The 72,089-nt window shown below is 41.1% G+C and overlaps 1 protein-coding gene across 1 annotated transcript; it reads right to left on the bottom strand.

Annotated features, from left to right (window-relative positions):
- Nucleotides 1–14,977: 14,977 nt before the first annotated feature.
- Nucleotides 14,978–57,354, bottom strand: ITGB8 (integrin subunit beta 8; the record flags this gene model as incomplete). Its single annotated transcript, XM_082499698.1, has 14 exons — nt 57,212–57,354; nt 42,761–42,846; nt 39,945–40,119; nt 36,920–37,166; nt 34,981–35,146; nt 32,092–32,250; nt 26,997–27,092; nt 26,813–26,902; nt 24,037–24,171; nt 20,652–21,057; nt 18,220–18,445; nt 16,478–16,581; nt 15,194–15,357; nt 14,978–15,100 (listed from the first exon to the last, which is right to left on the bottom strand). Exons 1-14 carry the CDS (start codon nt 57,339–57,341, stop codon nt 14,978–14,980), a joined length of 2,307 nt encoding a protein of 768 aa, XP_082355824.1. The 5' UTR covers nt 57,342–57,354.
- Nucleotides 57,355–72,089: the final 14,735 nt, after the last annotated feature.

Here is a 72,089-nt window from a genome sequence, read left to right as displayed (position 1 = left end):
GAAGGGACATTTTCCATAGGAAATGCGAGAATGGACTATATGAGGAACATTTGGCACTCCTCTTATATGTCATATATATTCCACAAGCTTTTCAAACCCAACTCATGAGTGGGAAGAGAGCATGAATTACAGAACAATTGCATAATATTTGGTCTAATACCGCTGTGTGACACTTTTGGCCTGAAGTGATCTTGTGAGTCTTTCTCAAGAAATCTAATTAGGCTTCAAAGATGTTCCCACTAAATTGAACTCTATAAGTGCAGCAACAGGAATGACATCAGAATCTTTGGAAAGGAAAAAGATGAATACTACAAGAAAAAAAAAAATAGGAAAAACGCTTTTAGGAGGCTATTGACCATGGGCCAAACCATGCCCTCAGCTATGTATATGCTATTCCCATTGAAGCTAAGGGGATTTGTATATGCCTCAGAGCAGAATACGGTCCTTTGGTTTAGATGGCAAAACTCTTCCACAGCCAGATGAGAAATACACATTCAAAAATCAACATATGCTATAAATTTCACTATATTGAGTTTCCTTATTTAGCTATTTCTTCAGTGAAGAAGATCTGTCTGCTTTGCAAAGGAGTTTGAAAATCGCAGCTTTTCCTTCCCAGCAGATTCTTAGTAAATTGTTGCTGGCGGTACCCCTTACCCCTTGCGTATAGCAAACCTCTTGAAGTAAATGCAGGTAATGAGGAAGGGAACAACAATGTATTCTTTGGAGTTAACCAGGTTCCACATTTATCACAGACCTATTCAGGTTGGAAGGGGCCTTGTGAGGTCTCTAGTCCAACCTCCTGCTGAAAGGAGAGTCAACACTGCATCAGACCAGTTTGCTCAGGGCTTTGTCCAGCTGGGTTTTGAAAACACTGAAGATCAGAGACCACACAGCTTCTCTGAGCAACCTCTTCCAATGCTTGAATACCCTCAGAATGAACATTTTTCCTTATATCCAGTCTCAATCTCCTGTTTCAACTTATGTCCATTATATCACCATGGACCTTAGTGAAGAGGCTGTCTCCATCTTCTTGTTAGCTTCCCCATAGGCCCTGGCCGGCTGCTTTTTGGTCTCCTGAAGCCATCTCTTCTCCAGGCTGAACAAACCTAGCTCCCTTACCTTCTTCTCACTGGGCAAGCGCTGCAACCCCAATCATCTCAGTGGCCTCCACTGAACTTGATCAAGGTTCTCAATGTCTTCGTTGTACTGAGGCCCCAAAAGTGGATGCAATATCTAGATGTGGTCTAATGAGTGCTAAGTGAAAGGGAACAATAGCTTCCATCATTTTACTCCCTGTGCTCCTGTTAATACAGTCCAGGATGCTGTTAGCTTGCTTTGGTGCCAGGGCTCCCTGCCGTCTCACATTCAGCTCGTGTCCACCAGGACTCCTAGATCCTTTCCAGCAGAGCTGCTCCCCAACAAGGCAGACCCTGGCCTGGATTGGTGCAAGGGGTTAGTCTGCCCCAGGTGCAGGACTTGGCATTTGCCCTTGCTGAATTTCATGAGGCTCCTGTCAGCCCGTTCCTCCAGCCTGTCAAGATGTCTATCTTAATCCAAATAGTCACCCCATGTGGAAAAGACTTGCAGATTCGTGCTGTGGAAAATATCTTAATAGATTTCCACCGTACAGACTCTTACTTTCAGAGTTATCCCAGTAGTCTTTTCTTGTTTTTTAATTTTCCACTTCTTGGGATTCAACAAACGTAGGAGTGCATTTCGGCCTGTACTGTGCCAAAAGTTGGAGGAATCTCTGCCAAAGTTTTTAAGTTCAGAACTTTAGACTTTGAACGAAGCCTAGGAGTGAAATAAGGATTTCCCACCCCCAAAAGACCATTTTTAAGGTGGTAGTCACTACAGTATAGGACACTATAATCCTTCTTTTAACTGTTTTCGGATACACCCTTGTTTCTGTCTCGTTTTAATTTTTGTCTTAGAAACAGTCCTTCCCATTGCCATAGTTGTGTCTAATTAAAAGGTAGCTTGTAAATCAGGGAGCCTCACTTACCGAATGACCGGGTTATCAGATGATATAATTCACAGCAGGACAGTTTGGGGCCCATATATAAAAGCTTCATCTCCTGTGTGACTCAGGCATAAACCCTTAACTCTGGCCCCCAAACCTTGACGCCTTTCTAGACTCTTTGTCTAAGATATACCGAGTTTGAATCTAAGTAACCAAACCACAGATTAAGGTTGGTATTTTTGTTTCCCCTCTTCCCCCAAAAATACTTTTGCTGAAGTTCTGAAGATAGGAAGAGATAGATCTCAAAGAGTACAGAATAATCGATGCACAGGAAACCAGGCTTAGACACTGAAGGAGCTGTGCTATGAAGCATGAGGAACGGACAGAGAAATTTAGCCAGGAGATAGCAAATTTGCTGAGCAATTGTTGTGATGTTATAGGGTACTTTCCCCATTGTGGGAAGTTGTGGACTGGCTACTAGGTAGAAAAGCTAAAAAGAAGTAATAGGCCGAGCTAGGAGCTAAAGAACTTAGTTCTGTTACAAGAAAATTTAAAGTATTGCAATCCTTTCAATTGTAAATCTCATGTCTCCCTAAATAAAATTCCTTTCCACATCCCTCTTACAACTCTGCCGGTTGTAGGACTAATTCAATATCACATTTAAGAAATTTTCCCTTTTTAAGAACCCTCTGTATAGAGCCAAGGTGCTAATTAGCCAAGCAAGTAGCCAACCAAGGGCGTTCAAGAACAGCAACCCAGTCTGGGAAGAGTTTGGATAGGACTAAGTAGGAGGAGGGCAGCCAGCTGCAGGTACAGAGCCAGAGGTAAGGCGAGAATGCCTTCCGCTGTGAAGGCCATCTCTACCACCGAGTGAGTGGTAGTCTGGAAGTAAGTGGCTGGACAAGATTTTTCACTCTTGTAGAGTCATAGGAGCAGAAGAGGTCGGTGGCTCTCTGGGGTTTTTTTTGTGCTATGGGAGGTTAACGGAAGAAGGACCAGCTGGCAAAAGAGACTGATTTAGGAATTGCTCTTGCACCTATTCAGAAAGGTGAAAGGAGGGAAGAACTCCCTTTTCCTGCAGGGAGAGAGGGAGACTTAGAGAAGTGCTTTCCCTGTGGGGAAGCCAGCAGATGTGTGTATGGATATCAGGGTAGGATAGCTGACCCGGAGGAAAGTGGGCTAATGGAGATGTTCATTGAGGACACATTGAGGTTGCTGAACAGTTTAGACTTCAAAAAAGTAATTTACTTCTGCTGAGACCTTCATTCAGTGGTTTCAGAGCTAAACACAGTAGGATGGTAATTCAGTATGAGACCTCTGTTAAGGTGAAAGACATGAAAATTCTGTATCAAATGAAGTCATAAAAATGTAAGGAAGTATTATGAAAAAAAATAGTAAAAGACTCACATCAGTATCTCCCTATGTAAACAAGCAGTTCGTCTACATTTTGAATCTTGAAAATAGCTCTATTCCCTCATCCTTAAGGGAGGAAAGAAGATGCCAGTGAGGATCAGAAAAGGGCAGCAAAGATGATCAAAGATAAGAAAAGGCTTCGGTATAAAGAATGACCACGTATGCTTGGATTCTGCAGGCTGGGAAGTGTGACTTGAGGGGATGTGACAAGTTCTACAGAAGACAGTGGCTGAGGCTCAGTGTCCGCTCTGTTTGAATGCAGAAGCTACGGGCCACCAAGCAAGTGCTGGATTCAAAATAAAAGGAAGTGGTTCTTCATGCAGCAGTTCCGAACTTGGTGGATTTTTTTTTTTTTTTTTAAAAGTAAGTTCAATGGCACATACCTGAAAGTGAGGGTTACTGATTAAACAAACTAATCAGATATAGGAAATTCCCTAAGCTGAAAAATGATTGGAGGCTGGGGGAAATTCAGGGAAATAATATACACACTACTGTTGGAGACAGCTACACTGGGCTAGATGGGCTCTAGGTCTGAAAAAATCTGTATATTGTCATGAGAGACTGGTATAAAAAGTAAGCACTGTTGTCAGAACACGGTTCTGGTGTTGAGAGCACTCTAAGGTAAGGAAGGCGCAGTGCTGCTCACCTTCTTTGTGAATACTGTGAGTGAAACCATATTTTAACATCTTGTAGGGAGGCTCCCCGGGGAAATGAAGTATCTGAAAAATATCATTCCAAGGGAATACCTCAAAAAGATTCTAATTAAAAAAAAAAAATTCTTCAAGCAAGTCCCTCATACAAGAATCCTTAGAAGTAGCAAGATTTCAGGTATGCCGCACCGGTGACTTCAGGAGTGGCTGTGTATAAATTGACTATAAATTTTACATCCAATAAAACTTCAATAACCCAGGTGTTGTAATCATAGCAAAATTATAATACCATCTTCTTTGCCACAGCTTGCCTAGGAATAACAATTCCCTTATCTCACTGGTTCAAAGGCCACTGCAGACTTCACCTCGTCGGCAAGCCCCTGCCTCGGCCTGGGGAAGCAGCAGTGACTGGGCGCTCACCAAGTAGGGAGTAAAATTTGGCGAGGTAAAAGCACTTGAATTCCATGGGAACTAGGTCACCAAATGTATCAAATAGCTTAAATGATAGCAATTAAACTCAGTAACACACTTTCCTTCAAGACGTTTCAAGTAACGTTGACAGGCATTTATGAAATTTTCCTTTTTTTCCCCTCCTCAAAAATAACTGAGTACATTAACACACCTGACAAAAAGCCAGCTAACTAGACCAGCAAAATTCCTGGGTAGTACAGGAATTTACAGTGAATTATACACTGCACTATTTTCAGGTAGTTCAAATCCAAACTCTTCTTTCAGTGAGTGAAAAGGGGATAAATAGAAAATGTAAGAATACTCCACAATAGTTGGTAGCGTAAATTTTTTGTGAGCCAAGAGGGAACATCAGCTAAGACAATAAATAAAGCTTCTTAGGTTTTTGCTTGCCAAACAGGTTCTGTAAGAAACCGTTTTTTTTTTTTTTCCTGAAGAAGGAATATAACACATGTTACATTAACATTCCTAATCTGTTACATATCTGATCTCAAAAGGGACCTTATGGACTTGATATTCAAAGATGCTCAGCATGTTCACTCCTAATATAGTCTGCAGCTGAACCGCAAGGGCCCAGAAATTTCACAGGATTGAACCTTGGACAAAATTGTTGAAACCAAAAGTTTCTCTTTTTTTCTTTTCTCTTTTTTTTTTTTTTTTTTTTTTTTTTTGCCTGGAAATAAATCTACTTGGTTTTCTAGGCAGCATGAAACACTCTCCGTCTGTCGTATGACAACAAATCTTCCTTCTGAGAATGCCACTTTTTTTTGGTTTGCAAAATGATCTGTCTGACACACTACCTTCTCTTCCTTTTGACCTAATGCTTCTTTCCTTTTTAAAAAGCAAGACCTCACTTTCGAAGCCACGAGGAATAAATTGGCTAAAGGAATATTATTTTGCTATTTTTAACATCATGATTAGAACCTACTCGAGAACCAAGAATCCCTTTGTAAGGTGCTGTGTCTGTCTTCCATGCTTTAGGTTTAATGTGCAAGGCAGCAGCCAAAAAAGATAAAAGCGCAAAGACTCAAGGAGATGAACATTGGGGAACACTTCAAGTCGCGGTTTCAACATGAGAGCAGCATTGCCCTTAGCAGAAACTGGGATAGGTATAGAAATTTTTAAAGGAAGATCCTGCTATGCATGAGAAATTAGGAGAGGAATCCCATTTTAAATATATACAAAAAAGTTATGAGAGACTATATTTGTATATATAGTACATGTATTTATATAATTTGGTCTGACAGGCTATTTAGCAGTCAGAGATGGACTTCCTGATGCTGGGGAAAAGTTGATTTGGATGGAATACGCAGACACACACACACACAAATGAAGAAATATCTACAAATGATAACAATTGCCATCAGAATGATGGTACTGGAAGGGAAATGGGTCTCTCTGTATGCTGCATACACCTTGCAGAAGCTGTGAGGGTATCAGATTTAAAGCTTACAACAGGAGAATCCCTGTGAGTATCTGAGGACTGGCTAATTCACCAAGAAATAGCCCTGACTGCTTAACATTGGAACAGAGCAGAGGAATGGGACTGCGTCTGACCAGGTTCAGAGATGCTCTGTTTAGCTTTGCACTACAGACTTTAACTCGTTCCTGTCTGCCCCCAAAATAAAAAAGCCCTCCTTATCACTGATGAAGCCCTCTGATTCAGCGTCCTCAGTTTTCGAAGAAGGCACAGGGCGGAAAATTTTCTCTGATAGCCCAATTTAGATGTGGAGAGATGCACAAGAAGCTGAGAAAGAAGGGAAGTATTTATTTTAGCTGTCTTTTCTTTTTTTTTTTTTTTTTTTTTCACAGGAGCCAAACCACAAGCTGTACACCTTAAACACCGCTGAAGACAAAGATAACTTAGGTAGAGAGCACTATGTCTAAGTTGCAGAAGTCTTTAAAATTCCTGCTTTGTCTAAAGCGAAGAGAAGGTGTGTCAAAAAAGCTCTGGGGAAAACCTATTCACTGACATGTCCCCTGTCTCCTCAGCAGTTCAGCCACGTGTATCAGAGCCTCGGTGATGCTTTCAGAACGGCTGTGTTAGGGCGGTGGTCAAAGGCTAAAGGGTCAGAAGGCGGTTTGTGGGAGAGGCTGCTCCTGTGAGTGGCTTCGAGAGCAGAGGAACCCCACTCAGGAACAGGTCCTGGGCTCTCCAGATTGCCGAGGCATAAACAACAGGCTTAGGATGAGGCTCAGGGCCCCAAAAGGGGGACTTGGCAAGCTGAAAAGCTGAAAGAAATACATCACGTGCACCGATTTCAATAAGCATATGTGACAAAACTTGGCAATATTATGCTGTTGTGGTTAATCATTTAGTTTTATCAGCTTGCATACACATCATCTTTATTAAACAGTAACTGTCCTTCATGAATCATGCAGTTCAAGGCCAAGAAAATAATCAGAGGCCATATTATGCTCTGGGCTGAGTAGATGACAGAACGGTTTGCAAAAAGGGAGACGCTGCTTTCTGCCACCCACCACAGTTTCCCTGGGGTAAGGGGCCAGGAGATGAGAATGTCGGGGCCTCTTTAGAGCTAATAAATCAGACCGGCAGCCTGCGTCTGGGTAGCATGAATTCTGTACAGTCCAACCCATCTTGGACCATCCCAAGACTCCCAAGCAGAAGATGAGCAGCCAGAAGCCCCTGCACCACACCGACAGTCCCTCTGCTCGAAACACAGCTTCAGACCATTTGGGTTTCTGTAAAACTAGAATTTTTATTGAATTCATACAATACATTTAAACTGTTGGGTTTTAAACCCAGGGTAGCAGGAACGTATTTCCAAGGTTCTTGTCTTTGTTGTAGACCTGAAAGCAGAAGAAATCACCCACTTTTCAGATTAACTCCTTACCAGTTAAAATCAGCCTGTTAACAAAGTTTTTATTCTTAATTCTAATTATTGCCTTTTGGTTGCCATCATGCATATTGAGATCTTCTCTCACACCAACTGTCCCTAATGCCGAGCTGTTCTCCTCCCGTCCTCTCCGTATATTGGATCAAACTCTGCGCCTACCACAAAGGGAATCATGCAGGGAGAGAAATTCTGTAACAGCGTGCACCTACATGACTGGTGTCAAAAAAGTGGCTGAAATCAGGATCTCTTTCCTCCTCCGGCTTTAGAGGCTGTAACTTAGGTTTCTTCCCTCTTTGGAGAGACTGAGTGGCAAGCCTTTTTCTTGTCAATGGTATCTGCAACAAAATAGCAGTTTTGTAACATTAGAGCCAAATTAGGGCACCGTTGTGCCCTCACTGACAACTTCATGGACGTGAATAAAAGTTGGCTAAATACAATGCCACTAGTGTCAAAACCCCTATCAGTCATTATCTGGACATTTAAAGGTATATAGGCATGATTTAATTGCTGGATTTAAGGACACAGAAAGAAAGAAAGACTTCATACAGGTCACTTACCATCATTCCACAACATATAGGGTATGCAAGACAGCTCGGTGCCAGGAGCACTGTCAATAGGAGACTTAAGTGTTAACGCTAACCTTAGTTTCAAGATTACTATCAAATGGCACAATAAAGCTCTACGCCTGTACCTCGAGTTACGTGCTTAAATTACGCGTCTGAAATTCGGATCTAGCTTTATGTTTACTCCGAGTTGGTGACAACATTAATGTTCCCTCAGTCAAGAGCTTTCAGGGAAAATGTGTATTTCTCAGCTTGTAGGACAGGTGGTCCGTGCTTGCTCTGCCTGTCAGTGAAGGCTGATGACTGCTTCTGTGAGAGGATATTTCTCAGCCTTAATCTCATCAGGCATATATTGGGATTACGTTCCTTGCTTTGATGGAAGAAGCAAAAAAGATGAACAGATTGTCCTCATAATATTTGCTTATTTTTCTTTCTAGTTTTGCTGTACGCCTTTTCCCAGGTTTTTCTATTGTATTGTTAAGTCCTGGACACTAAGTGACGTTATGACTGAGCATATACCACTTGATTCTTTCTCTCTCTCTCATTCCCAGAGCAAAGACTGGATCACGTTAGAACGTGAACAACTAGTTTGATCAGTGATGTTTGTCAGGTGTCTTAATGCCACAGCTGTCTCTTACTGAGGCATCATGGTCTTACAGCACAAATTTTGAATGTCCTTACACACAGCATGTCTGGAGTTATTTTCATGAGATACTTCATGGCATTGTGCAAAGCAAACGCTGTTATTGTCCCTGCTCAAGAACAGAACGCGTGTCACCTTCCCAATCTAGTGATGCATTTTCACCAGTACTGGTAAAGCAACCCAAGCCTGAAGCGAGTGGCGTAAATGAGGCATCTGCGGAGAGATTTACCCATTCCCAGAAAACCAGCTCCTCTATCACCCAACACAGCAAAGCAGAAGAAAGGCTACTGTAACCGCCTACCAATCTATAGATCGTATTTCAACAAAATGTATCTTCTCGTCCCCTACAAAGCGCGAACACCTCCTGGTGCACTCGTGTTTCGGTTGGGTTGGGCAAGGTAAACCAGCTGCCCTACCAAACTGCTCACTGCTATCGTGTTCCTTCCCACCGTTCACCCTGAACGTGCATTCATCTGTTTGCCTACATCTGATAAACACGGCATTCTTCGTATTTTATCTCTCCATTATTCCATTGGAAAACGACTGTAATCACACGCCTCCCTTTGCAGACATTTGTGCGCCTTAATGAAAATGCTTTATATTTTTAAAAGGAGGTGAGCATCTCTTCCTTAATTTATCACAGACATATTAAACATTAAAAATATGAAAAATCCATATGGATTAAATATTGATTTTATTTTTTAGAGAGCAAGTACAATGATGTTGCATTAAAATAATGCTATGTCATAGTTGTTACAGCTCTGATGATAGAAAAATAAACATCTCAATATACTACAGTGTCAACTCATTAATAAATATCAAAATAGAAGTTAGTAGTCAACTGAAATTAACAAACAGCTATAAAAGTATACTGTTTTAAATAATAAAATATTCAGTATATTTCCAGACAAACAAAAGTAGTGATTTAAAATGTAAAATGAACACTAAGAAGTTATAAATTTATTTAAAACCTCTTCCCTTACTAACATTCTCTATGCATAAAATCTAGAGAAACATTATTTATCTGTATATAATTTTTTACAAAAGGTAGTATACGTTAAATAGAAAGTTAAAAACTGCAGTATTATTAATAGTTGTCACACCATTGCTAAATAAGACACTTTAAAGTAGCTTTATTTTTTGAAACAGTAGTAGGTAAAAGTGAAGAAGATGTTAGCACAGTGAATTCATCCAACACTAATGCCTTCCCAAAAGAATCTTTCATCTTTCAACATCTCCCTTCAAACTACAACTGAAAGACCCCAAACACAACATAGGTATCAGGATGAAACATTAGGATTTGGGTAGAAGCCATTATTTTAACAAATGCCAGACTTTTTTTTTTTTTTTTTTTAATAAGTCGGTACCTTTTTTTTTAAGAATGCGTGCAGAAAAGGAAACAAAGAGAACGTGCAATCCGGAGCAGCATTTCTAAAGCTTCAGAATCTACTAATTTTAGTGTTTTTCTTTTTCTTCTCCCCCCTGCCCCAAAAGGCCAACCGTTCTGAGCTGGCTTGCACTCAGTGAAACCCCACTGATTTGGCTCACTATAGAAACACCTTGACGCTGGCTAATTTTAACCTTTTTTCCCTCTCCACGAATTCCAATTCTCTGCAAGATCCATGAGATGTCTGTGCATTGGAGCAGCGTCGAGATCATCATTAAAAAGTAGTGTTCTTCTTAACTGTTGCTCCATTTCTGCTTAGCAAATAAATCTTCCCCCTCCCTTGCAAACGGACAGCCAGAACACTGGCACTACGCTTTACTTACAGTCAGAGCGGAGTAAGTCTCACCCGGCACTGACTCAGCACGAATGCCTCTAGGAGAAGCGTCCTTTCCCAGCTACAGCTTACGTTCCTTAAGGCTGGCCGGTGGAGATCCTGGGGCTGGTGGGAAGTCAATGGGCAGATGCCCAAAGACCTCCCAGAAGCCTTATTGGAAGTCGGCAGCATCCAGGTTTATAGTACGTACTGGCACAGGCGGTCCCTTGCTGTGTTACATGCAAGTATTTTTTGATGAGCAAAGATGCGAAAAGCCTGCAGGGCTGAGGATAGCGTGTGGCCAAGCGCCCAAGCTGGAAAACGTACCACCTTTGTCAAGTCAACCTGCTCTGAAGAGGCTTCTCACCCTGACATATGGTCTAGAGCATCATCTCTGTAGGGGTGCTGTAGGATCATTCCCAATTCCGGGAATTGTAGGGCACACTGCACCTGCCGAGGATGTCATCCCTCTTCCAAATCCCTGCACAAGCAGCAGACCCACCCGTGCATCTCTCTGCCTTGGGCATCTCTAGGCCTTACGGCTGCTTCCAGGACTAAGGGTTGTTTGAAGCTGCTTCTCATGTTCACTCCCCCAGTTTGCAGCACATGCACATTTAGGGATGCACACTAAGCAGGAAACAAATATGACATATGCTCAGACTGGGAAAATAAATTTTTCCACTGCGTTCTGAAGAATACTTTGCATAGCAGGTTTTCATGACACCATAGAGAGGAAAAAATAAATCCAGTTGATAAATAAATGGATAAAATGTAAACTATGCCTATACAAATGTCCTTCCTTTTTAAGGTTCACTTCCAACATTCCTTGTGAACGTAAGGGAATTTCAGCTGGGCACAATGAAAATTCCTGGCATACCATGCGCACGTTTTCTGGATGAAACAGCTATTTTCCCACACACTTCTGTAGCAGTGTTATTAACGTACTCATGATGCTTGGAAATAATCAATTCGTAGTATTTCTTCATTTTAGAAGAATCTGAAGTAAAATGCATGCTTTTTAATTGCACAAACATGAAATTTCCGAAATGTTAGACAAATAAGCAGTTAAAGGTAAAAAAAGTGGGATCAGAATTTGAAAATTATACGTATGGATTTTAACATTAACAAATCTGCTGTGAAAAATCATCTAAAAACAACTCCCAAACCCAATGATGAGATGCAACTGTATCTGCCGGTATATTTTTGGGGATAGGCATGCAGTCAAATTATTGACTTTTTTTTTCACTTTTTGAAGAAGCCCAGTACAAGAAGTTTTATTTCAGATCTTTGAAACTTTCTATTCCGAGGCTAGATATTTTTTCCTCTATTTTTACAAGCATCTTTGACGCACAATACATTGAAAACTAATACGAACTAATTTGTCTTTAATATCTCCCATACTAAGCACTATAGGAAGCAGAGCCCTGCAATCGCTGAGGAAATTCCTTGTGAATTACAGGCTGCTTTCTCATTTAAGGTCATGTGCTGAGGGAACACAGCTCCCTAAATAGTGAGGCTTTTGTTGGGCTATTCATCTCCTGCAGCAGCTCTTCTGAAAAACATGGTCAAAGGCAGAGGGAAACAAGTACCAAGCAAAGCCAGAGTTTCTCATGGATAGATTCCATGCCTAGAAACAAAGCCTTCTCCCAAGGATCCTGCTCTGTATAAGCTCCCCATGGGCCTTCTAAAAGCCTTGACCTGTCACATTAGCAGCAGCTTACTCTTTTTCACCAGCCTCCTCCACAATACAGCAAAGCCAGGAGGGAGAGGCACGAAAATCTTTTTTTCTCTCTTTTTTTTTCTTAAAAAACTTTTTTTTTAATATACTTTTTTTTTTTTTAATATACTTTTTTTTTTTTTTAACCTCAGGACAGCAAGCAGCTTACGGTGCAATTTGTCCTGTGAGCCTGCTCTATTTTGACCAGAGCATTTTAAACGTTCAGGCAGGTATCCGGTGAGGACACACTGGCCGTGCCCCTTCACAGGCAGCACTGCAGAAGGAAAGTAGTAGCAGTGTGATGTGCCTGGAAGATGGGTGTTACAGCTCAAATCTTTCTTCCACAAAGACCCCAGCTCCACTATCCCCTACCCACATAATTTAACTCCCTCTACCAGTGAAAAGTAGTTTCTAAAGAAAAAAACATTAGCTGTCGCTTCAGTAAATGCTTTAAAGGCCATGATGGGAAATATATGTGAGGAATCTTTTTTGTTAAAAAAAAATAAATCATACTGTTTAAAGAGCATAATCACATCTTTTGTTATATACTCAGATATTCTCCACTGAACTTTTAACTATTTATTTTTGGTTTGTTTTTTTTAAGTGAAACAGATAACCAGAGACTTTGTTTCCTACTCACTTAGAAATACTAATGTATTGTGACAAGGACAATAGCAGGTAAACTTTTATCAACCTCTTATCTTAATACCACTGAAACCAGTGTTTTAGAATCTGTTAATTTACTTAAGAGGAAAATGGCTCTACATGTTTTGAAAGAAAATGAAAGTTTAAGGTATACTTGATAGATTACAGAATTAATCTATAATTAGGATATTACAATGAAGCTACCACTAAAGTCAGGGTCAGTGTAAGGAAACACCCTTTTCTTTAAATGAGACACTTGTACCTATATTGTAGAAACCTCAGGGACTACTTTAAAGACTGCTTTAGAAACATTTTACAGTCCAGTTTATATTTTTTAAAAAAACAATTTCTAAAATCTAAAGCTTTTATGACAGTTTAACGGAAGGCCCGCTGTCTCTGTATTATTTTTCTCAATCCCACTTGATCCATGACCCAAGAAACTGTGAACACTCACATAACGCTTATCATTTGTTCTGCATCCTGCCTTCCTTTCACATGTATCGCCCTCAGATTTCAGTTGGAATTTACAGAATAAATACAGAATAGGAAATACAAACATGTACTAATTTCTAAAAACTGCACGTAAAGAGGTCCTGCTTTGTTTCTGCAACTCTTATCTATGACACGTACAGACCAATGGACACTTTCAAGATTCAGCTGGGCAGGGTGCTGGGCCATCTTGTCTAGACTGGGCTTTTGTCCATGAAAGGTTGGGCCAGATGATCCTCGAGGTCCCTTCCAACGTGGTAGTCTATGATTCTGTGATTCTATGATTCAATATTTAGTATCAGTAATTAATGTTGCTAAAATGATACGCTGCATACTGTCTTCTGAGATGATTTTTCTTTTTGCCGGCAAGATTTTAGTGCATCAGAGGTTGATCAGATTTTCGTAGGTAGGGTTTTGGCAGCAAAAAGTTAGTAAATCAGACCCTTGGCTGACTTTTCCAACTAGCGCATAACAACAACACGTCTTCTACCACTATAGCTGTGTTCGGGGGTAAGAAAATGCTTCTGCTTGACCTTGTAGATCAAATTCTGCTCTCAGATAAATCATATTGGTCCCGCTGTGTTTACCAGAGTTTTGCCCACTTCTAAAGGTGGAATTTGATCCCACATTTATGAAGTCACTGAATGTGTTCTCTTGAGAAAGAGACTCCTGTTTTCCTCACCTTCTTCCAAATTGCAGGTTCTTTTCCACATCACACTGGACACATTTCTCAATGCACAGTCACAAAAATTGAAGTGGTTGTGTAAGGATTCATGAAATCTAATCCTGTCAACTAATTTACGCAGGAGAAAAGAGCACGTGTGTAAAACCAGACTTCAGTCTGGCACCATACGAAAAGAACAAAGGCCTTATTTGGCAAAACACTGACATGTAGCTAGCAAAGCAAACACAGCTCTGGTGTAATTTATCTGCTTGCAATGGAGTTGATGCTGCTGACTCCAAAGGTGAAGTCAGCCGGCAGTGATCGTCATGTAGACTATGCTGTTGGACAGAGGAACTCGTTTTCTGTAGCCACTCAGTTTCCAAATACCTTAAAATTCATATATAAATTTATATGTTGAAACAAGTAAAAAAGCTAAAAATTACTCTTTATCAGATATAAATTACCTTTAAGTGACATCGTAACATATAAAAAACTATATATATATAATTTACTTGTGTGTGCGTGCGCACGCACGTGTGTGCATATACACACACAACTATACACCCACACCAGTAACTAAGCACTGATTAAATCCAGTCATTTTTATTAAGTAATGAGGAGAATCTAAGAGGCTAAAGCAGACAAATCAGTGGAATTTAGTCAACTGACAGAACTATAAAAGTACCGTTTACTCTATTTAAGAGCATTTGAATAGTTTTATCTATTGCTATAATATACAGCAACGTTAATATTTCAGTCACAGTTTTTGTCCATTCCCACAGAGCACATCAGTACTAGCTACATGTAGAGTGAGATCAGTGCTTTGTCAGACCGGTTCGTATCTACATTCTAGGCCGTAACTAAATAAATTAGAATACGCTAAAGTGCTACATCAACACTAACGTTCCTGAACAGTAGTAACGCACATTTCTCTTTCCAAAAAAAAAAAAAAAAATACAGCAGCTATCGTTTCAAACATAGTCACATTCCGTGAATATGCTTACATGTCACTTTGTTACAGTATTCAACAAAATGCATGACACAAACCCAAATGGCAACAGTCAAGACTCCCACAGAGTACAAAGGGCAACTTTTAAAAAGTCGAGCACGATGGAAATAGGCATTTGCAGAAAACACACTGTCTTCAGAATTCACACTTGAAAGTTTCATTTAATCGTAACTTGCTGATGTCGATATTTATTTCCTCTGGTTTGTCACGTCTGTATGTTACTGTTCTGGTACAAACAGTAGGCAAAAACATCTTATCCTTGAAGGAGAAGATACAATTTTTATCAATGATTAGCTAACTTTTATGTGCAAGAAAAAGATTACTGAATATGATGGCTCTGAAATCAATTACCTTCTTTGTTGCAGATATTCTGTAATCAGCTGAAGATTTAACTTTATTGCTACTCCCCTGCAGAATTATCTGCCTGATGATAAGGACAACAAGCAGCCCGATCAGAAAGGTAACTATAAAGATTATGGAAAAGACTCTAAAGTAGCTTCGTCCAGAGAAACATTCTGCAACGAAAGGAAAACACACATGTAAAGCCTAATGTATGGAACACATCCCTGAAACGCAGTTATATCTACCCCTGCATGGTAATGTCGCATAAATCTATCAAGAGCCTGAAAAAAGTTAAGGGAAAATAACTTAAGGGAAGTCAAGGGGAAAAGTTGCCATATGCAAGCTTTTAAAGCGAGGCATATTGGGAAAGACAATTCCAATTAAGATCCACTGTAGAAAAACGGTGAAACTCTTATTCCTTTAATCTACGAAACTAAAACTAAGGCTTTGCTATGTTGGCCACCACAAATTCTCTGTAGGCCGTTGAGTTTATAGCTGAAATAGAGGGGTTGAATAGTTAGAGAAGAATGGGGCCGAGACAGTTTAACCTTCCCAAGATTATAGTGCAGATCATTGGCAAAATATGAAAGAAAATGTGATTTCTTGAATCTTTGTCCAGTGCTCTTCTCACTGGTAAACCTCTCTCATACAGCAAGCTTTCCTTTAATTAATACTGAAGTTATGAGAAAAGTATTCGCAGTTAGTTTTCTCATTTATGAACAATGGTAAGATAAAAAGGTGTACAAAAATGTGAAGTGACAAAAGGTAATAATTTACCTGCATTTTTGTTACAGCGTGGACTGATTAAGCTTTATGAGATTCTATTTAAAAAGATTTTATTCCTCCACATAACGCATAACTGTGCAGTTTTGTATACTCGAAAGGAATATTTAAACATTACTGAACGTGAGGTAAGCATTCTACTTCATTCTTCCTCGTTTCTGATAATGTCAAACAATGTAAGCATATCCAAAGTAATAAAACATACAGACGCCGTAACAGATTTTTATAAATATTTCTTTAAGCATTGCTCAGGAAGGATTCATTATGATTAGAGGTGACTTCTCAAGCAGCTGGGAATCTGATTTAGCAATGCTTGATAATCACATTTCCTGTTATTATTTATCTTTTACTTTCCCTGAAGCTATGAGCGATTTTTCTCTTTATCCCGCTGCCTTTGTTATTGTAATAATATGACACGCTTTTGAAAGACATTGTAAGAGTGGTGTATTCAATCATTAACCTCAACAGATTTTCATCTCTTCTTAAGATGACCTAGAAAATGTCACATACCTGAAGTTTGGTCAATATAATGCAGCAGGTAAGCGCATGAGGTTGTGCACTGGTCAAGTTTAGCTTGAGATGCATTGTCAGAATGATGGCACTGAACACAATTCCTGTAAAATAAAAAAAAAAATTAAAACCCCATGTCTTTCTCCCCACTCCCCTTAAAGAGATGTGCTGACGTATCACTTGCACATAATGCTTTCCTGTTGCTAGTAAAAACATTGCGACATTTATTTATTTTTTTCTGAAATGTGATGCCTCTCTCAGCATTTTATCCCTCTGATGATTCTCAAAACCAGCTAGTAAGAAGTCATGAAGTAATGTCAACATGTCTTTGGCTTCGAGCCACCTTCATCCGGCCCCTGCTCTGCATTTCGTGGTGCGTGCTCTTCAGGGGGTGTAGCTAAGGGTCCAGCACCCTTTCTTCAGCTGTCAGCCTCTAGTTCAGCCCTAGTCTTTCTTTATCTATCCAGGTCGCTGGGATACACGCTGGGACTGAAGGGGAAGAGATAGGGGTAGGAAAGACAGTTTTGTTAAGACTTTTTTGGACGCTACGCTAAGACAAAGCCACGTAAGGTCCCGCTGCGGGGCAGTTCAGAGGGGCAGCAGCACCGTGGGGGGCAGTGCCGTCAGCCTTGCCGTCTTCACTTTTCAGCTTTGCGGAAGATGGACGTCACAAGGGATCCTGAAACAGCCCTGAGTGAATTTTTTTAAAAAAGCTATGCCATCTTCTGAATTCATTAAAGGCACCCATTTCACAGCGACCTTGAACAAGTGTAAGCCAGCAAGGCTAACTACGTTTTATCTAGTGAAGTCTTAGCAGTCCCCTTTTCAGACACGGCCCAGTTTGTCTCTCCAGGATATTCACCAGATGAGCTATATTTCAAATGAATATGAATAAACAAGAATTCTGGTTTGATGAAAATTCCCTTTCCAACTAAAAGCTGATCTCTCACCCTCTCAGCCACACTGGGATGCGGAGGATTATACGTGCTGACGGGAAGGCGGAGAAGAGCCGTGCCCAAAGACAGGGCTTCATTGACTCTTTAAGCCAGCGCCAGCCTGAGCGCCACTGGCAGCTTGGTCTAGCTCCTCTCCTCCTTGGGCTGCTCATTTTGACCTCCACGCTGTCCTTTCCTTTACATGGCTAAGGAAAACCAGCATGTTTTAAACCTAGCACAGCGAAGACTGAGTGGTTTAAAACTGAGTGACAGAGAATGTTGTTCTCCGGGTAAGACCAACTCTGCGCTGCTGACTGATGGCAACGGCGATGCACAGGTACCACTCTTGTTCCACGTCTCCGTCTTTCAGCTGAGATGCACAAGGTGTGTGCAAAACCAAACTTGGAGATTATTATTGGACTTGGTGGCATTCAAGAGTAGGAGCTACTGTCCATTTTTAAAACTCCAAATTTATGGGCTTTATTTCCCACCCAGTAGATTTCACATGAAAAATCATCTTTTAATAAATATAGGAAAAAAAAAAGATACTCATAGGACACGCTTCCTTTGACTTCGGAAAGCTGAAAGTTGGACATAGACTGCTCAACACAGATAAGGACGTGCAATTCTCTTAATTGCCAGTGTGAACCCCTTGGCTACATAGAGAAAAGTCTCAAGTGTGAATTGTTTCAATTTCCTACAGTCTAAATATCTAAGAAATGTAGCACACATCTAGCCAAGCAGAAATATTTCTCCTTGTTTCACCACTACAGAGTTAAAAAGTCAAGTCCAGCACAAGAAACGTACCAGTTTTCTTCACAGGCTTTGTTACAAGTAGGGCAATATTCACACAAACGGCCAAAGCTTCTTGGATCTGTGCACTCACACTTTCCACATACACATTTTCCTCTTCCACTGCAAATCTGGCCCTTTGAATTCAGGCAGTGCTTTGCTGATTGTAACGAGCACTGGCAACGGTCACCTTCCCAGCCAGCAAAGCATTTGCATTTACCAGCTTCACATTCACCATTACCTACAACATCAGATAGCCTTGAGTCATACGCTTTTGTGAAAACACAGAAAGTCAGTTTTTATATGCATACGTTGGTATTGCTGCTGCTTTACGTTAAACAGAGCTAGTGTAGACCTTGGCTTGCTAATTAGTATTTAAGTTAACAATTTGGGCTGAAGTTAAAAGCATCATACATATTTATGGCTGCGGTTTGTTGTTAAGTTGAGCAAAAGCTGCTACCTTGATGTCATCCTAAAACAGTTTACCAGAATTTTCCCTGTTGCTTTGGATCAAAGCAGTGTGGATTAAAAATTACACAACGAGCAGGAAAACAGTCTTCAGGCAAACTAAACAAACGTCTCTTTAGCAAGAAAGCATTCAATTCAAATAAACAGCAAGATTCAGTGGAGGAAGACGTATCAAGTTCATGTGCACATGCCAGGTTGTGTTTTGTTTTGTTTTGTTTTTTTCTCTTTTCTTTTCAGGAGCGCACACGATAGCACTGCTTTTCAGCCTTTCTCAAGGACAGATGGCTGAGCTGGACAGGTGGGTATGCTGCGCTTATGGGCTGTAGGTTGTTTAATAAGAACTTAAAACACACAGCCTCAAGGATTCAAAGGCTATGAAGAACCTCTGGTGGCCTTTACAATTTTCCAGGCAAAACAGTGGTAACCTTAGGGGAAAATCCATATGTTTTCCATGTTGTAGCACATTTAGGGAGCTGTACGACTGACATGCTGACAATGTTAAACCACATTTTTACAGCGTGGGAAAGCACCTTTAGGAAATATAGAAACAAAAAGTGCATAAAGCACAGGCAAATCTCATGAGGTCTCCTCAACTATGCCTCAGCAGTACCTAAGTTCATATCTACATTCTAGCAGCTGCAGGAAGACAGGCCGTTCTAGCAGACGGCATCCCCTAAATGGGAGTGAGGTCAAGGTATAGGCTGCTCTTTTTTTCACCTGGGCCGGGCAAGATGGAGGGGGGATCATAGGACGGGGGATCATAGGACATCCCAGAGCAAGGCTCTGCAGTGGAGAATATCCCACGAAGAGACACACTGCTCAGCCACGGCCCCAGATGGCAGGTTCCCCTTGTGGTACCCGAGGGCAGGACTCCATCACATGTGACAATCTCCAGCACCTCTTAGACAAAGGCCTCCCTGTCTCCTCTGCCAACCAGGGCACCCCATCTCAGGCTTTGGGAGTTTGTAAGTTTGAAAGGTCTCCTTAGGTTAAGAAATAGTAAATTTGAAAAGTTGGCTGGGGGCAGGGAAAAAGAGTGAGAAGGTGAACCATAATTCTTTGTGTTGGAATGAAGTATTTAAAGGATCAGGTAACGTTATTTCTCTTCATTTCATGTAAAGTTCACAGTCACCGGTAGAGCAAAACTGAAATAGCTCTACTAAAGCCCGTGGTATCACTCTAAATTTATCCAACTGCAGTCGAAAAAATTGATCCCTCAACTGGTCCCTGAGTATGGATTTTAAAATATTTAATTACATCGTAAAGGGGAAAAAAAAATATTCTGGTAGAGATACAGTAATGATACCGATTCAATTCCATTTTTCCTTTGTAACTTTAACTTAAAATTACATGTTTTGTATTTTGTCCATATGCAATTTTTATTTGCATGCTTCCTTTAAAAAACATAAAGTAGGCCACAAAAAGAATAAGAATTTCTAACGACTCTCCCTGTTTATGTTGCGCTTTCACTCTCCTTTTTGGAGCAGGTGTTCTGAACAGTGTTAGCATATATATCAGTATTTGAAATCAAGTGTCACTGTAGCTCTGAAAAGACTCATTTAGGGTGTTAGAAAATCAGAACCTCATTTGGAAATTATGATTCCTCCTAATCTTTATCAACTTTCTCGAATAATGTTACTGCTTTATCCAAGATATCAGTATCATTACCTCCGAAGAAGTTTGAGATTTAAATCTTAACACAGCTAAGCTTAGAAAAAAACTCAATAAATGCCCTAAAAAACAGTGCTGAAGCTTAGAAGGCAGTGCATACCTCTGTGGTGAAGAAAGCTCAGGAGCTTGAATTCCTACCAGGCTGTTCAGGACATTTCACACACTAATTCCGCACATGCAATTCTTGTACTTGACAGCCTTCTATCATTGTTTTCAGCTGCATCACGTATATAAGCTTCAGAAAACAAAACCAAAGAAAAGCAAACCCAAACAAAACCAAATCAGAGACATAAACCCCTGCAGCTTACCGGAACATAAGTTTCCCTGGTGATAGGGGCAGGAAAAATCATCCATTTCACAGTACTTGCCATACACCTTGCCTAGCTTGTTTTTGTAGCAGAAACATTTTCCGTCTATGCAATTTCCTTGCCCACTGCAGAGGGGCTGGTCCTGGTGTCGTCTGCACCTCTCAGAAGGAAGCGTATCTTTATTAGAGCTACAATTATCGTCCCTGCAATGGGACTGTTTGCCATCAGAAAGAGTTTCATCAACCCATACTCTGTCGTGCCTTGCGCTGTCTCCATACTGACAGGCACAGCTTTTCTGCACATTGACGATGGCGGTTTCATTGAAACCAATAGGCTTAAGTATCGCATATTTTCTTCCTCCAGTTGTATCGCATCCTTTCATTGTAACCGATACGTTGAAAAGTACCTAAGAAGAAATAAAAACAGATTTTACATCATTATGATTTCTTATAAATTGCTTAAAAGTTTTAACACATAAATAAAGCAGAATCTTACATTGGATATGAATGTGCACTAGCTAATAACAAAATACACAGCGGCCATTTGTCAAATATGATATATTAGCAATGACAGGCATCACAAATCCTAACAATAGAAGACTGACAGCAGTCTACTTTTCATGCTAAAAAAGCATAGGTGCAGACGACAAGTTTGATACCAGTTAAATAGCAACAGAATTACCCTCATCATCCTCCTGATCTTATTTAATGTGCACATTCTGTTGTATTATAGAAAAACTCAGATGAGAACTGGGACTAGATTGAGCAAGACAATAGAGAAACAGAAAGAGAGATACTCTTCATAAAAAAAAACACCCTATAACGAATGTTCTTGCTGCAGAAATGATCTGTGCAAATAGAAACGACACAGGTTTTTTGGATGGGCCTATCTACTCCTACTAAAACACAGAAACGGCTCACACCTTAGTATCAGCTTATTTTGCCCGATTCCTACAATGAGGATGGAGCAAGAGAGTCTTGCTGTTCTTGCTGTGGTCCCGGGCAAACCAAGTGCTGCTTCAGAGCGGACCCAGTGCCTAGCTCCCGGCCGTGTCATGGTCATCACCACCATGCTCCAGGTCCTCACCCCAGTAGTGCCCACTGCAGCAGCAGCCCCCGTGGATTTCCATAGTCCTGGCACAGGACCCTGGATCACTTCGGTCATTGGGTGACTGCCACAGAGTTTGCATCAATCACTAGCAAACCTCTTTGACAGCTCTGACATCTGTGATACTTTCAGTGGATGGCAATCTTGTATTTCACGATTGGTTTTTTTGGTTTTTCTTGACCGGTAGGCTTCTGACAGGGTATTCTCACGAAGGCTATTTAGCCTGCTGACAGAAAACAACTCTTCCTCGCCTCCTCACAGAGACAACATAACCAAGAGGAAAAGGTGAGAAAGGAGCCCCAGAGAAGCAGATTTCCAAATGAAAAAAAAAAAAAAAAGTAAAAGAGAGAAAACCTAAGAAACTGACTACATACAAGGTGGAAACTACCCACAAAGACTAAGACCATTCATTTCTCATCGCTGTCTCCCCCTCCCGCTGTGCCCTACCATGAGAACAGCCGAGCCCTTGGGGACAATGGTGGCTTTGTGGCGAGCGGGACTGTGGCTGCCTACACGGACAACAGCGAAGAATGCTGTGCAGAAGCAGGCACTTCTTATAGTTGTATTGAGGGGGCACACAGGCTTTGTCTCACCCTTTGCTTTTCTTCTTGTTTGTCAAATGCGCCACTACACGCATAACCCCTCAATTGCCTACACTCTCCGTGCATGAGATGTCTTCCCTTTGGCTACGGGGCAAAAGTGTGGCTATGCACTAATTAATTCATGTGGCAGGTGCGCATCACATGGGGAGGACAGGCTGCAGCTAGAAAACGTGCTTTTTATTCAAGCCAGAGCCCTGCTAGAAAACATCACCTTCATGGACAACAGACTACTGGAGGAACGGCAGGGAGATGGGAGGGAAGGCCAAAGCACGTCTTGTGTACAAGTCGTGAAATTTGCTGGGTCTGAACACAGCAGCAGAAAGATTAAATGTATTGCAACTGAATAATACGCTGTGAACACTGACACTTGCTAATAGCCAAAGTTAGTTTTGTGCCCCGAAGGGGCCACAGGATTCTTCCAGAATATAATACACTTGATGTTTTGGTAAGAAAAGGAAGGAAGAAGGATTAGACAATAAAAGGAATGTAAGAATTAAGGAAAAGCATTTTGACTGTAAACAAATACTGAAAGGATGATTTACGGTTAAAAGAAATGAATCTCTTGAGGGTGGCTCATTTTCAACAGCAGTAGAGGTTTAGGACCACATGCAATCTTTTATAATCAACTGGCTTGGCTTTTTATTAAAAAGAAAACAGATATAAATATTTTTCTTTTCATTAAACAGAACAAATTCCACTCCTATTTCTTATGACATGCACAGGGAACAACACTGGAGAAGAGACAAGTTAAGAAAAACATAGAAAATCTCTCTTAAACTGTAGAAGTTAATCAGCAGCAGGGTAGGCAGAAAAAAATCAGAAGAGTATAAAATACACCTCAGAAGAGCACAAAAGGCATCTAAAAGAAGATATTTAAAATTCACACCTTTAGTCTATCGATTTGTTTTACTATTTCTACACACAGACACAAGTAAAATCACACCAGCTGAGACATGTGTACATGTCAAGAAGGAAAGAACCCCTTGACCCTGCTCTCCAGAAACACAGACCTCTTCCTGGCAGGCTAAATGAATTACTCTGCTAGTCCAAGCAATTAAATAAATATATCAAGGCACAGAGAAGTTGTTCTGGGAAGAAAACCATGGTCTCTTTATTAGCCAGACATCTTCCCCCGCATTTTTACGGTGCATGATGCTCCAGTTTTACAATTTGTTTCATTCAGTAGGTGGCACTGATCCAAACGGGGATAAATCATTTTATTAATTTGATTTATAAAATAAACTAATTATCCACAACCCTGATTGTGCATGAAGACTACTACAGCAAGGAGAGGGAAAGGTGGCATCTAGTACAGACCCAAGGAATACAAATTCCAGTGATTCTTTTCCACCGAGTGATTATCTTTCAACCTCTTTACGTACAGATTTCATCACAATGAACAAGGCCATTGTGCCCAGTGGAGGACAAAGGAGGAGAGTTTCAATGGACATTAGCTTTCAGGAAAAGCTTTGAGCCTTAGTTCCACGAGATTAGTGAGAATTAAAATAAGATTCAGGAAAAATAAAACCAGAGAATAATAGAGAGTCTGTGGTCATTAATCACATAAATCCATTTTCAGTTTAAGTAAATCCCTAGAAGATTTCACACGATTGAAACCCAACCAAACAGAAAAACAAGTATTCCACTTCCTTGAGGAACAAGAACCATCAACATACTTCTTCATTATATCCCACATTTTTGCATCCTTCCATGCCAGTTTTTTTACTTCCATCAGGACAGATTGCAGTGATATTGAAATGAAGACCTTGGATCTGGTTATCGACTTGAATTTTCACTTCAGAGATTAGTTTCTGTAACCAGAAAACAAGTTTTAGTCACATTGCGTCTCTACATATAATGTGCATTAGTGACTAACACCGAGTACTGCTACTGTGTCTGACTGAAAACGAAGAAGGCTTGTCTGTGTGAATAAAGCAATGAATTAAAGCATTGTTTCCCATATAAAGACCCAATTACATTCCAAATATACACAACCAGTGAACTGGTAATTCTGATAAAGAGGATTACGTTTTCCAGATAAAAACGTTTTCAGCTTTTCTAAAATGGTTTTGAGGCTGTATTTTTTGCAATTTGAAAATCTAGTCTAACAGCCGTGCACAACAAAAACTGCTCATTGTTTGAGAGACTACACTGTTTTTTAGCCACATATTTAAAATAAAACAGTAAACATACATACAACTATTGTTATCCAGCAGAAAAGGTTCCTAATTGACTTGACACTTTAGAAACTTCTGATATTTTGCATCTGTCTTGGAAAAGTTTTCTCTGAACAAACCTTAGGGTGACCTAAAGGCTATTGGGATTACTCTTACTGATTTATTTGGGTCAGCTAGGACTATATAAGTCAACAACTGGTTGATGCCCATTACGTTTTTTTACAATATAAAATAATGAAAAAGCCTGCTACTTTGCAACTTGTGTTTACTGCATGCTCTAAAATCCTACTTTCTTCCAAGAAAGAATATTGCTTCTTGACCTTTTAAAAATTTATTAAAGCTGTACACACCAACGAGCTGAAAATTGCACAAAGAGATTATCAAAATTCCTGGCATATTAGTATTAAAAAAAAATAGTTCAGTGGGATATTTTTACTGCTACAAATGGAAATTTAATTACATGACTCTGAACACATGTTTATCCTTGTAACTTTTTGAAAATTCGTGACTCATCTTTGGCTTTTTCGCCAGGGATTTTCAGCCAGGGTTTTCCACAATTAAGGCTAAGGTTTCCCTGCCCAGGACAAGAGTGCAAGAGGCCCACTGTCATCAAACATCAACACTAAATTTATTTTCTTATCTAAGTACTTTTGCTTTCAAGAAAGCAAAACATTCAAGCACTGTTCACTGTGTGTTTGTATATTACAAGCCCCTAAAAGTATGATAAAAATCTCAAAGTATCAAATCCAATGAAGTTTAGGATGGGAAGGAAGATACTGTGTAAAAAACGAAAATAAGACAAGAGCAAGCTGGGGGTGGCTGGAACAGGAAAGTCCCACAGAATCTTCCATTGAGCTAAATCATTATTTTGTAAATTTTTGTTTCCTCTCCTTGAATGTTGGCCCTGCACAGTGCTCTAAAAACTGGGATACAATTTAGGATGGACAGTGTAAAAGTGGCATACAAAAGGACTATGATCTTCAAAGTTTTTTTGCCAGCAGCTACCTGCAAACCTCCATATTCAAAACGAGATTTCTCCATTTTGTAAGAGAAAGAACAACATCAATGAGAGCTTCTCTGCAATTTGATTACGTATAACCTCCTCTGCTTTTGAATGTATTTGCCTTCTGCACAACGTTTCCAACATGACAGTGAGGAAAATGTACACAAACCCACTCTGTTGACTAGGAACAGACACGGGACTTGGCTCTTCATTATAGCCAATTCTCTGAAAGCAAAATAGCCTGATTTAGATGTTCACCCTAGTGCAATGGATAATTTCAGCCTCCCATGTCCAAGTGATTAAAAATAACGCGATACCTGTTGATACCTTGCATTTAGTTTGTAACTGATTTTTCAACTTTTGGAACTTGCATGTTTGTGTAACTTGCACACCTTAACAGCATTCAACCATCATCTAACCCATCACGTTAGTCTTGATGCTGCTCTATGGGCTCCCTGTGCTCTAGTACATCAAATGTATACTACCGGGCTTCATTTTCAAAGCTGCTTATGCCCCCTTTTACCAGGTTATCTTTCATTCGCTATCAAGATGCCAATTTCCATTTCAAGCTGCCGTTCCCTGTCAATCATTTGCGCAAAACATCTTTATGCTCTTTACCATACTACCACTTTCTCTTTCCCATGCTATTACTTTCAGTTGAGAACTCCAGGGAAGAGTTCACAGTGCCATTTCCATTGTTCTCTCCCAAATCCCTATCAAAACTCTTCTTCACTGCCATACCTCAAAATCCTGAGTCATTACGCTGCTTTGTGCAGTGTAAATCCTGTTTTCCACAATATCCACTGTTGTCAAACTACCTCCTTCTAAATTCCCACCTGTTGTCCATTTTCTAAGAATTATGCTGTAAACCCCTCTAGATACTGCACTAGCTTTTTGCTGGGAATTTATATGGTGCCTAGATGGTGGTGTCTTGTCTGTAACTAAAGATCTGAGATGCCGAAATTCAAGTAAAAGTCAGACATTTCTTTTGAAGTTACACGGCAACAGGTGCAGAGAACCAAACAGCATATTTCGAAGCATCCTTGGAAAGGAAAAAGTGCTAGTTTTTGGCTTTGAGACCCCAACAGCCTGGGAATTTGAGAACTATTGTGGGACAGTGTCACCCACCAACCTGGAATTTCAGAAGAGTAGGGAACTTATCCTTGTGGACTTCAGGTAGAAGCCAACATCCTGGAAATTCCAACTTTAGGCTATAAAAGGTGAAAAATCCCTGTACAAATACGGCATACAACATTGTCACTGTCATCATACCTGATAGGCCTCTACCACCAAATCATTGAGATTTGCTGCTTGTGATTCTATCTGTCTTGCAACAGTACCAGGCAACAGAGGTAACAGATCCTATGAAAAATACAAACGTTTATGCACAGTTTTAATTTTTAACATAAATATTGTGCTTTCAAAACTGGAAAAGCAAATCAGGTTTCTAACCTACTTTATACCAATGGAACTGGCTTCCTTGAACTGCAAAAATAACATTGATGTTATTGTCAATCAATTTTTCAGAGAGCTGCCCAAGAGATGGATGCTCCTGCAAAATACGAGAGAAAAGAGAAGACTGCAGATTAGTAGGGAAAAACATTATATTTCACATATGACACAATACAGGATTCCAAAACCACCTCAGTCCTTATTTCTAAATGTACAGAGCAATGCTAGGCCTACATCCAAAAAAAAGTGGGACCAACCAAATAAACAGATCATGAGAAAAAAAAAAAATCATCAAGGCATCAGCTAGACTGTGACAGGCCTATCTGTTGCCAACTATGCAAGGGTGCTGCACCGTGGGAGGACTAACTCATACAGTACCATTTTGGTGGTTTGAGTCTGATGCTTAAGAAATATGGATATGACATTGTCCATGGTCCGACTAGAAGAATAACAAGATTCCTGAAAATGACAGGCGGGTTCTTGCCCCAAATTCAGAGCGAAAGTACAACATGAGGGCACTGAGATGAGGTGTGCTTTTGGGAACGGCAAATTGAGTAATTAAGTTTGTTTCTCAGAAATGTATTTTGGCACCAGGGATCGGGCACACCAGCTCAATGCAGCCACTGGGTCAGGTTCTAGCAATGTTAGTATTCTGTACACATCTCACTTACGGCTGCCAGCTTTCTCCTCTCTACGTCCAAGACCTGCCTTAGGAGCGATGCCTCCAGTCCTCACTGCAATGACCTGTTACATTTCCTTAACCACACTTGTGCTTGAAGAAGGTAGCGTGAGATTCACGTCTCTTCCCAGTAAAGACATTGCTCTATGTCATTAGAGAGAAGTGACTGGGGCTTTGCCCTGTGTTTCGCCTTACATAGATTTCATCTGGACACCACTTATGTTGGGTCCTTCAACCTCTTTACCGCATATACTTCTGCTTTCTTTCTCTTCCTGATGTTTTTCACCATCTGCCCCACATTGTCTCTCTCTTGCACAAACACACTCTGTTTTCCTGCACAATTCACTCCTCCTCAGAGTGCCACTTGTTGCTCAAGGCAACCTGCAAGTCAACCGTTCTCCTAACAGTAATCTGAACGCTAAGACAGCTGAGACAAACTTATGCAAGGGGGCAAAATCCATTTTCCATCATAATGCACCATTATAAAGAGCCTCGTATAGAAAGAACAAAGGAGTTTCTTGCTGCAGTTTGATCTCAGCCAGGGTCCACGCCTCTCTCAATTTTTCTACCCTTTGGTAAGAGATTGTATTGCTTAAGATAAGTGGTGAAAGGCAGCAATAAACAGATCTTCTTACAGCTGCAGCTGGGGAGTGCGCCATTCGCGAGGGTCCAGTAAGTATGCATTCCCACTACACAGCAGTTGTGGGTGAACTGCAACAGCAGTGACTTTGTTGCCATTCTCAATAGCCCACAACACAGTACTATGGCCTCCTGCCTTCTCCATGACCACAGACCACAGTGGTGAGGCCTCCGTTGTGCCTGCACAGCCCTACAGGCCACATGCAACTGGCTGGCAGATCAGATCACAGACACACCAAGTGGTCCTAGGACACGGGCGAGTGAAGCCAGACATTCTGTAAATACCTCCTACACTATAAATGTGTTAAAGACCGGACAGGATTGAGAGATCATGAGATGGTGGTCAAATAAGTCAGTCTTCTGCTTAGTACATGAAACTAGACATGTCTGAATTCCAGAAAAACTGCCCTTCAACATCATAGAATCATAGAATTGTCTAGGTTGGAAGAGACCCTTGGGATCATCGAGTCCAACCATCTACCCTACTCTACAAAGTTCTCCCCTACACCATATCCCCCAACACCACATCTAAACGTCTCTTAAACACATCCAGGGATGGGACTCAACCACCTCCCTGGGCAGTCTATTCCAATGCCCGACAACCCTTTCTGTGAAAAATTCTTTCCTAATGTTCAGTCTAAATCTACCCTGTTGGAGCTTGAAGCCATTCCCTCTTGTTCTGTCATTAATTACCTGTGAGAAGAGATCAGCAAAACTCTGGGATCAGTGGTAGCAGAAATAGGTTCCCAAGCCCTCATGAAACAAAAACTTATTCAGATGGAGCTTACTGAAGTCAAGAGACGGCAAGCATAGAAATGCAAGGATGGCAAGGACTACATCCCCAACTACCTAGTCTGCATACAAGTATACTTGTCAGCTCTAACGCACTAGAGTGTCCCGCTTGGTTAGTAGTACATTAAAGCCTCACTTCATATTGGAAAGATAATTCTTCTTTTTATTAGAAGAGACTTTTTTTTTTTTTTTAAAAAAAAAAAGCATCGAAAGACCCACACTATCTTTTTCATTTTGAGCATGTAAAGAGATGACATGAGGAACTGCTGGTCACTCATGGAGCCTCATTTTGCTTGCTCTAAAATCCTTGCTGTACTTTATGTATTTTTATCTTATCTCTTCCCACTACTGCTCAGACGAATGTACTTTCATTTTAGATCATCTTTCTTGTTCCAATTACATCATTCATTTTATTATTTTAACCTACTGTGTTAAACTGAGAAGATAACTAATACAGATGTTAAGTATTTCAGAAAGGGAGTTAACCAAGCACAGATCTAATTAAAACGGACTAGATTTCTTTCCCATTTTATGCTTTTTTGCTGACCTCTGCATGACTGCTTAGCAAAAGTTAGAAAGAAACAGGCAGAGAAGTGACTAACTGCAAACACTTCTGATATAAAGGTTAAGCTTCTGCCAATAAATAAAGCAAAGTCCTCTGGACTGGCACAAGGAGGAAATAAATATATGCCAAAATGCAATCTTCTCAAGACTACCAGAAGCTAAGGATCAAAGTAGGAAAACAATGTGATTACAGACACCTCTTTAATTTAGCATAGCACAACAAAATTGCAATGATAAGGAAAAAAAGCAAAAATGTTTCAAATTGTGTATTTTTTAAAAAGCTGACGGCCTTTCATGACATTTCATTTAAGTATCAAATTGCGTTCCCACACGATTTTATGTGTTCATTTGAAGTTTCTTTATGGATCTCTACGATTAAAATAATCACAGGCTACACACTGCCAAGAAGGAAAAAAAGCAGGAAACCAGGACACCTACCCTTACAGACACGGTTGTGTTATCATGTCAAATCTACTCCAGAAAATATCTAATACTGAGAAAGGTTTCCATTCTACTCCTTTTCTGTTACTAAGTGCCTGCCCACTATTACATGTGGGCATGCAAGAAGTAGCCCACGGTTGAAAAAGATATGGGCTATCAGCCAGAAAACACGCAGGCCAACACGTGACACCACAGATCTAAGCATCTTTCAAGGTCATTTCATTCGGGTGGCTAAAAAGACTACCTCATTTCAAAAAAGGCATCAACAGCAATAATCATGGAGATTTCTTATTCCAAATTGGACAGTAAGATCATGATCTTCCAGCCCACAATCCAGAAAACACTTTCTTCAGCCAACCATCAATCTGTCATAGTTCCTTAGAAAGAGATGAATTAATTTTGTCTGTATTTTATATCGGTGAGGTTTTTCAGCTGAAGCAGAAGTTAATTTCTCATGTTGGACAGAAAATAAATATAGGTTGGTTTTTTTTTTTTTTTCTGAAAAAACCCAGTATCTTTATTACCAAAGGAATCCTGAACAACAGCGTAAGATTTGGACCTTCAGCAATTGTTAATAAGCAGAGCAAAATTCCTCTCATTTGTAGCACTGAAATTAGGGGTGGGGGTGGGGGTGGAGGAAGAAACAGAGATAGGGACACCATAACCTGTAAGTACGCCCTGTTTTGGGAAAGGAAAGTTTCAGGATTATTTGCTTTAAGTAGAATAAGGCAGGGGTTGTTTTTATCCCAGGGACGCCATAGAAATACTGAAACTGAACAGACTGGCCAGAGGGAAATAAATAATCCTGACATCTGTGAGGGAATATCCAAGAGGTGACAGAGGGAGTATATGAACGCAAGAACATCTGATAATGGGAAATCCAAACAACCTTCCTGTTAGCACACGCTCAGCTCCCTCCTCTCCTCAGCAAGGCCCCGAACACCCAGCCATTCCCAGAAACCTCCCGTATTTCATGATCACACACCATACGGCGGTCGCTTCCCGCTGGCCCACCGTCCTTTAAACACCGACCTCTGGGACTGAATGCAGCTCTCGCCCAACTTACACGTAGCCCTCCCCGAGTTCACTAGCACGTCGCTGGCTCGGGCTGAACAGGGGCTGTACGCTTTAACTACGTGCAGCCGGCACTGAGAATGAAACTGTAATGTGCTCCGATGATATCCCTGTTCATATTTCTGTTTTCTGGTGGTTACATGGCAATTAAGTAGCGATTCATGTTTCTTAAAGAAATAATTCGTATTTATTCAAGGAAATAGCCAAAGCAATTAAAAATTACAAACCTTAGAAAAAAAATTATTTTGGTAGCTAAACGTATCTGCAGAAGGCGTGTTATTTTCCTACGGCAGATTTGACGCAACTTTTTTGCGTAGGTATGTATTAACACACATTGGCTTTATATTGTGAGATTCAAATGTATTTAATACTACATTACCCCAGCAAAGCTTTGTGGCACAGGGATATTTTCTAGTCCATCATGGCTGAATCAGCTCATTGCTGTTGCACGCCTTCTGTTTCACTCTTATCTAGCCTTTTCCATCAACGCACCTACGCATCTGCTGACCCTAAACCATGACCACTACCTTTGCCTTATTAGCAGGACTGTGCAATTCTTACATATTCCTAGCTGCTTCTCATGCAAAATACCACACCCGACACTTCCTACGTATATTTTATACAAAATGTGTGTGATTTTTATGAGATGGTAATAAAAAAACACACCAAACCCAGTAACATATCCTCCTCTGCTGTGTATTGTCATCTTGGACTCCAAAATACTTTGTCCCAGACAAAAAGAATGTCAATATTTCCAAGTGATTGATTCTTCATTTCACAACTTGCCTATTTGGAAAAATACGATTCTAATAACTGAAATAAAAGCCATGCTTTGACAGCCATCTAAAAACCTCCTGTATGCAGTTTTACACTGCTTCCCTGAAGACAGAATCTATGACATATACCTTACCATACTCGTAGCTTTGATGTACACATTATCTTTCAAATGACAGTTTCCATCATGGGGAATTACGATCCCCGCTAATTTACTATCAAGGGCCAGATGGGAAGTTTGATCTGTCATCACGAGAAGCAGTCGCTTTGCTTCTTTACGCCATCCAATGTGGCTCTAAAAAGAAAACAAAATTAAGCGTAAGAAAGCAGTAACTACCTATTTTCTAAAATAGTAAGTAACAAAAGGAAAAGTGAATGTGGAAGTCTTCTTTCAGATATTACACTGCTGAGCAGCACTGAGTTTAAATGAGGCTATTTAAAGCATTTCGTGTGGAAATATATATCACGTACTACATCTGAAAACTACCACTGCAAGATAACCACTTTGCTTTTTAAAGAAAGATCTCTCAAAATATATAAAAGTTATGCATTATATAGGGGGCTCAGGTAAAGCTGCCGCATCGTGTGTGTCATTGTTACACACAAATGCAAATGCACAGCATTTGTAAAATTCTCTGGGATCCAAAAAGCATTACAACCAATAAATATGCATTCATTTGTATTGGTACTTGGTGTCCTCTTCTATTTTTACGTTATATTTATTTACTTTATATTCTCATCATTCTATAATTTCCTTTTCCTATACAGCTTTCCAGACAGGACATTGGCATTATGATCAACAAATCAATAAACTAAAGTTTGAGTGTCTCCATGCACCTGCAAGTTGAGAAATTCCTCATTATGCAGCGAAATACCACCACACGCTTCTATCCACTATCTTAAGGGATTAATAGCAGTGGCATCTGCAAGGGTGAATTTAACGTGTTTTAGGAATTCGGTGATGTACAGGAAGCAGCAGTGCAAACTTATATCTGAACTGGGTTAGGTGCCAATTTGTATTTCCATAACATTTGTTTCCCTGCAAGGAGTAAGCGGCTGCTTTAAACCAAACTTTAGAGGCACACATGAATTACCTTGCATTCTTTTTTCATTATTCCCCCTCCTAATTACTCCATCTTCTTCTTCATTAATTCCATTTTTCCTTCTTTCTCCTCTTTCCTTCCTCCTCCTTTCTACAACACAGGCCTATCTCTACCATTTCCCTTGACACTACCGGGTACCTCTCATCTCACGTGAAAGTGTATCATCGGCAACGCAGCCCGTGTACCCAGCCAGGCTTTGTGACTTATTCTCTACCTTCCTTTTTCTGCTTAGCAGAGAGCGATTTACCTCCCTTCGCAGGCTCATTCCCTGCTAGCTCTGACCGGGGATTAAGTATCTCGTAACTGTAGGGATAATAACTACACTGGGCTGTGGTGTCTTTTCCAGTTTACACGTTAGGCACCAGCCTCCCTCAGACAATCCTAGACAGCATTCCCCTAAAGAATGGGTATTTTAAGTTTTAAACAGGTTATATCTTAAATACTCCCAAATTCTTCTCCAGCCCTGTAAAAACTTCTTGCTCCTGAGACTCCGTCATTTCACTTTGTCACCACGAGACTCCTACCTACATACGTCACAGCAGCCACAATTTTAAAGTGCTTCATGTCCTAACCTGCAACAGGGATGTATTGGTTAAAGCAAGATGGAGCAAGTTCGAAAGTTCTATTGTACGCAAAGGAGCGCACGTTAATGTAAATTAGAGTTCATGATGGTTGTTATGGATTGCACATTGTTCTCATCTGTTTTGGTTCACAATTCAGTTAGCAGGAAAGCCTCCCCATTCTCATGAATGTTTCCATTCTATTGTTTTTTGAAGCTGATATTATTCTAGAGCTCACATGTCATAAGTGTGGAATGTGTCCAATGGGAAACACTGAATTCTAAAGAATTTTTCCAAAGCTCCAGAATTATTTTTTATAACAGCTGTGATCACAAAGTCTATGAAGAGTGGCTTTTATTTACCTGCTTTACAGCTCATCAAAATCTGAAAATAAAATTGGGCCAAACTATTCATTTTTAGCATAGTTTGCATTACTTTTTGTCCTTGACTCATTCTACCGCTCCAAAAAAAAAGGAATGTGAAGATGGACAAGATAAAAGAATTGCCCTGACATCATCCCAAGAGATGAGAAACACAGCAAGCCTGTGATTTGGACAGGAGTTGAATTACTTTCTTTAAGAACCAGAAAGAGTATCTCACAGAGTTCAGCAAAGCCATCAATCAGCCAGCTTTCAAAATTTCTATTGCAGTACTATGGATAGAAGAAAAACATGCAAAATAGCCCTTTAGAGCAAACAAATTCTTATTATTTAATATACTTATAGCTCAGGAACCACTGATGAAGATCTTTCTCATCCTTTTCTACATGGCAGGGATGGTGATGAAATTTTATCAATATACAGAAGTTAACTTTTAATTGATTTGTACTGGTTTTGATATAGATCTTTTAAAAGCTGAGATAACATTCAAGTGCGTTTGTATTCTTTATCTACACAAGCAGATATGTAACTGATCCTTCAGTTTTCAAATACATTAAGTAGAAGAACTGTCAAATGGTATGTTTTCACTTAGGAACACAAGGAGGGCTTTAATGACTTTTGAAACAAATTTTGTAATTGACCGCAATTAATACATGTGTCTATTCAAGCAAGAAGCAGTTGCTTTCATCGTCCATCCTATGTTGGTTAGGCTGGTTAAAGCCAGAATTTGAAGAAATCAAACGAATACTGAAAAATATTTCCTTAAGCTCTCCTTTTTCAGTTTCAATGGGAAACAAGTATGTGTAGCTAAGGGGGAAATAATGGAAAAGGAAGCAGAAATCCTACTATTATCAGGCTGAGAACTGACATTTTGAATTCAGGAACACCGAGCATTGTTGTACCATATATATATATGTACGGTACAATATATACACCTCTGTATCTGAATCACCGTTTAGTCTTTTGTTAATAAGCTCCTTACCTGGCACACTGCTGCTTGGAGCATCGCATCAAAACCCCCTTCAGGTGTATCAATATTCCCAGAAATTTTTTGTTTATTCACTGCATTTCTGAATTCTGCTATATTGTCAGTCAGGGATAGCACGTGAATATAACCATGAGGAGGCATACAATCTAAATTATAATCACTGTACAAAAACAAAACAAAAGAAAAGTCTAACACATTCCATATTTTCCATTGGAAGATGTAAATATTGCATCCCTATTAACCCATAAAATCCTGTAACTAATGAAGATGTATATATGTGCAGTAAAACAAATACTTGAAGAAAGAATAAGTCCACGTGAGATTAAGTTCAGTGGGAATTAGTTCTAATTTACTATGAAAAATGTATTTTTTTGGTATTTTACGGAAATTTATATAACTTGGTTAATATAGTAACAGCACATATATAGTGTTTCTGTACAGAATGATAAGAAACACAATGTGAGCGATGGTATGATCTCAGAGAGTATATAATCCCTTTTAGAATGTCTACAGAGCAGTACAGCTTTGCTTTTCATTATCCTGACAAAAGGCTATCACACCACAACATTAGGAGCCTTTAATAGCTCAATACACAGGCTACTGGATCAAAACTAAATAAAATTTAAGTTCCCACACCCACTAGTAGTAAGTAAATGTGCATAAAATTCATGTTGAGATTAGTGACAGTTAACTCATTAAAAGGAGGCGAAACTCCAGTAACATCTTAGTTGTAAATGATACTTTTTGAAGTTACGTATAAGGGAGAAAGTATGAAGTTTGACATGAGTAAACTAATTCTCACAGCACTTATATAGGTCATTGCTCTGCGACCCATTTACGGCAGTGGAATTTACGGCACATGCTGAAACGCTCATCTGATTCGAAGATGCTGAGCAGGCTTCAACTCACTTCACTTCTGTCGCATCCGGACTAAAACCTGCATGCCCCCGACTCAATTTACAGTCAATGAAGAGAAAGTGGCACAGTAAGGATTAAACCTCTGCAGATGTCTACTTTTAGGCAAAATGAATCGTGTCCCAGAAGTGCCAATTGATCTCAACTCATTATATAACAGTCTAGATAACTGCTTTATACACAGACATTTATATCTGTCATCTAATGAATTCCACTACGAGTGCCCAATTCAAAAACCACTGAAATAAAAAGATACTTATGGACTTCACCGAGCTTTGGATCATATCTTCCCAGGAAAGACAGTAACGAGCAAGAAGGTATGAACAGTTACTATTCACTTTTCCAAGTATTATGGTTTATACAGATTGGATTTTTTTGTGAATAATCTTGTTCTCCAGAGGGTTTTGGAAGTCATCCCTCACTTTATGTAAGTGCTGATCGCAAGGTATAAAAGACATGGCATGAAAAAAGAAATGCAAGCCAGAACATATTTCTTATTTAAAATGGGAGTTCATTCATATTACAACTGTGGAATTAGATCAGAGGATCACTTTTGCTCATTAAATGAGCTGAAAAAAACTGCATTACAATGACAAAAGTAGAGTTTTAAGAAAAGAGTTTGCGAATACACGACCACACACCAGAAGAGAAGTCCTAGGTCAGAAAATACAAAACCTTGTGATGAATCTAGGCAACATACATCCAAAATATTAAGACCACAACAGTTGACTATAAAATTAAATGCAAAACATATTCAAATATGCCAAAGCAGCATGTTGTTTGGCTTGTTTTGCTAAAAAAAAATACAGCACATTTTTTCTGAAATAACTCACCAGGTATTTCAGAAGTAATCACTGCATAATAATTTTCAGCATTTTCTTAGGAACTTTGCTGAAGAACCAAGGTACAATGAAACAAAGACAGACTCTGAAGAGGTTTAGAAATAAATCTGCATAATGCATATTTATGTAATTAAATAATTTCTCAGTGGTAGGGCAAATATACGAAGACTACATACCTGCATTGGTTATGGATTCTACCTGGATGAATGCTAATATAGGGTGACACAGTTTTATCCACATAGGATCCAAATCCAAGTCGAAAATCAAGAGAAATATTCGCCATCTTTTTAGATAAAGCAAATCCAACGGAGTTTAGTTTTTCTATATTGTTGTGCATAGAGGCTGAGACATCAACTAAATAGTAAAGATCCACAGGGTATTTCTCTAAAGGACGGACTTTTAACAAGAAATTTGCTTCACTTCCTGATTCAAAGGAAACAAATAAGTTTGTTTACTATTTTTGAATGGAAACTCTTAAAAATACATTTATTTTTGCAGCAACCTCAGCACAAAGTTGTTTGTGTCAGCAAACAGAAAAACAAACAAACAAGAAAACCTCCCAAGAGTAAATGAAACCTTGAAGCATCACTCAAAAATAAGCCATAAAGGAGCTCTTTGTAAAACATTTTGCCTTTTTTTTTTTTCCCTTGCAGGAGCACTGTGCAATTTATTGTAAAAAATCTGACTTCTCCCCATTTTCTTTTAAATTCCTGATTATGCAATCCCTTTGGCATTATACCAAAAAGCAGTTATGACTCACAAAAGACATAGATCTGCATACAAAGTGTGGTCAGTCACTTCAAGGTTAACACTTTTAAGTATGTAAGTGTATCCTGCAAATAGTTTGCCATGTGAGTCTAAACCTGCATGTGTACCATAAAGACAGCATGGCCTGAAAAACACATGTAAATTATGCTTCAAGTTAATACCAATCTAATTCCAAAGATTCAATGAGAAAACCCAGCAGGATCAAAATATTTTTTAGAAAAAAAGGTTTCGGTATAAAAAAAAAAATTAATCCATTTTTTTGGTGTACACAAAATAGAACTCATCTTTTATTTCAGGATGACAAAAGTCTGTCTCTCCTACAGAACCACATCATGTTCGCTTATGTGATAAATGTTAATGCTTTGGAAGCCACTAAAAATAGTCCACACATTTTTGCTTGCCTAATACTCTGTAAAGCCAGTAAAGAGTGAAGTGACTGGAGTATGGGCAGCGTAAGTATAGCAATACATGACTTCAAATTGTTCATTATTCTGTGTCACCCTAAGTGTGAGCTCACGGAATTAATGAGGGAGTAAGATCTTTGTGTGATGAGTGTGGAATGTAACTCAGTATTGCACAATGAAGATACAGCAAAGGACAGGAGGAAGGGGGACATTATAGAAGGATTAAGCTTTTATTGAAAACCTGCAATCTAAACACATTCAGAAACAGACTCACTAAAAAAAAAAAAAACCATCTGAAATACGACTTATCTATTAATGACATTTACTAATGCTTTTGACATTGCCAGATAGCACAATTAAAGTACATATAACAAAGATCTGACCCTGAAACGTTAAACACGCAAAGTACTTTCTTCCAGTGGTCTTTGAACATAATCCACCTGAAAATGTCAGGATTTGTCTGTATCAGGTCTTGCACAAAGAAAACAGAATTTCAATGTGCTGTAACTTATGTGTTTCCTCTTTGCCCGTGTAAATCAAATTACTTTTTCTAAATGACCCTTGCAGGTCGCCTGTTTGCATACAGCGCGCTGCTGAGTGCAGCTTTTCTTTTTTCCCACGTAAATCCTGACAGTTGGGTATATGTAAACAATGACAAAAAAACACAGTATCAAACCAAAAATCATCTTTTTCTGCGTGATGATACTGTATCAAATTTCTGTTTTGAGGCACAACTGTAGCTGTATATCTGTGTATTGCCCTGGGGAATAAAATACGGGCAGGATGTCTATATATCAAAAGTTATTCTTCTGGAGCCCTTGGAATTTCATTCTTCTGCCTCCCCGATGCAAGAACTTCCACAAAGCATATGGAACCCCAAACTTGATGTCACTATTTGCTGACAAAAAGGTTCATTAAACCAAAGTTTAGAAAGCTAAGTTTTTTCTAATAATCCAGTATGCCTTTGGAAGTAAATGGGATTACAGACACTCCTAGAGCTACCTCAGCTCCTGAGACCATTTCTCAGTACAAAGCAGAATATCAGTCGTTGCTTTGGAAAGAGAGTGGGGAAAGGAGAAGAAGTGCTGATGTTGCTTTCTCAGTTTTATTATTATAAAGATGGAAAACCAGAGTTCCTTTGCGCTTTACACCCAAGCAGACCCTTCCTTTTTCCCCTGTAATTGATAGAAAATTATCTTTTATATAGTGAAGGTCAGCAAGATACTTTTCCTATTCACTTAACGTTTTTCTACCAAAGATTGATCCCTCTAAAATGACATATTTCTTTCTCCAACTAGAGTTTGCAAAATAAATAAATAAATTAAATTTTATGATACGAAACATACCCCGCATCCCTTTATATCACCTTCCACTTCTGCTGTTAGCTACAGCTATTTCAGAGACAGAGAACATATATTGATTTAACTCAAGTTCAGTTGAGGGCAAATAGAGACGTACCAGGAAATCTCAGATCCATAAAAGGACCTGAAGATTTTATTAGGGTCAGGTGTCTCACGTTTTATAAATGAAATGTTAGGTGGGGAATACTTAAGTCTCCTTTAGGAATCCAGTCCTCTCCTACATGTTGTCTTTGATGCCTTCATAGTTGTCTAGTCAATGCACTTAAAAGTAATCAAATAATCAAGAAGCTTATCAAAAGATGAATTTAGGAATTCTAGCCCGATTTACTTTCAGTAAGGAATACAGTTTATACGCACATAAGGGAAAACTATTTGTGTAAGTGGATAAAGAACCAAGAAACCACAACAGAAAATATGAAAAACTACCTAAAATCCCTTTTCCACTTATTACTTGCATCATTCTGACCTTCAGCTGTGTTTGGCAGAAACACTTCTTGCTGAAGATCGTACTTGAATATGGGAGCAAAATCATCCTAGTCCTACAATATAATGTTATAGCATTCTTCAAAATAATTATTCCAGCGGCTTCTTCACAAAGTATCTGTACTTGGGAGTATTGTATTTAGTTTAAATTGACTATAATATCAATGTGTTAGAGACAACCCAACCTGGACGCAGTTGGACTGAAACTTTTCCTGGTGTCACTTGTGTATTTGTTTCATGGTCACTGGGTATTGTGACATGAACTGTGGGATTTTCCACAAAATCTGATTGGCAGCCTCTTTTCATTAAGTTGAAAACAGTGTCACAGCGTCCTTTCTGTGTTGCGTCGGCCATGAAATCCTGTTTTATAAGAGACAAAAAGTACAAAACAATCTGAGCTGAAAAAAACATCTGTAATATCTTCAAAGGAAAGAGAAAAACAAAATAATAGTCTTTGAAACAATAAAATATGCTACTATAATTGCAGAAATTGTAGAACGAGTTCATGGAAGCCATATGTTTTTAATAACAGCAATGACAAAATATTTAAATTGGAAGTTAAACCTAATAGTCACAATGATTTTTTTCTACAAAGGACAAAACTTTTGTATGAGAAAGAGGATCTTGCACAATCAGAACAGGCTGACTTGGAGAAAAAGGAAACTATGTACTGTCACTATGTCACTAAACAAAGTTTTGTGCTATGCTATGGGTTAGACCAAGAAAGTGTCATTCACACGACATCAAAACAGGTTAGTTTTCAGAGGAATCCACTACTAATGCCACTCAGGCTAATATCTAAAAGTAGCAGCAGAAGTCAGCTTTAGATTTATCTAACCTGAATTTGTCTGTCACAGACGTTTAAGTTTTACCCCATACCCCACACCAAATCCCAAGACCAGCTGGACTATATCATTTCAATCCCCAGAAAGAGGAAGCTATGTAGTACAAGACTGGACAGTTTAAGATGCCACCACCATAAAAAAAGCCTCTCTAACAACAAAAAAGTGACTAGTGGTCGCATGATCTCAGAAGCAGCACATCCTTTGTTGCAGTGAAAGGGCAAAGTTGCCAAAATTGTGCCAACATGATCCAACGCAAAATTCCTTCCTGACCACAAATCTGATGATTAACATGATCTTGATCATGTAAAGAAAAAAAAAGACAAGACCCTTTGTACTCTTTCGAAGCACTGGTCCATCCCAGCCGCAGCTGGAGACCAAACAATGGACAATCTCTGATATTTCAGAGGCAGATGGGCAAAATAAACAATCAAAAAGTGCATACAGCCAACTATGTATTAGAGAATAGTCATGTAGACCCTGAAAAGACCAGAGAAAGCCCCCGGAAGAATAAGACTTAACAGTCACATACCTTGTTTTCCAAGTTTCAACTCATTTTTGTAGTCTACCTCTGATATATTTTTTCCATAACCTTCTTAAATGTAGACCACAGAGACAACTTTTTTAGGTTACTGCTATTTATATACCCTTTTTGATGTACATACATTTCAAAAAGGTAGATTCTTAAATGTATAAAGAACTTAGCTACTCGCATTGTTATCATGAACGATTTTCTGACATTCGCTGTGTGGGGGTATGAAGTCGAAGTGTCTCAAGTGTTGGGATGATTTTCTCAGTAAAAACATTGTTTAGACAAAGCAGGCACGCTAAGACGAAAACTGCCCCTATAACTCTACTCTGGAAAATGTCTATCTGCATTAATATGGGTTTTGCCATTCCACAACCACGGACGGGTGCACAGGTGAACCGGCTATCAAAGCACGGTGTAAGAGGGTTTGGCAAACCCCTGCCTTCCATGAACAGCTCTCAGGATTGACATGAGAAGTGAAGCAAGAGAAGCAGGGCAGGAGTGAAACCTGGTCAAACCTGAGAACCAAGTTGGAAGGAGACCTACTGCAACTCCATGGCAGTGGAAAGCTAAGAAGTGCTGTTCCGTGATAAATACAGATGTGGCAGGATAAAATTGTGTCCTTTGTAAGAAAGGACATCGGGCCTCAATAATGGACCACTCCACAGGTACTCCATTGTGCCATCTACACATGCCCTAAGGCTTGTCTTGGAGAATGAGCCCTCTGTGCCTTGATTGCATTGTTTTTCCTTATACTTGTTTCAGACTAAGTTAATCATTCCAAGACATGGTATCCCGGATAAAGTTACACCAGTGCCTTCCACTCCTTATCTCTTCCAGGCACACCCTAGGAATTTAACTACCTTCTCTGCTAATGAATGCTGCTACAGATAATTTGCCTTTGACCTTTAGGAGCAAATGAGTTTGTAATTGCCACTGATATTCTTAAAAACCTTGCTCCTCTGAAGTGCTTAAAATGGTCCAGCCTTACCTGAAATCATGTAATCAGCTGTTTTTTCTGTCCAACAAGAACAGAAATTCCCATATTCTTACAGTTTGCAAAGAAATAACAATTTCAGAATAATTCTTGCTACCCAAGATCTATCTTCCGTGATAAGTCTCAGAACTGATAGTTTCAAGTGTCAAAATAAGAAAAGTATCATTTTTTCCATTTGTGACAGGGTCATAATATATGGTGAAGTCAAAGTTAATTCCACTGTTGGTAAAACCTTTCGCTAAATGCAATAGGCATATATGTATAGTCTTGCTCTGATATATAATGAGGACTTAATATAAATTACTGATAAGTAATTTTGCTTTTGAAGCCAAAAACAGTTGAACTCGCAAAGTTACTTGAAGTCTGCCAAAGCTGTCTACAAAGCAGATGGAATGCATTAAAAGTTCTCACTTTATTTAAAATTACTGCAATTTTCCAAATAAAAGGCTGTATTTTCTCCTTTGGAAACAAAATCTATTTCACATGATTTCTCAGGTTCTGTCTCCAATGGTCGTTTAAAGATTTTCTTGCTATTTCTTACTATAATTTTCACAGTTCGAATGTCTTTTATCTTTATAAAGATCAGAAGCAGCTAAAATATAAAGTCAAAAGTAAAGAAGCAAAATGCCATACCTCTTGAGCACACCATCCGCACTCTGGACCCAAAGCAAGACACTTTGTGCATGTTGCTGCATTTGAAGTGGCACATCTGTTTTCCGCTGCAATGAAATATAAACCCAAACATTCATGATTTATGATGATATGTGGGAATTGTAAAATACCTAATTTTAAACCAAGATTTCAAAAATTACTTCACCAGATTAACAGGGATGACAACGTATCCAAACAGAAGTAAAACAGAACAAAGGCAGCCCGGCGAGGGAACACTTGTGGCATTTTTTTATTCTACAGTCTAGAACTATATGTACAGATTGAATAAACTCCATTCTAAAGGCCAGTTTTTTAAGATCCTGCTTTACAGTAATTTTGAAGTGAACGTTTATCTTTGGCATGTACCTTCCTCATTTACTGCCTAACAGAAAAAAAACTTACCAGGTAGCTTATCTTTTCCTAGACATTTTCCTTTTAAGTCATTTACACTTGACTGAGTTATTCATTATTCACTCTGTATGGAACCCAAGATATTTTCTCACCTTCTATAAATATTCCCCCTCCGCATTTTCTGGAATGAATAGTTTCCCAGAAGAGGCAGGCTTTTTTGGTTTTCCAGAAGCAAACACAAGTTTATCCACCATTACGTGTGTCACGGATTGAAGACACATCATTCTGTACTAAGAACTGCAAAAATCGTGCCTACGAACAGGACTATCAGCAAAGTCCGTTATACCTTTTTCACACCTTTGTTTTATAGGTCATTGCTTAAGTTACTACTCTCTGCAATGAAACTTTGGCAGTCGGCATTGAGCAGAAGAGACAGCCTTTTCAAGGGACTCGGTCAGCCCAACTTGAATGTCAGCATTAGCGTATCCTTTCAGCACGTTCAGCACAAGTCTCTTGTAGACCAGTGTGCCTCCACACGAGACAGAAGTCACCTGCCAAGAGTTATGCGGAAGGCGCATGATATGACTCTTCAGTGCACAGCACAGTAGTAGTGCTGTTTAACAGCACTGCTTTGTGGCATACTCAGGATGGCATCCTCTAAAATATACTGGAAACAAAATAAAATTAATTACCGCATACTGGAAAGGCTACATCTGTTAATCGGTCCACAGTGATAACGTACATATCATCATATCAAAACAGTTTGAAGAAAGGTTTGTTTTTCATTTAAAGTTTTGGCTACATACACTGTCTCTCAGATTATTGCTTTCCAATCTGCAATAATGCAAACCATCTCTCTTTTTAGAGTAATGAGACCAACTTCTCACAGTGAAAAGCTGTATTAGGAAAACATGTACTAAAATGTCTTTTTTATCTTTAACTGATTTCAGCTATGGATTCAAAGATGAGATCCTGTATCCCATGAACAGCTAGTCCTCAATAGGTCATTTTGAATAACTGGTGATCCAAGGAACTAATCACAGCTTGCAAGGTACTAGTATCAACAACATATATAGCATTATCAGTATTAACAAGATAGAAAAGCCTAGTACAACGCAATTGCAGCATTATACTGGTAACATATAGGTTAGTGGCAATTTCATTAATTCCAAAGGTCAGACCTATATTCCATTTCATATAAATGTCTGTTGACAATTTTTACCATGCAGGCAACGTGAGAAAAGAAACGTATACAAAAAGGAGAGAAACTCTTACAGATATGATAGAAACAATAAGCTAAGAAGCATCCCAAGGACAGAGGGAAAACTGATTAAAGGGTGGGAGAGGTGGGCAGGGATAAAGGAGGAGTCGCTAAGGAGAGAGAAAAGAACAAGACAAAATCCAAAAGGGTTGGGTTTTTTTGTTTGTTATAAAAACAAACACAGCAAGTTTGACTTGGATGTGAAAGGAGAGCAAGCTCATTCGGCAATGACAAAATAAAACTTCTTTGCATTTATACGAAGACGACAGCAACAGCACTTTATGTTCTGCAGTCTGAAAGAGCAGACCTGGAGACCACAGAAAATGTTACTGCAAACCCCAGGAGAGGAGAACGAGGATGAGGATTCCAGGTAGGTGCCGACACGCACAGGGTTGCAGAGCTTGCCACAGAGCCCTTTCTAGACAGTGTTGGTAAAGCACAAAGACACGGGATGAAAAGTTGTTGAAGGAGTAAAAATAAAAGGAATGTAATTGTTCTTGGCACAGAAACATCACTCCCATCTTCAGCTGGATACCAAAGAGCGCAGAGATGAAAGGCATTAAAAGAGAGAGTAAAGTGATGGATTCAGTAAAAGACTCAAAGAACAAGGAAATATATGAATTGCTGATCTGCAGCATAATAGTGGCTGAAGACCACCATGGGGCAAAATAGGGAGGAGATGACATAAACTTTGAAGTTACCGATCAAATTAACATCCACCATAAGAGACAGAGCTGTTCAGATAAGAATAAACAGTTGACAGGAAGAAACGAGAGACCTGTGTTTTTAGTTACACAGCTAAGGAACAAGTCAAATTAATTCCTGGTCGTTGTAATCAGTAAACCAAAGTAAACCAAATACTGAGTTTGGCCTAATTAATTTCCTGCAGTAATCCCTGAGATCCCTTTCCTAAAATGTGTAATCCTATCTGCATATCAAACGTTTCCCCAAATTAGATGCCGTTGACCATGTAACAAAACATTAATATCTTATTGTAATGTGAGCTTGCTAAAAAAAATAGTATGTCTATGATGCATTGGAAAACTGAAAAATAACTGTCCGATTTTTTTTTTGGTCTTATGGTTAGTTTATTGAAACTATTAAAGTTTGATTTAGTTTCTTAATACAGCCTGTCTGGTAAAACATTGGGGGGGAGGAGGGATGTCTTTCTAAACTGCCAAGGCAGAAGAAAAGATCTCAAAATCCAGTTTGGGTTTTCAATGTGATCATGGCAGATGAAATGCTTTAACAAACGAGATATACTGTATTGCTGGATGCAAATCTCCTTGCTGATAACTCTCCAGTCTCAAGAGCTCCATTTTCGCAACATGAAGTCATGGATTGGCAATGGACAAGCTTGGTACCATTGGCTCAAAAAGTTGATTTTTTTGGAATAAAGAGAAACTTCAAAAAGGTTTATTAATGCCCAAGACACATTCTGGCTACATCACTACTGTAGGTCCCAAGCACATAGTCCCTTATAGCAGTAACATTTACGGACATGCTTTCATTCATCAAGTATTTATTATTTACTTATTAGCCTCCTCTAAAACCTTAACTGATTTAGTATAAACTTCTCAGTTTCTTTTAAAAATCACATGCTAAAGCAAGAAATTTTTTTTTATGAGTTGGCTCAAAAAAGAGCTGAGATTTTTCCTGCCACTCCACCAAAAACAGAGTCCAGACAAGACTGAGTTACTGTTCAGCCAAAGCTAAGGGCAAGTTTCTACTGGCTTAGTTATAACTGATGTATGCCAAAAGGTATTTCAGCAAGGGCCAAATTTTGTGCTGGGAACTGCACAGGCATATGCATATAATAAAAAGTGAGTGCAGCAGGTTAAACTGCACTTTTCCAGCCTCCTCTACAAAATACAACCGCGCTCCAACGGCTGCAGCTATTTACAGTGGTCACAGGTGTGGCAAGCCTAAAATCTCAGCAACAAGAGGGATCAAGGCAAGACAAGCGTCACGTATGTTATAATCATATCCTGCCTCCCTATTATGAAAATAGCTTTATCCCGATCAGGGTATTTATCTCAGAGATGGAATAACAATAACTCATATTGGCATTTGAGAGGGGATGTTAAACAGGTTTTCAAACAGACAGCACTTTGTTCAAGTACAGCCAAGAATTCGGATTTATATCAGCTTCACTGTTGGTACACGTTTGTGCTGGTTTTGGAGGATGTACCATTTGCTTTCTTAAAAGAGAAAGCCAAAATATAACTAGCAGCTTATACTCCCTGATCATGGCCCGCAGACTGCTGAACACTAATTAAGGCAAGAAGACCCCAAATTCCCTAGCCTCTACAGCGCCTTTTCCTTAAATGCTGCATCCAATCTTGTTTTAGGGCAGCGATCGGCCAGGTCGTCCCTCTCCACCGATACCGCGGCCTTCAGTAACGTGCGCGTAGCATCACTTACGAGCAAAGCTGCAGCTTTTATGCAGTATACTGCAGTTACCTTCACCTTTCTGTCCTCAGGAGCTAAGCAACGTGACTCCCGCGGGGGGGACAGCCAGTAGCTGTCCCAGCTAACACACAGCTTACCAATTCACTTTGGCTGAATGTGCAGATACAATGAGAAGCATTGTAAAAGTGCTACAGAGGGGGGAATTTTTTTCCACGATTATTGTGTCTGACACTTACTTGCTCAGATTACAAGGAAAAAAATGAGCGCCTGTGCTTTAACTGCCAATCCTAAAACCTAAACCTGGAATTAGGGGATTTGCCCCCTTTTTTCCAAAGAAGCAATAATTCCTTTGTGCACAATGCCATGCTTTAAAAACACGCTTTGTCACCACCGGTTTTATCAAGAGGGTTACAAGGTCCATGTCAAAATCAGCTTTAAGAGGTGCTCACCCTTGCCCAGAAAAGGAGATTTCAACTTGAATACTGTACACCTATTACGCTTTATAATAAATTCTTGAGATTACTTGAGCAAAAATACCACACAAATTTTCTTCCCTCTCCTTTTTTTTCTGTTATATACTAGATTTGTTAATCGTTTTCTCTTCTCTATTAATGGTTGCCCACTTTAGTTTCACTATTCAGGCAGGAGCTAAGGTGCACATTGATTTGAAAATATTGTTTACTAGCAAGAGAAGCAGCAGTAAACTAAAACTAGGCATGTAAGAGACACGTGTTTGCTAAGAAAAATAAGATGTGTAAAAGAAAGGTGAAAAACATGACTGGCACTGTTAAATCCCGAGCGCTGGAAAAATACTTCTGTAAACCTGGCAAGTGAGTAAAAGGAAAATACTTCTGTAAACTTGACAAGTGACTGAAAACACCTTTCCATTAGAACAAACAAGCATACAAAACAACAAAAAAAAATCAAAACGCAACCCAAAAAATACCCTAGACCTTCTTTTTCTACCAGTTATTTAAAAAAAAAAAACACAACAGTAATCAAGTGTTACAGTGTTCCTAAAAAGACAAGTTATGTATATTGGAATAGATAAACCATAATGTGGTTACAGAGAAGATAAGAGATATAACTGAGACATAAGTAAGAATTATACACGCACATCTGGATAAATGCAGTGAAAAGCATCACTAGTGAACAAGTCCTGATGATTGATGCGGGCTCCCCTTCCTAACTCTGCCAATACCCCCCTGACAGTTTTGGGGTTCCCCAATTAATCTGCATTACCATACGAACACGTTACCCTATGAACATGAGGGGCGTTACTGAGAGCTACACGAACGATTTCGAAAGCCACCAAAACGCAAAGTAATGCAGCAGTCTGCCTCATTGTATGAGAGTTTGTGCCTTTGCAAACCACGTGGCAAAATAACCAAGATCCTCCTTCTTTGCACGTTGTGCAAGCTACGAGCGACGACACTGGGGAGAACTGATGCTGGGTATCAGCTGAACAATGCAAAAGGGAGGGAGAAAAGGGGGGAGATCTCTGTCTAGGACAGTCGTAGTTGATGCTGGAGGACAGCGAATGTATCACAAGTCTGCTGTGTAATGGCACACGGAGGTGGAGTTCCCAAGCAGTGTGTGGGACACTTCCATAATTGGGGAATGATATAGATCCTAGGCCTCAAGGAGATACTCCTATCACCTCTCTGAGCCTACACGTGTCTGTCTTGGCCTCATCTCTCTGAAAAGTTCCATCGCTTATATGAAAATTTCACATCAGTCAGGAGGAAAGCTTGGAGACCAGGCTCGCGCATATACATACAAACTCAAGATTTTCACGTATATATATCAATTTAGAGGATTTTAAAATTCTGTCAGAAAGATGCATATAGCAGCATTTTGTACTGCCCACAATAGCTACTGGTACAGCAGTTAGGGCTCACAAACACAACATACACAACATTCAAACCACAGCCTCAAACATGACCTTGGCTGTGGGAGACAGAGCTATTGACTGCTCCAGACTGACTTTGTTCCCAAGCTGCAATACAGAATGAAAACAAGCAACGCAACCTTGAAATTTTTCACAACACGCAATGTTTGTTCCTTGGCCAACTTTACTCGCAGCCTCTCCTTTCTATGAAACTTCCTGCTTTTGCGGGAGATGGTTAAATTTTGTTGATGCAATCCACGCCAGCAAACAATGAGTCAAAGTCTATTTGGTTTCTGAAACCAACATACTCTGTCTCTTGCAAATAAAACCATATAGGACAATTTACTCTGATTATGTCATTAGAAGAGACTCATTTCCCACAGCCATTAGCTTTTATGTGCAGGTTTGATGGTCCTGTTTGCACAGCTTTGCACCAATAAAAATGCAAAGCATATGGAACCAGAGAGCTTAAATCTTTTTTTTTATTAAATCCCTTGATTTAAAGGGAACTTCAGGATGCGCGGAGCTGCGTTAATTCCCTTGCTTCGCAGGAAGGAACATGGGCATGGGAATCGTTAGACTCAAGCCATTTCCAGCTGCTAGAATCTCCCTCGGTGGATACGGTCATGCTGCTCAAGCAAAGCCTGGAACGGCTACTGCCGTATTTCATTGCCAATTTAATTTCTTGTATATTAGTAAGAACGGCTAGCAAGTAGCACATCAACAACCTAGAATGGTCAGTATACTCCTGTACATACTAGAAAGTCTTTACCTAAATACGAGGTCATGTTGAATATAAAGGCAGACACAAATGACTATTTTTTGCCTCCTTAAGAAGTTCAACTTTGAATAAAAGGCAAGCCCAAGCTTTACCTCCCACCATCTTCTATATCTCCACCTCCTCAAAGCAGGCCCTTAATCCCCAATTGCCTCCCTAATCTACCCTTCTATTGCATATCTAGTCTTCTCCAAATTCTTGCTTCCTGCAGCTTCACGAATCCAGAAGCAGTGCAGAGGATGAGCAACAGCTCAGAGCTATTTCTTCCATATAGACCGTCTGATCCACAGGTTCTTGGTCCATAGCAATGCAAACAGCTCAATTCACTTCCTTTTCTCTGCATACATTGTGAGGTGGAACAAACCTACTCTGTATTTCAGACCGTAATTCTCAAAGCTGAAAACCTAATGAAACCAGTCCCTCAATTCTGAACACAAAATGATACGCGAATTGTGCTTCTACAAAGTTTTTCCTGAAACAAACCAAAAGCCCCAAACAAAAACCTGTGCATATGTGTATATTAGGAAGACATGTCAGGGTTAAAACAAAACTTTGAACACATAATACATAGTTTAAATTCACAGTGAGAAAACCTCAAGAATATTAAATAAAAGCTAAGACTGGTATCAGAGAGGATAACCACCACTCTTTAAGGACTTGTAGTATGTAATGCACAAGTTTGGGAGGAGCATTTATTCAGCAGGGTTATTTTAAAAATTTTATTGCCTTCTGGAATACACAATGTTTGGTATATGTTATTTCAGTAATTTGCTTTTCAATAGGGTTTTCAATCTTCAAATATGGTCGTTGGCCCTGAGACAAATGAAATGTGGTAAAAACCTTCTGCCATTTTCTTCTAAATGATTTTTGTTACTTTTATGCTCTTTGAATGCAGAAACAATTAGATGTCATCTTTTAATTACCTGCGTGATAACTGCACAAAAGACTCCTAAGACCCCATTTCATGATTAACAACTGAATTACAAGTCTTACAAAGGCGAGTTAAACTGCAATGCTTTTCTGAATATATAGATCAAAAATGGATGAACACAAAGATCTCCTAAGAGAATACTGAGAAATTAGTTTCTCAACTAGGAGATACATGTATTGTTCACAAAAATACAAAAAAACCCCAACAAACCACAAACCCAACCATACCTGTCTAGGAACAGACACTGGCCAACCTCCATTTCAGGTTTATACAAGCCTGTTAGGTTTTTCTCATTTGGGGGTGAAGATTACACGAAACACGACTGCAGGCTATAAAATATGCAGACTCGCATATGAACTATAACTACTGGTGCACGTACACACGTATACTGTTTGAACGCAAGCTTCTGCCTGTGCTTCTGCGAGTTAAGTATTCACACATGTGTATGGGGTGCAGGTGCAGTTTCAATGCTCTGTAAGGGACAGCCTTCAAACACGCAAATTTGAGATTTTAAACACGGAGTGGTTTATTTAAAGCTCTGAAGTAATGCCACAACATTTTTGACTGCAAAATGCAATCCAACAGTTTTGCTTAGATTGGAAGAGTATGCTTGCTGATGTCATTAGTTTTATTTAGGTAATTTTGCATCATTTGTGCCAGAGTGTAGGTTGTCTCAAGTTTTCTTATTTCCTGGGAGTCCAGTTTGTACAAGGGATTTCGGTTCAGCTTTCCAGCATGAAGCTCCCATCTGAGAGAAGCAAGTTGTCCTCAGCACAGTACTAACCCCTGTCATCCTGCAGAGATGAAATGGAAATAAGTCGTGCTCTTAAGTACAGTAGAACGAGTGGAATTCAGTTAGCCTAACTCCCTTGAACACCGAGAAGGAACAGAATTTATTTTGGAAAGGGCAGTTACTGGTTTAATCAGACTTGGACTACTTTTGTGATGCCACCATACATCATGCAGCTTTATTCATAACACAGCTACAACAACAGCAAAATACCAAAAATACTTAAGTTTTCAAGATTTGAACCCAATGAAATACTGCTGCTAACAACTCCCAAGCCAGGGGGCAGGGAAGGGGCCTGAAAAAAAAGTAAAAATCGAGCATGCAGGAACATCATTCCACCTGCCTGAAGCTACAGAATTTTCCTCCTCCAATAACTGTAGTTAAAATTTTTGTCTTAATATCTTCTGATAATTATAAATACTTCAGACTCATTACTGTCACCATGGGTGATAGCAGGAAGAAGTCACCACAGGCATATGACAATGAAGTCAAGGGAATCATAGAAACATACGAAGATAAAAGTCAATTATGAGCTTCGCAAACTTTTCAATTCAGGCAAATATAGCCTCCGCTAGAAGCTGCTTTTTTGGCAACTTTCTAATACTGTAAATTCCAACCATCCTGAAACACTTACATTTTGCTCAAGGGGTTATTCTTGTTCTGCCACCAGAACAAGGGGGAATCCTGAATGGCTGGCAAGAAACTTACTTTTCTTCTTGAAGAAAGGTTCCATTACAGTGGACAGTGAACTAATTCATTAGAGCCCTGCTTCCTTCCCAAAAGCTAAACTAAATAGCCCAAGTCCATTTATGTAAACTGCCAAAAGAAAAAAAAAATTATCTTTTAATAAAGTTCAAGTGCTTAGAAAAGAATAACAAACCATATCCTACTTTGTCCATCATAAATTATGCCTATTTAAGCAGATCAGAAAGAAGTATTACATCTTTCCACTGGTTAGACAGAAGTCAGCAATTAGTAATGGACACATACAGGAGCTTTGAAGACAGATTTTGCTGGAAAGGAGGACGTAAGTAGAAACAGAAACACTGAGACCTTAAGAATTTGATTAAAAAAAAATAAAAAAAAAGATTTATTAACACAATGGAATTGATATTCTTCTCCAGAATTTTGGGTTCAGTACATTCAACTTGAGAAGCCAGATTTATACCAAGATGTCTGCACTATCAGTTACAGTAAAAGCACAGGATAGTTCACATATATGATTCCTGAAAATACAACATATGATTTTAGTGTCATTAACGTATTTTAAGAACACTAAGCAAACTTCAAAGCTCAGAACACAAAGCCATTCTGCTTGCCCTTCTTACCCTGACAGGACTCATAAAATCCCCATCACTGCCTAAGATAACCCTATCTCAATACTAAAAAAGTATGGGTTTGCTATACCGGTTTTTAAAATGTACATTGGCGATAAATAAAATAATTCATGTATGTAGTGTAGATTTTGTTTGTACAATAAGGCTAAAGTTTCTTGCATCAGGCCTATTCTAAAGAAGTGAGATCCCTAGCTTCTAACTAAGGGCTTCCTCCCAGAAATGATGATGATGTATCTTTCTGAAACAGTCTTGATAAATATCAGCAGCCCATGTCAATTTACCCAATTTGTAAATACAGTATCTTCTGTTTCTCTTCTCATACCTTCTTCTGTAGATTAGTAACTAATACAAACTGTCCCAAATTCAAGACACAATTAACATGGACATGTCATCATGAGTTCTTTCTAGGGACTTGAAAAACATTACCAGAATTTATGCACTTTGTGAAGTATAAGGGAGGCTATAAGCTGACGTCATAATGTCCTCTTGTTGAACATACAACCAGGTAAGGGCTTATTTGATGAAGATTTCCTTAAGATTACATAAAGCTCCCCTTCTGACATCTTTCTGATGCTCTGGAGAGGTAAATTAAACTCATATTGTACTTTAACGGAAAATTAAATGTATCCATTCTGGCCTTTTGACTAATGGGGTATAATTTCTGCTTACTCAGTGGCTGCAGTTCCAGCCCTCAAAAGTTCAAGGACCAGAAAAGAAGCTACTGCCTCTTCAAGCTGCTACACAGAGTTTTCCTGCTGCATGTAATTGCTAGGCTGCCTTCACAACGTCCTTCAGCAACAGCATGTCCTAAATAACATTGAGGCAACCTTCCCAGAGCACCAAGAGTATGGTTACTGCTCTTCTAGTTGGTGAACTGCCCATCTCCTCTCTCTTCCCAGTCTCACCCCATCTCAAACATCAGTAGCATGGAAATATTGTAAATACTATACATGCAACCACCAGTATCATTCAACTCGCAAAAAACATAAAATAAAAAAACTACAATATAAAACCCCTGAAGAGACATGAAATTGCAACAGATTATGAAGAGTGTACAATCTGCAAAGCAAATTTATGCATACCATTAGCATAATATGCTCCTTGGGCAATGTGCAGATAAACAAACCTCCCCCTCGCTATTCCTCAGAACTGCGACCTACAACCACGTTCCCTCTCAAACGCCCAGGTTGGCTTTCCTGAAGATGGTCTAATACCCCTAGGGAGTAGATCACCCACGCAGACTCAGGAAATTAAAAATGGATTATCTTTTCTTCTTGAATTGTTTTAAGCCTTAGGAAAAGCAAGACTGTCTCAGTACTGAGTATCCCATACAACACAGCTTCTTCCACTGAGCCTCAAAAGGAAATGGGCCAGCACAGAAGAGAAATCAACAGACAAACACTGATTAAAGCTACCATGATGGACCATTTATTTCAGATGTTTTTGTGTGTGGGGATAGACCTGCACCACCTCTCTTCAAAAACAGTTCATTCCATGGGTGGTTTGAATGACTTTTTCTATTCCTTTGAGAAGTGACACAGTAATGATTTATGAAACTTTCTAACTAGAGGGAACACACATAAGAATCTGATGTGACAAGACTGGCAAAGCACCAAAGACCCAGATGAGGGAACATTAATGAATTATGTTTAGCATCAGAAGTCATGCTATTGGGATAAACAGTTGTCCCCCGCTATGATCACAGATCCACTACTTGCCTAAAACCCTTAACCGGTCTTTCCAAATGACACTCTAGAAAAGACTGAAAATACCAGGTTTTAGAAGAGATTTGTCTACAATGACTATGTAACAGAATTGCTGTGTGACAGTTCTCCAACTTTTAAATTAGGGATGAAGATTTTCATGCCATCCCATCCCTGTATGCACATTACAAGTAAACTCTGCTTACTTGAGTTTCATATGAGTACCTAAGTATTTTTGAGAGCACCAAACACCTTTGTTTTCAAATTTTAACATATGTAAAAACTGGTTTTGAGACACTGCTGAGTTTTGAACCAATATCCTCTGTTAACCTTGACCAATCAGTTAGTCCTCAGTATTTAAGCCCTACGTATTCCATATGCTTATACAGCAGATAAAAACTAAAGAGTTTCAACAGTTTAGTTTCCGAACAAGGCAAGTGAACTGACTGTCTCCACTGAAGTGAGCACTTACACAACTGATTAACACAATGCATACACGTGCTCTTGTTGTAGAATCCAGCTTTTATTCAGTTCACTGGCTTACATCTTTAGGAGTTTGTCAGGTTTTAGTGTTCAAGCATAAATTTGGGATCTGTATAAATCACTATGGAACTAGCTCCTTTCTTATGTCAGGTATTTGTTTTAGTTGGCTTAGTGAACTGCAAATTTCCTTTGGTGAGACTTACTGAACAAGGCACCCTTTGTAGAGGGGGGCAACACTAACCTTTTTATCTGAGCTTACAGAACCTTTAATTTGGGACTTGCAACTTTACAGTGTTGTAAGATTTCCTTTTGCGTTCCCCTTAGCTCTAAACCCAGGGTCAAATTCTGCCTTTACTTACCCCCAAGCAGTAACTCACATCTCAAACTGCAGTTTGCAGAACAAATACCTCAGGTATCATCAAACTGTTCATTTTTCAACTAGAAGAGCTACAAAAGCTTCAACAAGAATGACTAAACTGGAGTCTCATGTACATTTAATATTTATTCCAGTCTCTTTTAGAACTGGAGATTCAATGCAACAGATACACAGGTTCTGCCAGCTCTGCACATAAGTAAACTGAACTTGCTGATGGCACGGGAACAGCACGATGCTCTTCTCCATGCCCTGTGCTGTCAAGGCAGAAGCAAAGAGGAGTGGCTGCTTCAACAAGGCTGTGCTGCCAAATAGCTGTACATGGAGCTGCTGCCCAGAGTCTCTGTCAGAGCAGGCAGAGATGTTCAAAGAATCCAGGTGGTGCTGCACTGGCAGATAAGAGCTATCACAACCAAAAGTAAAAAGCACATAATCATAACAATAATAATAGTTCTAATAATCCCTGTGTTCATTCACAGAAAAACAAAACAAAACACTCTTCTTCTGTGGCTTCAACTGTGGCTCTAGCCTGTAAAGTGATTATGTATGAAGGAAAGAATTTAGTGTGACTTTCAGCTTTCATGAATTAGCAGAGGTTTCAAATGAAGAGGAAAAAAACCAAGGTCTATCTGAGTTACAGTCAGCCCAGTCTGGGAGCTGTTGTCACAATAAACACGTAACCCATGACGTATCACCCATGTATATTTTCACTATTATGCACCACAAAGAGAGCAAGCATCCTTTGGAGCAAAAGCTCCATGCACAATCGTCCCCTACGGCATTCTGTTCTCATGCATTACTTGCACCCAGGAGCTACACTCATGAGCAAGCACAGCACTGCACTCAGGCACAGAACTATCCTCTCCATAAAGTTTCAATTAGCCTTTCAACTCAATTACACTGCATAAAAAAGAATCTGGGATACTAAATAAAAGATGTCATGTTTCATAAGAAATTTAATAATATTATATTTTATTTTTCCTATTGACATTTAGTTTGGTTTTGAATTCAAAATATGAAGCCAAAAAAGCAAAATAAATTATCCTATGAAAGTTAACAAATTATTCCATTGTTTTTAATAGCACTGGGCAAATCCCACTGAATTAGGCATGAATTTGTCACATATGCAATAAGGAACTTAAGACTAATACATTGTTCCCATTGTAAATCTTATTTTTAGAGGTTACATGTTAACATTTTAAATTAACTCCAGGCTTAAACTTGGAATATGCATTTATTCCACAAGAGGAAAAAAATAAAAAAAAAAAAGAAAGGTGATTGACAACTTGACCTGCTTTTCTGACCACAACTAGTTAAATAAGATCCTTTATGAAATACTTGACTAACCTGATAGCTCAGTCTGATCAACTGCTGTATGATCTGAGGTACATTTCCGCAGACTCCCCTCAGCCTGCATGCATCAGAACTGATGCCAGGGGGTTTGGGAAGCCTTTCCACAATTTGAGGTGTTACACACGTTTACCAGAGCCTTTGCTACCACCAGTACCACAGCTACCAGGGAACTGTCAGCATACGCGCGACCCCAAGGTAAAGAGAAGACTATTTTCCCGCAACTCCATCCGTTTTAAACCCTGCCACCAAACGCCCTATGAATGATGTAAAAACGAGTGTTTCCATCCCTCAGAACTGTCCATCCGCAGTTTGTGATTCCCCCCCCCGCCCCCCGGGGGGGGTCTGTGTGCCGCTTCTCGGAGGCTTGCGGAGGGTGACCGGGCACTTTGAGGACCCGCAGTACCCCCGCAGCGCGACACTTCCCCGCGGGCCGCCCACGCTGCCGGGGAGCTGCCACGGCTCGGTGAAGGCTGGACGCCCCCGGGATGGACAATGAAACCGCGGGCTCGCACTAGCGGTACTCGAGGAGTGTGAAGTTTGGGTAGGGTAGGGCCGCTCCCGCCCGGCCTCTCCCCGCAGGTACCCTCCGCCCGCCAGCTCCGCCTCGCCCGGCCGGGGCGGTGTGTGCCCCCGCGGCGCCGGGCGGCCCCCAGCTGTCAGGGCTGTGCCCTCCGCCCACGCGCGGCCCCCCGCGCGAAAAGCAACCCCAACCCCAACCCCAGCCAAGCCAAAGGGCACGGCGAAGCAGCCCGAGGGGCTCGGCAACTTACGGCGCTGGCAGAGTCCCGGCACGGCCGCCAGCAGCCGGGCCGCCCCCAGGAGGGGTCCGGGGCCGCGCTGGCACTTGGGCACGGAGACGATCCCCGCGGTGAGGCACGCCAGCAGCGGCACCCACATCATGCGCCGCGGGCGGCACCGCTCCCGCTCCCGCTCCCTCGCCCTCTCCTCGGGGCCGCGTCTCGGCGCCGCGGCGCGTTCAGTCCCGGCCCCCGCGGGGGCGGCGGCGGGGCCGGGGGAGGGGCGGCGGCGGGCCCGGCACAGGTAGGGTGCGCGGCGGCGGCAGGGCGGGCGAGGGCCGCCGCATCTCAGGGGCAGCGCCCGCCGCGCCCCCGCGCCCCGCAAGGGGCGGCCCCCCGGCGGCAGCAGTGACGGCGGCGGAGCCCCGAGCGAGCGCGGAAAGCGGCTCCCTCCATCCGCCTCCAGCCCGGCGCTCAAGGGGCGCCCCGCCGCCCGCTCTGCCCGGCCGCGGGGAGGCACTTGGCACCGCGCGGGGAGCGGCGGCAGCGGCACCGCACCTCCCTCAGGGAAACAACCGCCCGGCGGCTGTCCCCGCCTCCCCCGGCTGCCGCCCCCCGCCCGCCCCCGCCGCGCCGCCAGGTGGGCGCTGCCCGCCGCCGTCCCGACCCGCCGCCGCTGCCGGGGCCGTTTCTCCGCGCCGCGGGGCTGGGGTTGGGGCGGGAGGGGAAGGCAGGGGAGCGCGGCCGGCGGGGCTGCGCGGCCCAGGCCGCCCGCAGAGCCGTCGGGCCCCGCCGCGGTCGCTGCGCGCCGGGCCCGCGGGTCTCCCCCCGGTTGCTATGAGACGGCAGCGGGGCAGGTTCCCCGGGCGGGCGGGCGGGCAGGCGGGCGAGCGAGCGGGGGCGGGGCAGGGCCGGGCCCGGTGGTGAAGTCATTGCGCCCGCTCCCGCCCCCGCCTCTTTGTTCGGTGGCGGCTGCCGGCGCCGCATAGTTTGCACCGCCACTGCCCCCTCCACCCCCCCCGGCTGCGCCCACGGCCGCCGCGGGGAGGTGGGCGAAGGCCGCGGGCACGGCGCTGTGCTCCGCCGCCCCTCGCCCGCCGCCTCGGGCAGCCCTGTCAGCAGCCCCCTGCCCTGCCGGCGGCTGTGGCCCTCTCTCTGTGTGAAGCCGGCTGCCGCAACCGGACGCTCCTGCCGCCCTCACTCCCTCCTCCTCCTCCTCCTCCTCCTCCCGCCGTCGCTGCCCCCGACCTCAGCAGCAGCTCCCGTCCCCGTTTCCCCCCACCCCGGGGAGTCCCTCCGCCCCGTTGCCGGCAGCGCGCCCGGCCTCCGGTGCGGGCCGGCAAACCGCCCTCCCACAGCGCACCCCCTCACACCCCCCCCTCCCACCACCCCCAGTCGCCGGCGGTTACTTCGCATTACCTAAAAATACCTCCCCTCGTTTTATCGCTCCTATCGCCCTCCCCGAGTAATTTCTGCTCGGAGTTTCCACCCCTTGGGGCGAAGTGGGAGTAACGCAAAGGTTAACCGTGCCCTGGGCCGGGCGGAAAGTACCTCGCAGTGCGGGCCAGGAAAGCCCCGCCGGGCCTAGGTGTGCTCTCCCGCCCAGCCCCGCTCCGCTCCCCTTCCCGGCTCTCCTGTCCTTAATGTTAGTGCACTTGGGTCATAACAACCCCATGCAGCCCTACAGGCTGGGGGAGGAGTGGCTGGAAAGCTGCCCGGCAGAAAAGCACCTGGGGGTGTTGGTCAACAACCGGCTGAATATGAGCCAGCAGTGTGCCCAGGTGGCCAAGACGGCCAACAGCATCCTGGCCTGTATCAGGAATAGTGCGGTGAGCAGGACTAGGGAAGTGATCATCCCCCTGTACTCAGCACTGGTGAGGCCCCACTTCAAATATTGTGTTCAGTTTTGGGCCCCTCACTACAAAAAAACACTGAGGTGTTGGAGCGTGTCCAGAGAAGGGCAACGAAGCTGGTGAGGGGTCTGGAGCACCAGTCTTGGGAGGAGCGGCTGAGGGAACTGGGGTTGTTTAGCCTGGAGAAAAGGAGGCTGAGGGGAGACCTTATAGATCTCTACAGCTGCCTGAAAGGAGGGTGTAGCGAGGTGGGAGTTGGTCTCTTCTCCAAAGTAACAAGTGATAGGACAAGAGGAAACAGCCTCAAATCGCGCCAGGGGAGGTTTAGGATGTATTTTTTATTTAGGAAAAATTTATTCACCGAAAGGTTTATCAAACATTGGAACAGGCTGCCTAGGGAAGTGGTTGAGTCACCATCCCTGCAGGTATTTAAAAGACGGGTAGAAGTGGTGCTTAGGGACATGGTTTAGTGGTGGTGTTAGCAGTGTTGGGTTAATGGTTGGACTTAATGATCTTAAAGGCCCCTTCCAACCTAGAGGATTCTGTGATTCTGTGAGGGCTCCTCTCCCAGAGGTGGTGGGTGGTGTTGTCTCGGCAGGTGAAACACACCTGGGCACCTCGTCTTGTTGCACCAGGTTACGGGCCCCACCGCGGGGATAGGTGTGCCAGCCTCGGGCCTCGGGGCCTCTGAGCTGCGCACAGAGACAGCCATGTCCATCACTGTGTCGTCACTTTGTTTCTGTTACTACCGAACAGATGTCAGTGCGCGTAGGATCCCAAAATATCAACTCAACGCGGTGCCCAAGCCTGCCCGTACAGGGTACAGTGTTAATATATTAGGCAAACGCAACCAGTGTAAATACCGCACTGTTTCACAGACATTATGAATGAAAGGCTTCTGAAGCATTTTCAGACCCTGTGCTAAGCCTTGTGGAGCTGAGATAACGATGGTTTATCATCTGCACGTCAGAGGTCAGAAACTGAATGCACACTGGGTTTGTTCAAGGTCGCTGAGGAAGAGACGGCAATGGAGCCGTCCTATACTCCTACTCTTGGGAGTTTTTGTATCATCTTTCTGCTTCATCTTGGAAAAATCCCCCATTTTACACGTTTGTCATTCCTCGAGCAGCCACAGCCCAAATGGGGATATGGGATGTGAGAAAGCCATATGCAGTGATGGTAACATAAAAGGGTAGCATCTACATGACTTCAAATGTTGTGGCATTCTTGACCTAAAAGCTCTATGATTTCAGAGATCACAATTTCAAACTATGGAAGTGGTGAGCTACATTTCCCATGAGAGCTCAGTTAGGTGCTGTTCTTTGAAATGAGATGCACTTGTGACAGGTAAACTAAACCCAATTTACACCTCTTTGAGACTATAGTATCTAAATCCTGGGTCATGATTTTGAAAATTCATGTTGATTCAAATGTATTTGGAAAAAAGGGTCCAGGATGAGACATAAAGCAATTAAAGGAAATATTTTTCAACAAAATCCTAGAAGTAAAAGTCGCTGAAACTGAGATCTCTGCTTTGGGATTTTCACCTGCATAGTCTTAGTGCTGATGGGAAGAAGAACACAGCCAATATTCCATATGGATATATTCTGTATTAATCTCTTTATCAGATCAGGACTTAAATTATCATAAGTATAATAAAGAAAATGTCTCTGTCCTCAACAGGATGAATTATCTTGTGAATTTCTAAGCATAGGCTGCTCACCATACAAATAGGAAATGGAGTCCGTACGTGTACTACTCCTGATGAGAACGACATCCAAGGATTTGGCATTGTGGGCAGAAAGACAATACCTACAGTCTAACGTGGAAGAAAAAAATGGATAATTTTCATATACAATCTGAGAATAAGGTGACCAAAATGAACACACTCTAGTCATTAATTTAAACACTGAGAACATAACAAAAGAGATGCCAGTATTGGGTGAGAACTGTGCACCCTGAATAGATAAAGTCACCAATATCAGCAGTAACAAAGCAGCCAAGAGCTGAAGGTGCCAATAGTTGCGGCCTCTATCAGTAGCGGCCACTGTAACTGTTCAAAGTATTCTGCTGGTTTACGTAAAATGCAGCTTCTCCCTATTTCTTTAGCTTCATTCCTCCCATGGTGGGATCCAAAGACTTAAAAATACTTATTTTGCAGTGATAGCATCTTTGAATATATTGTTGTTTAGATGACGTTTATAATGCAATAATATAAGTCACGTCTCAAGGAACATTATGCAGGAGATTTGGATAATAATTCTAGTGTTGCAAATGGAGAAACTGAATCATCTAAGGTTATGTAGGAGACTTGTAATGAGGAATTCAAGACCACCAGAACTGGATTTAAGTCCCAGTCCATTGTTGGTCCTTGGAGATATTTGAAACTCAGCTGAACAAGCCCCTGAGTAGTCTGATCTAATTGAACCTGTTTGAGCAAGGTGCTGGTTCGGCTTTGGGGGGCTTTTTCTGACCTGTTATTCTATGAATTGTTATGGTGGAAAGAGTGTAATTCTCTGTTCTTATATTACATGGATACAAAATTTCTCAAAGTGCTATGTCTGTGGTTTCTTTCCAGTATTTATGTTTGTTTTATTGAAAACAAATATAATTGTCTATCACAGTGTTAGTGACTAGCCTCTCTTTTCAGGAAACGGTTTTGAAAACGCTGCATCTGCAATGAATGTTCACTAGAGCTGGTCAAAAAACCCAAAGCATTTCTTAAAAAAAACATGTTCCCTTTTTGGTTGAATATTTCTAACCATCTTTGATGTGCCATTTAATGGGGGAGAGTCCAAACCAAGATTGCAAAGGGAAGAGTGATGGTGTTTTACAACTGTTAATACCAAAACGTTTTTCAAATGAAAAAAGCATTATGTGTTCATTAGCCTGTTACATGATTTCTTACCTTATTATGGCATCAGAAGCGATGCATCCCTACAAAGAGGAAGGCAGGCAGAAAAGCCAGGAGGCCTGCATGGATGAACAAGGAGCTCCTGGACATGATCAAAAGGAAAAAGGACGCCTATAGGGAGTGGAAACAGGGGTGGGTAGCCTGGGAGGAATACAGAGGAATCGTTCGAGCAGCCAGGGATCGGGTTAGACAAGCTAAAGTGCAGCTAGAACTAAATTTGGCCAGGGACATCAAGACAAACAAAAATTCCTTCTTTAAGTATATCAGCGAGAAAAGAAAGATTAGAGAGAATGTGGGCCCTCTCTGGAAGGAAACGCGAGAACTGCTTACCCGGGACAGAGACAGAGCTGAGGTACTCAATGACTTTTTTGCCTCAGTCTTCACAGGCAAGGACTGCAGCCACACTGCCCATGACGCAGAATGCAAAGGCGAGGATTGGGAAAATGGAGAACCGCCCACTGTAGGTGAAGATCAAGTGCCAGAACACCTGAGGAACCTGAAGGTGTACAAGTCCATGGGACCTGATGAGATACATCTGCGGGTCCTGAGGGAACTGGCAGATGAGGTCGCTAAGACACTAGCCATCATATCTGAGAAGTCATGGCTGTCTGGTGAGGTTCGTCCCACCTGGAAAAGGGGAAACAGAACCCCTATTTTCAAAAAGGGAAACAAGGAAGACCCAGGGAAGTACAGGCCAGTCAGTCTCACCTCTGTGCCTGGCAAGATCATGGAGCAGATCCTCCTGGAAACTCTGCTGAGGCATGTAGAAAACAAGGAGGTGATTGGTGACAGCCAGCATGGCTTCACCAAGGGCAAGTCATGCCTGACAAATTTGATGGCCTTCTACGAAGAGGTTACAGTGGCAGTGGATAAGGGAAGATCAATTGATGTCATCTACCTGGACTTGTGCAAAGAGTTTGACACTGTCCCACATGGTATCCTAGTCTCTAAATTGAAGAGACATGGATTTGACAAATGGACCACTCAGTGGATAAAGAACTGGCTGGACGGTTGCACTCAAAGAGTTCCGGTCAACGGCTCGATGTCCAAGTGGAAAGCAGTGACAAGTGGCGTTCCTCAGGGTTCGGTACTGGGGCCTGTACTGTTCAAGATCTTTGTTGGTGACATGGACAGTGGGGTCGAGTGCACCCTCAGCAAGTTTGCCAATGACACCGAGCTGTTTGGCGAGGTAGACACGCTGGAGGGAAGGGATGCCATCCAGAGGTACCTGGACAGGCTGGAGAGGTGGGCCCAAGCCAGCCTCATGCAGTTCAACAAGGCCAAGTGCAAGGTCCTACATCTGGGTCGGGGCAATCCCAAGCACAAATACAGGCTCGGCGGGGAATGGCTGGAGAGCAGCCCTGAGGAGAAGGACCTGGGGGTACTGATTGACGAGAAGCTCAAAATGAGCCAGCAGTGTGCGATTGCAGCCCAGAAGGCCAACCGTATCCTGGGCTGCATCAGAAGAAGAGTGGCCAGCAGGTCAAAGGAGGTGATTCTGCCCCTCTACTCCACTCTCATGAGACCCCACCTGGAATACTGCATCCAGCTCTGGAGTCCCCAGCATAAGAAGGACATGGACCTGCTGGAACGTGTCCAGAGGAGAGCCATGAGGATGATGCGAGGGCTGGAGCACCTCTCCTATGAGGAGAGGCTGAAAGAGTTGGGGCTGTTCAGCCTGGAGAAGAGAAGGCTTTGGGGAGATCTTCTACTGTGGCCTTCCAGTACCTAAATGGGGCCTACAGGAGAGCTGGGGAAGGACTTTTTACTAGGGCATGTAGCGATAGGATGAGGGGGAATGGCTTTAAAGTGGAAGAGGGCAGGTTTAGATTAAACATTAGGAAGAAATTTTTTACTTTTTGCGTGGTGAGGCACTGGAACAGGTTGCCCGGAGAGGTTGCTGCGGCCCCATCCCTGGAGGTGTTCAAGGCCAGGCTGGACGTGGCCTTGGGCAACCTGGTCTAGTGGGAGGTGTCTCTGCCTATGTCAGGGGGGTTGGAACTCGATGATCTTCAAGGTCCTTTCCAACCTAAACCGTTCTATGATTCTATGATCTTAGACGTGATTAAAATCCCCATAGAAAGCATTTTGGTATACTTAAATTAATTGCACTTTCCTCCACCATCCCTATTTTAATAATTAAAAATCTTGCTGGACTACAGTAATTGTTTTGGATTTGGTGGATTCACTTGATCCCACTGACATGCAAATTGTATTTCTTTGCTATGTAACTAAATAAAAGGATCACGTGCTTGTCTGTCAGATGTAATTGCTTTTGCTATATCTTGGGATCTTTTTTTTTTTACATGACATTTGAATCTAAACTGCATCTGTTTCAAATAAAGAAGTCAGTGTATTTTGCAAATCTTTCGTAACCCATCAATTTAAAATGATGGAACAATTCAAATTCAATAGCTGTTCCCAAGAAACAGATTGCCTCTCCCCCAGCAGTGTGGACTACGAACAATTCACCTATGCTGTTTTTTATATCCAGTAAAATTCTATATAAAGTTCCAACTGCTCGATGCAATACACAACATATTTAACAAAATGTAATTTCGTAATTTTGACAAAGTTGTGATGCATTTCTATATAAGATATTAAAGCTATCCACATTGTTTCTCATTTCTAGGCTCAGTTCTCACTGTGAAAACTGGTAATGTCAACTCTCCAAAACAGCATTTTCCATTATTTTTTCCATTAATGCCTACCTTAGTTACCAGTCCATGCTACTGAACTTCCTGATGCACATGGCGTAAAGAGAAAATAACGCATTTTAAGGAAAAACAATAATCCAAAATGACCAATAGTCTAAATAGAGTTTTTTTGTGAAGGCTTCCATTGATTTCACATGGGCATTTCATGTGGGTTTACAAATCTTCCTTGGGTTTGCAATCTCTGTGGCTTCAGCAGGCCTGCATGAAACAATCTGGCAACATTTGAAGCATTATCTTTTTGAATTTACCTTCTTGACTCCAACAGTTTGGTCAATGTTATGCAGAGACAGGTGAGATAACACCTTCTGTTTTCCATACATTCCAGCCTAGTGGCATTTGTGTACATTGTGTCTTAACTGTTATTCTTATTCACCATCTATTTGTATAGGTTTAAATATAAGATCCAGCTTTTTCTTGTCTAAGTGCCAGCAGTGTTCCCTCCCTTCTGCTTTTCTGTGCAGAATTACTTGCAAAACCACAGCGGTACACTTCTCTTCCTTTCTTATATAACCACATTCTAAAATTTGTATGTTAAAAATGTAGTATGTAGTCCTCTAGAAATCCCAGATCTTGATCTTCTGTGCTTCAGTAAAAAATGCCATTCAGATGGATTCTCAAGTGAAATGGTCAGCCAGCCGTTGCGACCTCATCTTACACCGTTTGAGATGGAGACAGCAGTGGGTTCTGGGTGAGAAGGTATCAGCCTGTTTATGGCTTACTAAGTCAAAACCAAGGCCTTAAGCTCTATATAGACACTCATTTCTTTAGGATAGACAGCTGATCTGTAAATTAGTGTCAAGGAGGGTCTTGGTGAAGGTGCCCTTGTCCTCTGTTTAAGGAAGAGTAGGATGATTTTTCTAGAAATGAGCAAGCAGAAGACATTATCAATATAGTCCAACTAAGATGCTCAAAAGCATAAAAACATGTGTTGTAACAAGTGGTCAAAGCTTAGGATTGTTTATTGAAATGCTCACATAATCTCTTTCTGGAAGTATTTATGAAAAAACAACCCAGCAGTATATTCAGTTGAACAGATCTGTTCTGAAAGAAGAACATTTTAATTGTTGTCACCTGCAAAGTTTTGAAGAACACTCTTGCACTAAGATTTTTCGGTACTTCCACTATGCTTTTTTATGTGACGGAACTGGTATTTCAGATAGAAGTGTTTTCTTCCTTTTGACAAATAAACATGTGGTGTGCTATGACAACCTTTCTGATTTCAGACAGAAGAGCTCCCCCGTGGCCTGTCTTTGAAGTATAACATTTACCTGGTGTTCTTCTAAATGCTGTCATTAATATTTTCCAGATATTACATCATAGATTTACCGGCACTGTGGCTTGATTTCTGGAAGGAACAGGATAGAAGGGCGGTAAGACGGATAAATTATTTCGTGAACCTTCTTTCAGTGGGGCTTTTGCCTAAAGATCGGACCCCATGTTACTAATCTTTGTGACATTTTCCTGTTTTCCTTCATTGACTAACAGAGAACGAAAAGCATATTTTTTTTGCTTACTTTTATATTCACAAAGGACTGCAGCCCACCCCAAACCAGTCATTACAATTTTGATGTTAACTGTATGGTTTTCCAGCTCCATGGAGGATGGGTGAAGGCCAGGTCTCCTCTTGAGGGATGTAGGTGTAGATCCACTGATGCTAAGGCTGCTGACCTCCTCTGAAAATAGACATTTCAAATGACAGTTTGTGACACAATCAAATAGCATTTTCATTTCTACAGAGGAGCAACAGCCAGTGAGAAGTTCACCAACAGTCACGTGCTTTTATCAGATATTTTTTTCTATTATTGCAAGCTGAAACTATCTACATTACACTGGCACTCCATGTGTTTTTCTTTCTTTTACCTCCACCCATTTCCTTTTGTTCTTGTTGCCTGTCTCCTACCTTTCTCTCTGGTACTTGAAGAAGGTATGTAATCTCCACTTACTGCTGAGAGCCTGCTTAGGTGCCAATCAAGTGACTGTGTTACACCTCGTGGTTTTTTTCATTTTCTTCTTCCTCAAAATGAAGTTTTTCCCCTTTTTTCATTGAAGACTATTACTCCCATCCTGCCTCCCTCCTCACCTGCATTAAAATTGTTTTTTTCACTCTTGCTTCTCTCTTTCTTTTTTACCCCAGTCATTTCGGATGGACCCTCAGATGCTTTACAGGCCTCTTGGTTTCCCCATCTTCCCCCCTCTTTTTTTTTCTCTCTCTCTCTTCCTTAATGGAGTCCCAAGGTCACAATTGCTGCTGCTGCAGCAATCTCAAGCAGTGCTGCAATTTCTCCCTTGTCCTCTTTCCATGATGATTTCACCCCTTCGCTGTCCCCAGGATCTGAGGCATTGGGTAACCAAAGGAGGAGATGATATTCCATGATAATACAACAGGCCTGACAACATTTTGGAAAGTTTTCAGAGAAAACTCCCAGGTAAGCCCCTGTCACCATTAACTCACTTGTATTTCCCAGAGGTTTCCACTGTAAGGTTTTACAAGGAACTGGTAGAAAGAAAAAGGTAGACTATAGTGGAGAAATAGTAGGAAATATTTCTTGGGACTTCTGAAAGATTAAAGTTCCTCCTGAGAAAATCTTGAGGAAATTAAGTGGTAGAGGTTGAAAGGGAAAGTTAAGTTGTGGTTTAGAAGCAGCAGTAGTATTGTTTAACAGAAATTAAAGTTATTTTTTAGCACAGTATAACCTCTATAGATCAGGCTCAAAAGTATCTTACAGTTACAATGCAGAAATTTCTAACGGGGTGATTGATGAGTACAAATAATTTCTCCCGTTCATAGCAAAGCTGCTCAGTCTGGCGCATTGAGCGGTGGCCGATGAGTGGAAAAATCCCACAGGCAAACTCTGAGTGCGTGTGACAGAGAGGGGAAGTGAGAGGGGTGGGGAACAGGGAAAGGGCGGGTGGTTTTTTTCCAGAATTATCAAAGGTTTTGAGCCTCTCTGATAGGATTTCATCTGCTCTTGTCCTCAGTTGTGAAACATGGTGTGCACATTATAGCCAGAATGCTCTCCGTGGGGTATTTATCTGCATATCCCCTCCCCTCTCTCACCAGATTGCTGCTCAAGACTCACTGCTAGCGTGACAACACAAATAAATCAAGAATATGTGGGGTCGAGTGCACCCTCAGCAAGTTTGCCAATGACACCGAGCTGTTTGGCGAGGTAGACACGCTGGAGGGAAGGGATGCCATCCAGAGGTACCTGGACAGGCTGGAGAGGTGGGCCCAAGCCAGCCTCATGCAGTTCAACAAGGCCAAGTGCAAGGTCCTACATCTGGGTCGGGGCAATCCCAAGCACAAATACAGGCTCGGCGGGGAATGGCTGGAGAGCAGCCCTGAGGAGAAGGACCTGGGGGTGCTGATTGACGAGAAGCTCAACATGAGCCAGCAGTGTGCGATCGCAGCCAAGAAGGCCAACCGTACCCTGGGCTGCATCAGAAGAAGAGTGGCCAGCAGGTCAAAGGAGGTGATTCTGCCCCTCTACTCCACTCTCGTGAGACCCCACCTGGAATACTGCATCCAGCTCTGGAGTCCCCAGCATAAGAAGGACATGGACCTGCTGGAGCATGTCCAGAGGAGAGCCATGAGGATGATGCGAGGGCTGGAGCACCTGTCCTATGAGGAGAGGCTGAAAGAGTTGGGGCTGTTCAGCCTGGAGGAGAGAAGGCTTTGGGGAGATCTTCTACTGTGGCCTTCCAGTACCTAAATGGGGCCTACAGGAGAGCTGGGGAAGGACTTTTTACTAGGGCATGTAGCGATAGGATGAGGGGGAATGGCTTTAAAGTGGAAGAGGGCAGGTTTAGATTAAACATTAGGAAGAAATTTTTTACTTTTTGCGTGGTGAGGCACTGGAACAGGTTGCCCGGAGAGGTTGCTGCGGCCCCATCCCTGGAGGTGTTCAAGGCCAGGCTGGACGTGGCCTTGGGCAACCTGGTCTAGTGGGAGGTGTCCCTGCCTATGTCAGGGGGGTTGGAACTCGATGATCTTCAAGGTCCTTTCCAACCTAAACCATTCTATGATTCTATGATATTTAATGGTGAAATCCAGAAAGAATGGTGGCAGATAGGGACATGTAGAATAATAATAAAAAATTCCATTACTTACTGATTTTTGTAATTGTTTCAAATATGTGCCTGTATATATGTCTCCCTGCCTCTCACAACCTGCTTATCCTTAGATTGTTATCATTTTGGCATAGGAGCATGTATGTTTGGGCAGCACCTCACACAAATTCATCCCTACTTCTGAAAGATATCCCTCCTTCTGATATTTTTTAATCATATCAATAAATCTTCTCTTGTGTAATTCCAGGATCTGTTAGAGCTGTAGTTATTGGTTTTACTGTTTTTCCTTCATGCTATATTAAATCTAAGATTCTTTTTAAAATAATGTATAATTAACTTGTGGAATTCATTTGCTGCAGATCAGAACTTTGTAGGATTTAAAAATAGATGAGATATATGAATTTTATGTGCCTTTACATTAGCCAGGATAGAAGTTTGTAATGAAGGTAAGCTTTCATGCCTCAGAACAAAAGCCAAACAGTGTCTGGGGCTGCAGAGAAGTTTCTCCTGCAGCCATATAGTGATGCGGTCCTTTAAAGGTGATTTCTACCTTTTCTGAAGCATCTGGCACTGACTGTTACTGAAGTCAGGATGAGGCCTGAGAGAGACTATGGCATTCAAGTTTTGCTAAGGAACAGACAGCACTTTATTTGGGACAGACACTTCTAGCCTGAGTTGAGGCAGTCTAGGAGTAATTGAGTTGTTCAACAGTAGTTAAAGAGTCAGTATAAACTGAGGACCAAAATTAAGGTCACACTGTTAGCGTATACTTGATAAGAGTACACAGCTGACTTAGGATTTGCAATACCTTATCATTTTATCTCAAATGGAAAATATTTTACATAATGAAGTTACAGCCAAACTAATAATTTGTTCCCTTAGAATTTAGTTAATGTGATGCTTTACCAGCAAATAATCCTCGCGTGACATGACACACTAATGAACACTGGAAGGTGAGGGGAAATAGAGGTTGCAAGATAATTTAGTAAGCCTAACTGTGTTTGAAGAATTTTTTTTCTGATTAGTAGAAATACACTTTGCTGTCCAGAAATTCTTTGAGCCTATGATAGTATAGTTTTTTCCTCTTGAAATCTCTCGTACTTAATTTGTTCTTAATTTGTTTGCTCTTTGTGCTCCAGGATGTAAGACATATAGGTTGAACATATCACAGAAATGATAAAAAGAATGTGCATTAGTATTACTCCAACACTAAAAAGTTGAGTACAACTTCATTTCAAACTGTAGGTTGATCCTCTGGTAGTTTTACATTTATGCTATGTGACCACATCACTTCAGAGCCTTCTTTCTTCTTATTCAGAGCCTCACTCTGCATTCTACAGCCTACCAAAAACTTTTGGTGAGATCCACTTATATAAGGAGCAAAACATAGCAATCACTGTATAATGTTATGAATTTTAAGTACATAGATACAGTAGAAAAATTCTCGCCAGCATATGATTTCTTTATGTAAAATTGGTATTTCATTGAAATTGAAATTTCTTATAATAGATTCAAAATATCTGTGCAAGAAGTCAGTATTTCCCACTTAGCACAGACACTGTGAATAAGAAACAATGTTTTTAATTTAATTGATGGAAATTATAGATAGTTGAGGCAGAATTCTGCCTGTTGGTGCAAAAAGGAGTCAGTGGCCAGGATTTTCTTTTCCATCTGGGTTCCTGCTATTTTGAAGTAGCTTGAATTTCTAAAAAGTGCCTAGAGAGAGCAATGTCTCCTCTGCAGAGAGTGTAAGACCTACCCAACCTGCCTGCTGCCCCTGTTGCATTACCCAAGTGGTGACTGGGCACACCACCCCCTTTTGCTCTTGAGCCATCCATTTCTCAGTAGTTTATGCTTTCTTTAATATTGTTTCTTTGTTCTGGATTTCTTCTTTTACCAATACCAAGTAATGTATACTATTTTTTTCCTAATTTTTAGATTGACTTTCAAATCCAAAGTATATATGGAGAGAAGAAATCATTCTTTCTGGAGTGCTGTTGGACTAACTTTTTTCTTTTCTTTTCTTTTTCTTCCAGAGCAATTCTTTTCCCCTTTAATTTCTTTCAGTAATAGCGACTGTGGAGGCTGCCTGTAAGGATAGTAGGCAAGCATTTTTCCATTCCAAACATAGGAATATGGTCTGATGGTATCCCTCTAAAGCAGTATATGAAACCTTTAGGTGGCAGCCAAGGGCTACAGTTTGAATCCCTAGATTTATTAGTTGTGTGGTTTATGGTCTCTTCTTCAGGTGGCAAAGTGGGTATGAAGAATGGATTAGAAATTAATGCAAAAGTAATGCAAAAGAAATTTCACACAGGTGAAACAAACATTAAAAACCTGGACATGTCTGGATATTCAGGAACGCACCTATGGTCTGTTGCCCTTCCATCACCCTCTGTTTCCTTCAAAGTACTCTTAAAAACACACCCTCAAGCCTAACATCTTACTCCTATTGTTATAAAAATGGCATTCAATATAGCGCTTTTTTGTTGTATTCAGAACATGAATTATAACGTGTGTCTGGACCTGGGAGGAGGTTGGAAACATTTGGCAGTCCCCTGGTGGGTACCTCGTCTGCCCCATGGCCCATCACAGCAGGGTGGCAGGGGCTGCCCGTCCCCTTGCCACCCTAGCACAGGAATGCCTCTGCAAGTCTCCTGGGCAATTTGGGGCATGCCACGGGAGACTGTGTCTCCACAGGTGGTCATTCAAATTATATCTTCAGGAATTATATCTGCAGGCTTATTATGCCCATGCCACTCCAAAACAGAGCTTTGTGAAAGTGTTTGGTGGTTTTTTTTTTTTTTTTTTGTGGGGTGTTTGTTTTTTGTTTGTTTTATTTTTTTTTTCATAAAATGGACTTGTCAAAATCCTGAGGTTATTTTGCTGCGGTAGACATGTTGAAGTTCTGCTGAAATATATTCTTAGGATATGTTATTAAGTCATCTAGAGATGTCAAAATGTTTGTTAATGAAGATAAAACTATTTGAAAGAAGCTGTAGACTCCAGAGACTTTCTCTTAGGGAAGAAAATGCATCTTTGTTTTTACAAATGACTGCACAATGATATCTTTTGATATAGAACTTTATTTTAACTTACTGTCATTTTCATGCAAGAAAACATGGCCACATTTGTATTATTTATTTTGGGAGTTAAAACCAGAAAATAAGAGATTTGCAAATAACCTCATCTGTTTATTGTGCTGTTCCCAAAGTTTTTCTTTGTATAATTAACAATTACATGCAGCTACAAATCACATTGTTTACCCCTGAAGTCTAATGCTGCATACATCGTCTCACCATCCCGCAGATAGGCCGAAGTATTCAACATTGTGATGCCAGAAACCTACATATGTG

Source organism: Vanellus vanellus (assembly GCF_965231255.1).
Source record: "Vanellus vanellus genome assembly, chromosome: 2".
NCBI classification, from domain to species: domain Eukaryota; kingdom Metazoa; phylum Chordata; class Aves; order Charadriiformes; family Charadriidae; genus Vanellus; species Vanellus vanellus.
The sequence above is the reverse complement of the archived record's forward strand: the minus strand, read 5'-3'. Positions and strand labels throughout refer to the sequence as shown.